At 34.6% G+C, this 60,919-nt stretch overlaps 1 protein-coding gene across 1 annotated transcript; it reads left to right on the top strand.

Annotated features, from left to right (window-relative positions):
- Window positions 1–11,474: 11,474 nt before the first annotated feature.
- Window positions 11,475–55,237, top strand: LOC149085369 (uncharacterized). The gene is made up of 5 exons (XM_089233352.1): window positions 11,475–11,661; window positions 19,742–19,810; window positions 47,025–47,155; window positions 48,615–48,672; window positions 53,365–55,237. The coding sequence occupies exons 1-5, from the start codon at window positions 11,604–11,606 to the stop codon at window positions 53,493–53,495; spliced, it is 447 nt and encodes a 148-aa protein (XP_089089478.1). The 5' UTR covers window positions 11,475–11,603; the 3' UTR covers window positions 53,496–55,237.
- The last annotated feature ends 5,682 nt before the right edge of the window (window positions 55,238–60,919 follow it).

The following is a 60,919-nucleotide window of genomic DNA, read 5'->3' as shown; positions in this document are numbered from 1 at the left end:
TTCGAATCCCGGTTCGGGCATGGATATTTATTAACACACTAACAAATTCCCTGGACAGATCGTAAAGATCTCTTCGGAATAGGTGGTGATCACATTGAAAAAAAAAAGCGATGATAAAAAAAAAATTTGGGAGAGCGCATCAAGAAAGTCCCATAAAAGGGGCGTTGTCTGTTAGTTTACACTCGGCACTTTGTTAGTTTACACTGTTTTTCCATACTTTTCTCTGATTTTTTCGAATTCAAATATCTCAACGAATATTGCACTTAGAAACGGGGACCTTTTATGGGCTCAGGAGAGACAGGATCAGAGCCGTAATTAGGATTTTTGCCGCCCTGGGTAAACATTATTTGGCTGCCTCCTCAACTTTAAAATTCGATAATTTTGTAAAGGTGTTCTTTGTTCCCACCGAAAACTGTCACCCCCTACATTTTGCCGCTCGGGACAGTTGCCCCCTTGCCCCTGTAGTTACAGCCCTGGACCGGACAACGACTTTCTAATTTGGTTTTGAAGACAGGGTGACAGTAGAAAATGTTGATGTTTTTTATTTGAATAACTATGCAACCCCACCAACTTCAGCCGACCACCACTCTGGCGGCGGTGGGGTTCGAACCAACACCCATCTATAGCTGAAGGCATCCGCGAGAGGCTTCGAAATCACTGAAGAAGTCCGTTTTACCTGTAGCCATTGGATGTAGCTGGCCGACTCATACGATATCTTTACCTTTATTTTGCAGTATATCCAATGGCTACAGGTGAAATGGACTTCTTCAGTGACTTCACGAGCTTCGCGCGTAGGCTTTCTGCTATAGATGGTGTTGTTCGAACCCGGATCCTGGAGATGCGAGCCCGTCATTATGACCACTCGACCACCACAGTGTCCGAGTCAACCCATACTGCAATCATATTCGTCCGGAGAAGGCTCTCCCTTTCACTTTGATTCCCGACTACCACCAGAAGCTTCATCTGGAATTTGCTCGCTCGATACCCTGATCGAGTTTATCGATAAAAAGTGAAAAGGGAATGGGACCAAGAACACTTGCTTGAGGGACACCACTTTCCTGACCAATCAATCAGAAAATTAAACTTCCTATTTGGTTTGATGCGGACAGGGTGTCCGTATTTTAATTTTAATAATCCGTAAATTAATTTTTTTTTATTTCAATAACTATACAACCCTTTGTAACGTGAATGACGTACCTGAGTTCTCTCTCCACGCTATTTGGATACTTTTTCTAAGTGGAAGTATGCCCCTAGGATCAACGGTTCGCAGGTAATAGGAGGCGAAGGGAATTAAGTAATCACCCTGAAGAGTCCTACAGGCCATGTTTTTATCCCCTAATACTTTTTTTTTCTTAAGGAACATTCGAAATAAGGGAATGTACTGTCTTAGAATTTCGAAGTAAAAATCAGAACACGAAACCGAACAGAGGCACGATAAGTGGTGAAATGTTCGTTGAAGACAAATAGCTGGCTATCAAACGTTTCTGTCTGGGAATCCACCAGGTGACAACCATGAATTCAGTTCCGGACAAGGACATCTATTTCTCTTCAGATACAGCGCCCGTTGCAAAGAAGTAAAAATTGGTTAAACCGAAAACTTGACAGTTTTGTTGTCGTTTTATGGGTAATATAGAAACGCGAGTAAAGATAAACATGTTTCTCTTTGTGAAAAACAAAATATATTTTTCGTGAAACTAAAAGATTGTATAAACATCACTTTCATGTAAATCCCAAGAACGAAACTACATTTTTTAAGGCACTTTTTTTTCCTTTTCAACTTTTTCATATTAACTTGTTATAAATGAGCTTTTTAAAAACAAATTTATAAATCAGATTAATCATCCAGTTTTTCTGCTAAAAGTTTGTTGTGATAAAAATTCTTTATGATTATTTGCGCATTTTGAAGCAACAAAATAGAACTACAGTAAAATACCTAAGTTTCATTTTTTTTGCCATATTGTGTCCAAAAATAAGCATATTTTTTTATGAACAATTTTGTATTCAAATCGATTATATAAAGTCAGATCAGTAGTCCAGCCTGTTACAAGTATTGAATTTATTAATTTATGATAATTTTAAGTATTACATTGAAAAAATGCCATTTATACTCAAAGTTGGCTTTCACAGCCCCCGAACGGTGTTCGAGTAAACTGTCAAGTGGTTAAGGTAAACACGACTACATCATTCTGGAAGAAAATATCGATTTTTATTTATTTATTTTTTAATATTTCTTATGAAAGCCCTGTTTGTTATAATTCCAAAATCAGCCTTGTTTGTTATAATTCCAAAATCAGCCTTGTTTGTTATAATTCCAAAATCAGCCTTGTTTGTTATAATTCCAAAATCAGCCTTGTTTGTTATAATTCCAAAATCAGCCTTGTTTGTTATAATTCCAAAATCAGCCTTGTTTTGTTTATATGACGCTTAGAATCGAAGTTACGTTCAGTTTAGTGTTGCGTTTCACATACAAGTAATCCGTGAATAAAATCTTTAAACGTGTTTTACGAAGAATGCTATTTTTTTGACATGTTATTGAGTTTGAAACATGATTTCTAAAAATCTATTCATTGCATCGTCACGAAAAAAATTTTCTTATGATATTTTTCTATATATATATATATATATATATATATATATATAGTGTTAAAGATTTGAACCAAAGTCTAAGGTCTATCACGTATATTTGTTTAATTACAGTGTTTTATACACGAGATATAGAATGAAATTTGAAAAAAAAACTCACACGTACACGAAAAAAAAATTCCAACTCCCTTATATTTGGGTTTCTAGAGGAAAGTTAGAAAAATATACACATCTCAAACTAAAATTAGGTGACCTGAATATGAGTAACAATAACATTACAAATACGTATGCGTAACGATAAGTAAGTAATATTAATTAACTTTTTTGCTTTAAAACTTTTAAATGAATGAAATTTTTGAACAAAATTTCTAAGGATGTAGTGAAACCAAAACAATACATATAAAAATATGAAATAGCTTATATACGGGGATATATAAATGAACGAACAAAACATAACAATTTTAGTATCCTTGAAGGACTTCGCTACGTGGTTGTAAGTAGCTGAGAGTTCGAGACATTGTCGTGTTAAGGGCCACATAAAAAGCTTGCTCTTCAACTTTGTGTTCCAGCGCCTGAGATTGTCCAAAGAAGGATTAGGTCTTTCTAATTAAGAGAAAGTAAGTTCTTTGGAAGTGTCATTCAATGGTTTTTTTTATGGCTTTTATTCTCTGATTATTTTTTTTCTCCGTGTTGTTAAGTAATATAAGAGCTTCAAGAGCGTTTGTCAATGCGAACTATTAGAAACTCTCGAACAAGGATAACACGAATGATGCCAAGAGCACCCTTCTTTTTATGTTTAAACGTTCAGGATACTTGCCAAATTCATTATATTTTTTAAACATCGTATGTTCGAACAATATCTAGTCTATTATGAAATATGTACCATGTACGAAGGTATATAAATATTTTTATTTAGAGAGAAATTTCTGCATTTTTTAAATTCAAAAATCATTCACGGTTTCGAATTTTCAACTTTTATTCAAGTTGTAGTGAAGTTTGAATTAATTGTAGTTTTCCACTTAATTTTTTGTTATTCCAATGTAAACATATTCAAGCTATCAAGTTTTTCTTCATAGCTCAGGCCTTGTGTGCCAACAAGAGCACGCGTAGCTCTTCTCTGCACCCCCCCCCCACCCCCTCAACCAAGTCTATGTCCCTCTGTAAGTATGGTCTCCAAAATCTTACGGCATACTCCAGTCCACGACGAACTAAGCCTTCAGAAAAGCGGAAGAATGACTTTAGTAGAACGCGAACGCGAAGAGATCTTTTTGAGATCGAAACCGAGCATTCCCTTCGCTATTTTTGACCACCGCGGAACAATGTTTAAAAAAATAGTAATTAAATATAAATTATGTTGAAAATGTATTAACATGCCATCCGTGTGTATTTGACATCTGATTACAACACTCCATCAGATGTTCTCTTCCATCAAGAGTCCAGATCCTCTACCTCTACGATATTTATATTTTTATAGATCAGTAATGATAATCAAAAAGAATCCTCCTTCTATCTCATCCCACGCATCCGATTGCTTCAATACCACTTATTCTCTACCAATGTTCACAAAACTATACTCAAAAAACATTTTAGTTATTTCATTCCGAAATTTTATAATACCCTTCCAATTGAGATTAAAGAGGCAACTACATTTTCAAATTTAAAAAAAATATTTTAAGTTCCATCTATTTGAACTTCTTGATATTCAAATCCACTTTTAATTTCATCCTCAGACTTTTTCTATTCAAACAAAAAACTTGCGTTCTTTTTCTGCTTTATAAACTCCATTTTTAAACTAAATAGGCAAAAGATGTTGTCAATAACATACCTAGCTTTTTTTTTTTTTTTACAAAACTTAGATCAATTGCACGTGTATTAAATTGGCATGAATATACAGTATTGTACTGTGCATATGTTGATTAATGTTCTTGTATTTCATAAGCGTCGCAGAACCTTCAACCCGTTGCTTATTTATTATTCATACCAATGAGAATAACAGCTGGAAAGAAAGCAAATTCAACTTCTCCTGCGGGGAATCGAACCCACGTCCTTTCACTTTCCGGGTGAACGCCCTAGACCACTAGACTACAGAGGCAACAAATATCTCAATCTTTCCTTGGATTTTACTTATTATTATACTAAATTCACTTAATTTCTTTCCTGCCGTATGGTTTTTTTCTTTCCTTTTGTTATCTCCCTTTTATTTTTCTCGTCTTGATAAAACATAATATTTTCACTCTTTTTCGACATTAATTATTTATTTATTTGCCATGAATTGTAACAGAAATTTATTGTAATAATCTATACATAGAAAATGATAGGTCCTCGCCGAGCCAAAACCACTGAAATTATAAATATGAAATTTGGTCAGTAGTTTTATTTCATGACGCAAAGACTCACTACGAATGGATTCCTTGAAATCAGACCTTTAAGGGGATTATAAGGGGGGTTCAAAGGTTGCATAGAGAAATCACGCCGAGCCGAAATCCATGAAGTTATAAATATGAAATTTGGTCAGTAGTTTTATTTTATTGACGTAAAGACTCACTAAAGAGGGACTTTTCAAATTTCAACTTCTAGGGGAGAGGGTTGCAAATATATTTGTATTTATACACACAGACAAAATACTCAACGAGGTATCTGAAAAAACATGCCCATAAAAATATGGAGTTCGAATATATAACTAAACTATATCAAAAATACAGCAACCCAATAAGAGCAATAAAAAACCAATAATTATGATAAATTATAAATATACTGCCCATAAAAAAATTATGGTGGTCTTATCTAAGTATGGATATCTTCTCGATGTATCCCAATATATTTATCGTATATTTTTTTTAACGTGTCATTGTGTTAGAATTCGGGATCCTCGCAAGTAAATTCACAACCCTATTAGAGAAAAACTCCCTGTGACACCACAAACTAGAATTGCCCCTTACCAATCGATACTGGTGTACCTTTGTCGAAGCAGTTGATTGACGACGTATTAATATCTCATGGTCCATTTTATCCATCCCGTTGAAAATTTTAAACACTTCAATCATACCTCCCGACACCCCCACATCTGCTCTCTTCCAATGTTAACATTTTCAAAAAATCAAGTCTCTCTTCATAGCTTAAGCCCCTTATGCCTTCAAGAGCACGCGTGGCTCTTCTCTGCATCCCCTCGACCAAGTCAATGTCCCTCTGTAAGTATGGTCTCCAGAAACTGGTGGGATACTCCAATCCAGGACGCACTAAGCCCCGAAAAAGTGGAAGAATCACTTTAGGAGAACCCGAAGAGATGTATGTATGAAACCGAGCATTCTGTACGATTTTTTCACCACCGCTGAAGAATGTTCGGAAAACCTAAGCCACTCATCAATAAGAATACCCAGATCAGTGATCCTAGTTGCATCCGGGATAGTGACACCATTTAACTCGTAAGAGAAACGTGGGTTGTCCGAACCAAAATGAGCGACCATGCAGTTGTCAACGATAAAAGACATGCTCCATTCATTTGCTCACGCTGCAATCCTGTTTAGGTTGGTCTGAAGCAACAACTCCCTATCGCATTGATTCCCGACTATCCTCATTAGTAGGCTGACCATATTTCGTCGAGAAAAATACGGGAAATTGGGATTCCAAATACCGGAAAATACGGGACATCGCCAATTATCGCCACAAATGACGCCAAAACCGAACAAAGTTGCCAAATATTGTTGAAATTACGGAGAAATCACAATTGCGAGAAATGAACCATTACTGCAAACTGCAGTGGATTAAAATGAATTCCACAAAAAAAACGTTCACCAAGACAAATGTGGGAGATTAATATTCTCATTTATAGATGTAATTATCATAAAATAATATATGATCTGAAAAATAATGTCAATCTTTGACATTATGACACGAAGTAGGCTTCGCGTAAAATACGGGAAAAACCGGGACACTTTTGCCAAAAAGTCGGGGCGACCAAAACAACATAAAATACCGGGACTGTCCCGGGAAATACGGGACGTATGGTCACCCTACACTCATTAGCGTCACAACACCTGTGAATTTGTTAAAATTCCCATCGATGCCCTGATCGAGTTTATCGATAAAAAGTGAAAAAACTATGGTGCCCAGGACACTTCCTTGAGAAACTCCACTAGTGACACATGTCCAATTAGAAAATTCCCGTTCACTATAACCCGTTGTGACCTGTCTCTTAACCACGATTCTATCTAATTCAGCAAGTTGCCCCCAATACCAATCTCTCGTAAAAGCTTCATGAGTTTACCATGTTGGACCCGATCGAATGCCTACTGGAAATGAAGATGACATCATCGACATTTTCGCCCTTACCCCAAGGCTTAGTCACGTGATCATAGAAGCAAAGAAGGTTGGTTAGATATGACTTTCCCTTTCTGAACAAATGCTAATTATTCGACAATTCATAATTCTAGTCTATCCCCTTCGTCGATTGCCTTTTGATAGTAGTTTTCAAAATTTTTGAGAGGGACCTCGTCAAACTCACTGGACGATAGTTCAACATGGTTTCTCTACTACCCTTTTTAAATATCGGAACCACATTAGCAAGTTTCCAATCTCTTGGGACGATACCCTCAGCAACGCTACTCCTGTAAATCTGTGCGAGAGAGACTGGGCGCAACAATCCATTAGCACATTCCCTGAAGACTCCAGGATAGAAATCATATGGTCCTGGTGCTTTGCTTGCACATACATTTCTCAAAAGCTTTAGGACTTCCACAACTTTCACTTGAATTTCGTTTTAGGACTTTGTCACCCCATGCCACACCGGTACTTTGTATATCGCTTTCACTATCAAAGACTGCCGCGAAAATTTCATTGAAAGCATCACACATACCTACATTGCTCTTTACCCTAGACCTTCCTATGGAGAGGAGGCCAACTGTCCCGGTCACCTCTTCCACTTTTGCATTCTCTGAATGCCCTTCTCTTTTCAAGATGAAGATTACGCATGTTGTCCGTGAATCAGAGGGTAACAATAAACAAACCTGCTTTTAATGAGGTGGTTAAAAGGTTATATGAGGCAATCATGGCTGAGCTGAAACTGCTGAAGCTATAGATATGAAATTTGGTCAGTATTATTTTTTGTAATGTAGATACCCACTAAGACGGATTTCTGAAAATTCAATCTCCGGGAAGGGGAGTCATGGAGTGTGAAAATGTTATATCGGGGGGGGGGGAGGTCGCCACTGAGTAATTTTCAGATTAGCAAATCAACGCGAGTGAAGCCGCGGGTAGCAGCTTGTTTTAATACATACAAACATTTTTATTGTAACAACCTGTATAAGACGAAAGCCGTCTTGGATGTTTTGTTTTTGTATGTGAATATTGTTTTGTTTTTTGTTGATAAACTATCAATTATTATTACTAGTATTATTAAAATGAAACAGAATATGAAATAAGTAAGAATAAACTTACCTTTTCTCTCTCTGCTGGGCTGTTGTTTCTGAGATTGTATATTTTACTATATGTAATCCACGGCTTCACTCGCTTGGATTTGGTAATCTGAAAAATACTTTGCAATGATTCCCCATACAATGTTTGAAGGCCTCATGACCCCCTTGGGGGTTGAATTTTCAGAAATCTCACCTTAGTGGGTATCTGCATTATAAAATATAATACTGACCAAATTTCATTTTTATAGCATCAGCGGTTTCGGCTCGGCCATGATTGCCCCATATAAACTTTTAACCGCCTCCTTAGAGGTTAAAATTTGAAAAGTGCCTCCTTAGTCAGTCTTTAGATAATAAAATAAATCTACTGACTTATTTTCATGTTTGTAGCTCCCGTGGTTTCGGCTCGGTTTAATTTCTCTATGTAACCTTTGAACCCCCTTATGCCCCATTGGAGGTCGAATTTTGAAAACCCCCTTCTTATTTGGTCTTTTGATCATTTGATCATTTTTGTCGCACCACCTTCATTTTCTACACACGAGGGCTAATTAGACCGGGACCTACAATTTATTGCCGATTCCGAACGGCAGGCTTATTTTTATACTCATCGAGAGGTTTCTGCGCTAATCCCTCGATGGGGGACTCCCTGCGGTATCGATTTTTTCTGCGGTCATGTTGTCGTTTCTGTTGTACCCCTGTGTCAGGAAAGTTTTCTGACGACGACGATACTTCAGGCGAGTATCTTACCGACATGGGCCACCGCGCCCTTATTTGGTCTTTACGTGATTAAATAAAACTATTGATCATATTTCGTTTACATTTCTTACTTATAACTTCAGGGGTTTCAGCTCGAAATGCTTTCTCTATGTAACCTTTGAGACCCGTACTTTACTTCGTACTTCTTTGAGACCCTTTATGACCTCGTTAGAGGTTGAATTTTTAAAAACCCCTTGTTAGCGAGTCTTCGCGTCATAAAATAAGACTATTTACCAAATTTCATGTTTATAACTTCAGGGGTTTTGGCTCAGCGTGATTTCTCTGTGTAACCTTTGAACCCCGTTATGATCCCCTTAAGGGTTGAATCTTAAACACCCCTACTTAGTGAGTCTACATCATGAAATAAAACTACTGACCAAATTTCATGTTTATAATTTCAGCGGTTTTGGTGCGGCGATGATGAATCAGTGAATCAATCAGTCAGGATATGTCATTTTATATGTATAGATTGTTCACGTCGCTAGCTTAAACGCGTAAATTTTCTGCGGGACTTCCTTAATGTACAAACTACGAAAAATTACCAACGTACACTTGATGAAAAAGAATAATTTTAAAGAGTATAAAATATATATATAATATCACAAAAACTTGACGTTTTAACACTTCACGGTTTATTTTTTTTTAGTGTTCATCGTTCGATATTTAAATTTCTCTTAGTTTTTTCTTAGATAAGTAATTTATACATTCAGATGGGCTGATCTGATCGAGAACTACAATTTCGTGTGGGGATAATTAATAGCTAGACAAGAGGTCAATATACCTTGACGTGTATAACATACTCATAAATTGCTTATTTTGATGTTTACCAGCGCATAAAATTTCGTTTTGAAAATGGTATGCATGAAACCATGTCAAATTGACTCCCAAGATAAAATATTTACCCAAAACTCCAAAAAATATATGCATTCATTAATATACGGTAGTTATTTATAATACATAGTTCCGAGGATCATTAGAGAAAGTCATATTTTGCATTCATTACAGAAATAAGTACATTCAAAACGAACAGCAAGATGAAGAAGTAATAACTGAGTTTATACTGATTTATTTTTAAATTTTAAGTTCATTGGAATAGAAAGGATTTCGTGTTTCAACAAAAAGTTCCACTATAAAACATTTTTAGGCAAAAAAATCAGAGAAAAAAAAAAACACTCACTATAAGAGTTTCACCGAATAAATATATCACAAAAGTTAATCATAGATAAATTATAAGAAATATAATCAGTAGTACAAGTATTATTTTATGACGATGAATATATAATTATCATTAAAAAAATTCTACTCGTGTATATATATGCACAATTAATATTATATAGTATTAAGGAGTCTCATTTATTTTAACTGTTGAAAACTATGTGCTCTAGTAGAAATATTATTAAAAATACTATTTAACCCTGATTTATTTCAAATTTTTTTATACATATTTTCGCTTGTATATGCTACCCTATGCTATTAAAAAATTCTCCCACATCTATAATACTTAATTTTTTTGCCAATTTTCAAAAAAATGCATTAAAAACAGGTTACCCGAAATATAAAATAGCATGACAATTAATGTAATTGAATAAAAATCGATTCAAAATAAAGGAAACTGTTCAGTTCATGAAATAAAGCAAAAGATTGAAATATCATTCACTTAATCTTATTTAAAATTAAATTTTCAATTTTCAATTTAAAAATTCAAAAAGTTTTATATTTATAATTTAATTTCAGGAAAGATTGAGTCGATGAAATCTCAATTTTTTGCTTCATTTCATGAAATAAACCGTTCCCTTTATTTTGAATCAATTTCTATTCAATTACATTGATGTCGTGCTATGTTATCATGCGTGCAAGCTGTTTTCGTGCATTTTTGTGAAAATTCTCAAAAGCTTTTAAGTATTAGAGATGTAAAACTTCATACTGGTATAGGACAGCATATAAAATCAAAAATATGTGTAAAAAATTTGAAATAAATCAATGGTTAATTAGTATTTTTAATGATATTTCTACTGGATCATATCTTTCACCGTGTTAAAAGGTCTGAGACATCTTGATATGACTATAAGATGATAATGGAAGGCCGAAAGAAACGAAGACTAAATATTTCCAGTATAAATAACTACATTTATACATATACGTTATAGAGTATTTACCAGCCTAAGGCATGAAAGTTTGCGAAATGCTGAAGAAAAAAAAAATTATTGAACACATAAGATAATAATTCTAGGAAATGGCCTGACGTTTCTCCAGTCACTGGAAAATCTGGAATCGAAGCGAAAACGAAAAAAAAAAAATAGAAAAAAGATCTGGAAATTGTTGAAGATCAAAAACTTAGTCTTAAAAAATACAAGTAAGAGTTGAGAAAGAGAAGGAGAGAGAGAGAGAGAATAAAGAGCTTTAAAATGAGGGAGAGAGAGAGAGAGAGAGGTCGAAGAGATGGCGAAAAGTAGTTGCTTGGTGCGCGCGTGTCCACGTATAAAATAAGAGAAAAGAAGGCGCAAAAGGGAGATTAAAGAAGCATAGCAAGAGTTCGGCATTGCAAAAATGAGATAGAATACTCACACACAAAGAGATGTAGGAGGAAAAGAATTCTCGATCTCTGTATTCTGTTCTAAAAGAATTTTTTCAGAGATTGTGTTTAGTACTAGAAGCGGCTATGCGATTGGTTGCTTGGATACGTGGCGGGGCGCTGCTTGCAGCACGTGCCAAAGCCTTTAAGATTTCAAACAAAAGTCGGGAGTGAGACAGACACTTATTTTGCGACCAACATTACTAACGTGTGTGAGACTAGCTAGCTTCGTCCTTCTTCGACTGCTTGTGTTGTTTACTTACCAGAAGCTACCGATACTAAACATGATGACCGGAAAAGTTTGCCAGCTGTGCGTCATTCTGCTTTTACTAGCCGCAACAGGTAGGCGTTAACTTTTTTTCCGATCCTTTTATACATCAACCAAGCAAACCATATAACCTCCGTGAATAACTGTAAAACAAAACATATGATTTGCATTTTATTTCGTGGAATTGATGTTACTCAAGGATTTTCATTTTGAAGTCTTTTCAACATTATTCATTCGAGTTTCTTGATGTACTGATTTTTATTTTCGGCGATGACAACAAATGTTATTTTTAACACTTTCATAATTATATATGTTTATAGCCTCATATATATATGTGTTTGTGTGTATGTGCGTTACGGTAAATGTGATAAATGGGTAATTATCCATAATTGCATACATAAACGATCAACAAACTTCAAAACGAGAGCGAAAATCTGGGTACGAGCTGGAATGAATGCACACACACACACACACACACATAGCGCAAACATAAAGTATGACATTTTACTGGCGAACCGTTGATCCTAGAGGTATACTTCCAGTTATAAATAGTTTCCAAACAACGTGTAGTACTCAGATATGTCATTCAAGTTTCAAGAGATATTGTATAGTTATTAAAATGAAAAAGTTTAACTTTTTATACAGTCCCCGTGTGCTCACAAACCCAATTAGAAAGTTTTTGCCATGTCTCTTCTAATACCAAAAAAAAATCCATGTTCCTGAGTGCAATATTCACTGAGATGTTCGAATTCGAAAAATGGAGGCAAGTTGGAAAAAAACAGCGTTAAAAATACTGGTAAAACGGATTTTCTGCATTTAGAGTTGTTTTTCTCAACCTTCCTCCGTTTTTCGAATTCGAATATTTCGGCGAATATTGCACTTAGAAACGTGGAATTTTTTTCGTTGGCATAAGGGGAGACAGTGCAACAACTAATTGGGTTTTGAAGCACACTGGGACTGTAATAAAAGTTGAGTTTTTTATTTTGATAACTATACAACCTCTTTACAACATGAATCTTGCACATGAGTACTACACGTTATTTACGGTTCGTCAGTAAAATGCCATACCCTCTGTTTGCTATGCATATATATATATATACGGTATATATTTACGAACAAAATTTATCAAACTGACTGAAATCGTAGGTGAATATGCATAGTTTTCAACAGGCAATTATATATACGGTAAAAGCGATAAATCACCAGACTTATCACTTTTACCGTATCATATATACAGGGTGATTATAAAAAAACTATCCCGACATATGGGCCCCTAACTATCATACCATTCACAGAAACTGAATGAAATTTTGGCATAAAGTATTTTGATGTATGCGCTCAAAAATGATATGGAAAACAACAGTGTCACTCTAACAGTTACGGTTACAGTGAGAAAATTTCGAAAATATCAAATGACAACACCAAGTTTTTTGTATTGGAATGTGATCTTCATTGTGAAAAACCCTAAATAGCGTTCGAACGGCAACTGTAGCATGAAAATCACCGGCGGTAGATAGGCTAAAAGTGAGGACAACCAATAAGGACAGAGAAGCAGCAGCAAAAATAAAGCATTTTATTGTGTTTCACAAATTTTCCACATGACCTTGTGGAGGACTAATCAGGCTGGGATCTCAGCCGAAGAAACGGTGTGACGAATGAAACGAACATTAATGCTCTGGTGCACGGCAAAGTCCTTTTTACTTTTTCCTTGCCTAGCTCCGGGGATTTTCGTGCTACATTCCAACGCTATTTAGTGTTTTTCAGTATGGAGATCGCATTCCAATACAAAAAACTTGGTGTTGCCATTTGATATTTTCGAAATTTTCTCACTGTAACCGTAACTGTTAGAGTGACACTGTTGTTTTTCATATCATTCTTGAGCGCATACCTCAAAATACCTTATGCCAAAATTTCATTCAGTTTCTGTGAATGGTATGATAGTTAGGGGCCCATATGTCGGGATAGTTTTTTTATAATCACCCCGTATATATATTATTGTTTTATAAGTATGAAGTATTTATGTATAGCTATATGTGATTACAGTGCATATTTTAATTTGAACATAGTAATTATGCATAATTACAAATCGTCTCGATAAGTTTGATATTTTTATACAATTATCACTTTTACCGGTGCGGTGATTATGCATAACTCCCAATTGAAGTTGGTAAGTATGATAAATATGAAAGAAATAATGCGGTTATATCAATTAAATTCAACCACTTATCAGTTTCTCCCGTTCGTGATGGGTGCACTACACATATTTTGCCATAAAAATTAAATTAAATTAAAATAAGTGTTATAAGGATAAGAACGTATAAATTATTGTCTAGTTTAACGTTAACTGTCTTCATACTGTAATTGTCAACATTTAAAATTAATCAACATCACCGATTGAATCTATCACCCTGGATTGAAATTTGAGCAAAATGTACGGTAAATTTGAGTAATTCATTGATGATTAATCATATTTAACAATACAAGCTTAAAATTGTACACAACCACCAGTAAATATAATACATTCCCAAAGTTTATCAAATTTACCAAAATGGTCGGTAATTACGCGTAATTAACTGGATTTATCACGTTTACCGTAGCATGAAACAGTGATTAAACAGAATTCTCAATCGTCTCGGTGAGTTTGATAAATTTCACGACATTTATCACTATCAATTTCGATTTTATGTGTTAATATTATGAAGTAAGTTCGATAAATATGGAAAATGTCAAATTTCAAACTTCATTTAACCATATACCGGTTTTGCTCGTACGTGATACGTGCACATTATCCTACCATAAAAATTGAATTAAAATAAGTGTGAAGAAGATAAAAGAATAAAAATTATTATCAATCTTGTAATGTTGGCTTTCTTTACACTTATCAACTTGTGCAAATATAGCCAACATTACCGATTGAATCTATCCTAGACTGAAGTTCATGCGTAATGTCTAAAAAATCCGAGTAATTCATTGGCGATTTATCACATATTTATCAATACGATAAATAGATATTTCGCACAACAACATTTGAGTGCAAAAACGTATGTGAAATAAATAACTTACATTCATAGCAAACGTAAACGATCAACAAACTTCAAAACGAGAAAGAAAATCTTAAGAAAATTACCGATAAAAATGTGATAAATTTGTATATTTACGAACAAAATTTATAAAACTGACCGAAATCGTCGGTGATTATGTATAATTTTTAACGGGCGTAACATCCTTATACATAACACCGGATATTTATCACCGTATCATAATTGTACATGCATAGCGAACAGGGGGGTATGGTATTTTACTGGTGTGAACTGTTCATTCTAGAAATATACCTCTTGTTAGAAAAAATTATCATTCCAAATAACGTGTAGTGCTCAGATATGTCGCTCATGTTTCAAGGGGTTATATAGTCATTAAATTAAAGAACATTAACTTTTTATACAGTTTCCGTGTGCCCGAACACCCAATTAGAAAGTTATTACCCTGTTTTTCCTGATGCCAACAAAAAAAATCCATGTTTCTAAGTGAAATATTCGCTCAGATATTTTAATTCAAAATCTCTGAAAATTAAGGAAAGAACCGCAAAAACTAACGGACAAACTCATTCTACGCTTCATATGCTGTTCTTTCCTCCTCATTTTCAGCGATTTTTGAATTCAAATATCTCGGCGAATATTGCACTCGAAAACATTTTTTTTGTTGGGCTCAGGAAAGACATGGCAACAACTTTTTTGTTGGAAGTTAGAGGATGGGGAACCGTATAAATAATTAAATTGTGTATCTCAGTACATATACAGCCTTTATTTAAATAAATGATACATCTACGACGGGCATGTTATCCATGCTTTTTTTTAATTGAAAGTATATCTTTTTTCTATAACTAACGGTTTACGAAACAGACTCGCAAGTTTTCACCCTGTATATAAAATTGTCTATTATTTTATTCTTAAATAAACATTTATTAAACTCACATATTACACAAATTGGCAAATTTACTTAACCGTGATCCAATTACATAGTTTCATGTAGGTCCAGGAAATGAAAATTCAAATTTCACGTTCAGTTATTTTGCTTGATACAAGAAATCTGTAGAGCTTTTGAGCTAAAGTTGACATGATTCAACTTGTTGCTTGAATTTAGGGAACTTTTATTAGGATTTCATATTCTGACTATGCTGTTTGTTGGATAATTAATATAATCAATATGAATAATAAATTATATATTAATTAAAACACATACAAATATATTTATAATTTCCACCCTGACAAAAAAGATCAAAATAATTTTCATAAGTACATAACAATGGTTTTGCGTTTATGTAGAACATCACACAACATATTTCACATTTCACAAAACTGTAATTGAGTTTATGGATATTTCAAATATGTTCGAAATAAATGTGCGTGCATGAGGTTTTTTCGGATGTTTTAGAGATCAATCGCGCACGAAATTTCTAAAAATGTATAAAAATTGTAAAAAAAAATGTAAAAAAATGTATAAAAGTTTTGTTTTTCTTGAGTTCCAATGAATTTTAGTAGTTCCTATTTTATGTGTGCCTCATGTGCTTGTTCATAAAGATGGATAAAGGTTATTTTATTATATATAAGACCTTTTTTCTAAAAATACTGTGTGTTTCCAAACCTCTATTAACCTATTCGTCATTAAGAACTTTTTAGGAGGAAAAAAAATAGCGTTTTTTGCTGCCAAAGTGATTCCGTGAAAGAAATTTTGCAGTTCAAAAAATACTTATGTAGCAGTATTTAGTGTATAAAAATGCATAAGTTTTAAAATAAAACTTTGCTATGGATCTTAGAGTTGGAAATGCTGAGAGACACACACACACACGCACTACAAAGGTTTGTTAATTTAGTTCTGTAAACAAAGTTTTAATCAATTCAGTGTTAAGATAATCGAATTTTGTATACTGAAGTGAAAATTTTGTAACGATTAAATTACTATAGGATATGAAAAGAAATATAACCGATTTCCTTCAATTAAAATATAATGGCATATACACTCAGCGGCCGAAAAATTAGGAACACCCCTCACTCAAATTTCGACTCCATGCGTCAGTGCAGCACGTGCACTGACGTAATAAACCAGATTTGCTGATAAAAAGCTTCCTTCTTGTCGGAAGCACCATTTAATGTTGCAATTTGCCCGTTCATAGGGAAAAAAGAGATTTGAGTGACTGAACGCAGCATTATTGTGAGCGCCAGAAGGAGCTGTTCCAGTATCTCCGAAGCCGCTAATCTTCGTGGCTTTTTGCGTGCAACAATGTCTTGAGTCTTCAAAGAATGGCAGCTAAGCCAGAAAACTTCTAGCGGAATAGTGGGAGCAAATCGCTTGTGAACGAAAGAGGTGCCAGGCGACTGACACGCATTGTGTGCAGCAACAGAAGAGCTACAACAGGACAAATTGCAGTGCAATGCAACTCAAGATCATCGTAAAGCATATTCGTATGCTCTACAGGACGGATCTTAAAACGAATTGGTTTTAATTGAGGCGCATTTTCCTGGTATACTCTTTGTCCCTTGGAAACATCGTCTACCTTCACATCGTTGCTGACCACGTATACCCATTTATGGTCATAATGTTTCCTAATGATGATGGCTATTTCCAACAGGACAATGCACATACTGCGCTGGAATTATCTCAGATTGATTTGAGGGAAATAATTCAAAGTTTCAATTGCTTCAATGGCCCCCTCAGGCATCGGTGGCAGAGACCCTGGCGTTCATTCATTCATTCGGCCCCCTCAGGCACCCGATTTCAACCCAATTGAGCATTTGAGGGACGAGGTTGAAAGGTCTGTTAAAAGCTCCGAAACACCCCCTTTTCTAATCTGAGGGAATTAAGAGCTGCCATTTCGTTAACATGGGCTAATATCCCTCCTCAACGGGTTTCAGTAACTTTTAGAGTCCGTGCCTGGAAGAATATCTTCTGTCATCAAAGCCAAAGGAGGTCCCACACGATATTAGTGGTGAGTAGTAAGGTGTTCCTAATTTTTTGGCCACTGGGTGTATATCTCAAATTCAGATAATTATGAAATTCCTATGCTTCAAAAACGACTAATATCTTCCAAAAAATTTTCGAATGTACATTACTCAAAATTATACATGGTGCTTTTTAACCTTTTATGCTCATGGTCCTGCTTTGAACCATATTTTCTTCTCGTGTCGCCCACTGTTTTATTCGGGCCCCCACCCAACCCTCATACAAGAGCGAGACACTTTATAGTTATTGAATTTCTTTGAGCAAACTTATAGTGAACAAAAATTTTATAAGTCGATCTAAGCAAGCGTGGCTCAAACTTCAGTGAGGGAAAGTTCTATGTTGACCGCCTCAACATCATGGGCATTCGGACAAAGTGATGCTCCCCTGTTAAGCTGGAAGCAACAGCTTACATACTCACCAAAGTACAGTACCAAATCTCAACTTGTAGGCCCCGTACCAAGCCTGGACGGACCTATGTGTTGACATGAGCCTGGTTTTATGGGAAGTTGTGCTAGATTCTAAAAGTAGTCACAATATTCCCGAAAGATTTCACTCAAAAGCTTTATTTCTTCCCATCAAATTTGTTTTCACCGCTCTCTATGGCCGCCCTAGAGTGTCCCAGTACCGCAAGGGGCCCATATGGCCACAGTTGAGAAACACTGCTCTAGTATATAATAAAATGGCAATTTAGAAAAAATACTAGAAAACGAACAAGATAAATAATGAATATTATACAGGCGCCCTGTAAGCCCTAATTCGGCCTTAATCTCGTCAACCGTTCGTCGTAGGTAAACAGTGTGTGTGTGTCATAAAATAAAAAATCTAAATTTTCATGCAGCCTTCTTGTCCTCTAACTTTCAATTAGAAAATTGTTTCCCTGTCTCTCCTGAGGCAAACAAAAAAAATCCATGTTTGTAAGTGCAATATTCGCTGAGATATTTGAATTCAAAAAAGGAAAAAGACAGCATAATGTGCTTGTTCATTAGTTTATACTGTTCTTTCCCAACTTTCCTCCTACTTTTTAAATTCAAATATCCCAGCGAACATTACACTTAGAAACGTGAAATTTCTTTGTCGACCTCAGGAGAGACAGGGCAACAACTTTCTGATTGGATGTTAGGGAACAAGGTGACCTATAAGAATTTAGATTTTTTTTATTTTATGACACACAGTTTTTCACTATCGAAACAGGTGCAGATTGATTTCGGAGCATAACATTTTGAAAGCATTTTATTGTTAGAATCACACCTCCATACGACGGAACGGTTAATGAGATAAAGATCGAATTAGGACTTACAGAACACCCTGTATAACGAAATGGTTGAAAAGATAGAAAACAATGGAAAATACATTAATTATTTTCATTTATATTTTCTAGTTAAATATACGGTACGCAAAAACAGATTGATTCATACTTGATGAGACAATTGTTTATTGTTCGAGTAAAAAAAATCATGAAAGTTATACGTAATTGATTGATGTTTTTTCCATCTGATTTGATAAAGGCTAAGTATGGTATTCATTGGTAATGTCTAAAAAGCATGACTGGAAAAATAATGTTATAGAACCGGAACAGAAGTTTAAGGAATAGAAGGATTTGTAAGGAAGGGTCTCGAGAAAATATCTCTTGATTGGCAGGCAAATGAAAAGAAAAACAAAAAAGAAAAGGTTGGATTCGCATCAAGCAAAGATTTTCTGTCAGAATTCATTGTTTTCTATTAGAAACACTGACAGCTCAAACGTGATTCTCATAGTATGGAATGTCTAAGAGTATTTCTCTTGTTTTGGTCGAAATACTTCGTGAAAGATGAAATAGACGGGAAAATATACAAGAGGTCACATTAGAAGATAAAAGGGCTTTTATTTTTGTTTCATGAAAATGTCGTCGAGACGCTGGCTCTTAAAGATAAGACGGAAACAATCCTGGCATTTATGCTATACATAAAATAATAGGTTGAAACCATCAAACATTCTATTTTCATCCAAACATTCATTTTTCGGTCGTTGTTATAACCTTACTTAAATATAAACTTTTAATAGTTCTAAACATCAATTTTAGTTAATTTTATAAATATGCACTTAGTAACTATTGATTTTTACACTCAATGTGTGCAGTTAATTTTAGTGAAATTATATATGATGTCCTTTCTAAAACAGGTATCTACGGTAACAAGAAAGAGGATGTTCGGGAAAATGGACATACAACTGGTTCTCCTGATGAAGAAGGTAAAATTGGTGTTACTGATACATTGCTTTTAATTTTGTGATAAGAGTTGTTGATTTGTTTATATTTCTCAAGTTAATTCTATAATATTTGTTAAAGTTGTTCAATTCGTTTATTGTTCTACTACTTGTTTCTTATACTGAATATCCCTACATATCATGTACAGTCAAAAAATAATAGAAATAATCAATGGCTTTCCGTCGATTTGGGAGTTGATGGATGTTAATCAATTCTAAATTAAGCTACATTAGCTCTAGGGAGATTCAGCGGGAATGCTTTATTGCTCCCATGGAGTCTTCTAGTGAAATCAAATTTTGACAGACTTCGTCTTTCGACTGTAATACGTATTTTAAGTAAATTGCAATTGAATTTATTCGATAATGCATGGCGTGGGTCAAATGGATGGCCATGGAATAAGTGGTGAATAAATTTCATCAGGATTTAGATGATGGTGAAGTAGATGACGCGTTATTAACAAACGTAGTATTTATGTGTAAATGGAGAAACATCAAGCGTGAGCCTGAAATGAATGTTATGGCATACAAGTGCTGTATGTTTTTTTACTATTCAAATAGTTTTTCATGCAATATAGGAAAAACAGGAACATATGCCTCTCATTACGTCCAATAAAAAGAATCATTAATTAAAAACTATAGCTACAAACCAAATGTTTTCTATAGCTATTAAATAGGTTTATGTTTGTTATCGAATGGGGTTTACCGATAACAAACCACTGAGAGATGAGATAGTGTTGAAGAAATAATAATATTTTTAGAAGATGTACCAGTCGGTGTGGATACTGCGTTATACATAATTTGTTGTTTGTCTTTCAATTGCGTTCAAATGGCTTTTCCGCAAATATAATGTAATTGCAAAGAAAACTGTTTTAACATAGTGTGATTTTTTTTGAGATTTGAATATGCCATACCGTAAGTGCAGTCAGACCTCGATATAACGTTTCCTCCGTGGACTGAATAAGGGTGACTCTATAAGAGCGTAGTTGAAAGCGAGTAAATCTGGTGTAACAAGTAAACATGAATTGAGATTTGCTATTGTGTTTTACGAATAAAAAAGTTTGGACCAGAATTCATCAATACATCTCAATTTTACTTATAATTAATAATTAATTTCAAAATGATTGCATTTGATTCAATAAAAAAATTAAGAAACAGACATTTATTGAACTTATGTTCACACTATTTGAAGAAATCTGTTATACAAGATTGCTTTTCTGCAGGCCTAATAATTCAAACCACCTTTTTTTTTAATTGTCTCATAACATTCAAATGAACTCGGATGCTGTGATGAACTTTTTTACAATATTCAACGTTGAGTGAATATCTGTGTGGATATGATTGCTATTTTTGATTTTTACACTCACTTTCATCATTATCGCTTGAAAAATTTGTTTTCATTTGTTACCCCTGCGACAATCTCTGTGATGATCATTGTCTTCCATTGCTGCCCATTGTCGCATATTCGATTTCATCTGGGCAGCCTTACCAAAAACTTTCAGGAACTTACCATGATTTGAATCAGTATCCATTCGTAATACTAGTATCAAAATTTTGTAGGCGACTTTGTATGTGGAATATTTAAAGAAAAAATTAACGAGATTAAAAACCCGGGCCCTATATAGGATTAGGGACAGTCAGTCTTCCTTATGGGGGGGGGGGCGCATGCCTTTAACAACGTACATATCGCTCAAGCGAATTCTAAATCTGTTCAAAGGTTGTGCGTTTATTTATTCTCACAAATTAAATTACAGTGTAATTTCATCTTTATAAACATTTTTCCTCATTTGTATCATTTGTCTTTTTATTTGCACGAAATAAACGAACCAAATTCCATTAAAAATAACACGATGCACAATTGTGAACAAAAGGCTGCGTAAAACTGAGTATACCTGTGATGAATTTTTGAAGTATTGCCGCGATGCTTCTTTGGGGGGAAAACTGACGTGTATATGGTACTTTATAGAAAATTGGGGGAGCAGCTGTGTTAAAGATTTTTCGGTAAAATCTGTAAAAAAGGAGAAAAAGCTTCATTCATAAAATATATATATAAAAAAGTAAGACCTTGAGGATTAAGGGAACGGAGCTCTAAAAGCTACAAATGAAAGGCAAGGCGAGCTGCAAAACTTGGTAAGCTCTGCCTGATAAGAAGAGAAGACCATCAAAGGAATCATCCAATAGATTCTTCAATATGCTTTACCAGATTTGTGTTGAACTTTTTTTTTATAATCTCTGGAACTCATTCATTGGCAATGCGGTAACATGTGGATAGAAGATAGAAAAGAATTAATCTTTTCATCATCTTCAAGAACTAATATTTGACTTCAACAAACGATATAGGCTTTCCCAATAAACTCTCATATGCATTTTTTCTCAAGAATAGCGGCTAATTTTCAGGCGAAATATTAATATTATAAAATAGCATGGAAAAACAAAATCGATTATGCATGTTTTTCTCATGGTAAACTATTATTGTTCCACCGAAAAGATGATTTTTAATAAAATATAATAACAGTTATGTTTTATGCTAATGGGTTTCAAAATTTTTTGAGTTTCAGTCTGACAAAATTACTTTTACTGCCTAAAATATCTAGTAATTAAATCATTTCTTGCCATTTTTTTAACTATCTAGTACAAAATTATTTTCTTCACATTAAATTTTTGAATTTGTTTGAACCATTTAAAACATTCAAGTGGTTTTGAAGTAAAGCCTTTGATAGTCTAAGGTAAGTAAAGAGTTTAATAGAGCAAATTAAGTTCCAATTGTTAAAAATCCGAGTAGTCTAGAATTTGAAATTAAATTCACGAGCTTCATCAAGTGAATTGAAAGTGTAATGTTCAATATATAAACCATAAAGGTAAGGAAATACTGTATATTAAATGAGTTATTGTTCCTGTACAATACGTGCGTTTATACATTAGATATCTATATCAGGTAAGTTCTATGTTCTTTTAGAATGTGCGTTCACTTTCAGATTTACTTCAGATACAATGGGCAGTGTATTTCATAGTACTATTTATATCAGTTTTTACTTACGTGATATATGCTTTTATATCGGGTTGCTGTATTTGGTGGTATTTGACATATTTTTTATGGGCATCTTTTTTTTCAGCACCTCGGGGCATTTTGCCTGTTGTGGCCTTGGTATTTGTATTTGTATTTAGGGAAATTATATTTTGTATTTTGAATGCGTGTGTGCGTTACTTTTCAAGTATCAATTATTTTTCGATTTTTCTGTTTTTTGATAAACTTTTGCATATTATTATTTTTTAATTTTGCGTATGTTGGGTATGCAATTGATTGATATAATAAGTTTAATTATAGATGATAATTTAAATGTTTATCTTTTCTTCTTCAAGATAAACGTTTAAAATTAGTTTCGATGTCTTTTTTTCATGAATATGCAGTTGTGATTCATCATTAAAATATTTTGATTTTCGAGTATGTATAAGTAAAGTATTTGTAAAGATTGTAATATTGTAAGGTCATCGGTAATCAGTATATATTTTTGATTGCCTATCACATCGAGAACCAAGTATATTTTTCTGATCTTTTCTATTTCTTCAATGGTAAAAAATCAGGTGCTTAGCTTCTAGCGTGACATACCAATAATTACCATCTTCATAAGTTTTCACTATGAGTCTGAACCATTTTTGGTTTTTTGTTATCGGATAGTAATTTAAGAAATTTTTACGCAATGACTAAGACACAGAGATAAAGTCATCATTTCACATATACAAAATATTTTGCCATTCACCAGAACAAACTGCATCTTTTGCCAGGGATACTAAAAATAGAAGTGCAGATAAAATACAAAATAATCAGAATAAAAAGCTCTTTTTAAATACAACGTTCAGGTTAAGAGAAGTAGGAAAAAAATTGATGCGAGTAAAATATAAAAGCCATACATTGCTACAATAAAACTATAAAATAAAAATGAAGACCCAAAATGATAGCTGGAAATGACAGAAAATTGGGAACAAATATCTTTACAGAATAAAATTTTCTTGACGTTTCAATTGGATTATTTCTGCTGTCCAATCAGAGTGTACATTCTTTTTCCCTTCCGTTGCTCTAGTGTTTTACTTTGAGCAAAAAAACGGGACAGGAGGGGTCAAAGAAACAATAAATAAATAAGCAAAACCAAAAGAATAATAATAATAAAATAAAGAATATATATATGCGAATGTATATGTATGTATACAGATAGATAGATGAAGTTTTAGCTAGAAAAAAAAGAGATAGTAAAATATAAAAATCTCTGTCGAGGAACATCAGCTGTTGAATCTTTTCAGCTTTTTTCCGAAATTGGAACGCAGTCGAAAATTTTTTATTTTGCTCCTTAATACATTGCGATGTGGAAACAGTTGCAAAGCGTGTGACTTTTGTATAAGATTATTTAAAACAATACGGTTTTTTTATGAGAGATTTTAAATTTCTTTTTCTTTACAATTCGTTTTTTTTTTTGATGAGAGCCTCTATGTAAAATAAAACTGTCTAAAACTCCTATTTCTTGGTAATATTTTTTCTGATCTACCTATTTTGCTTCTGCGTGGCAACGAACCTGAGATTTCTTGAGCATATAGCGTTACACTTTTATTGTATAACAATGATAATCCTTGAAGTAGAATACAAAAGATGAATCAAAATAATACAATGAAATTTCGAATCTACGTTTTATTTTATTTGAGTCACAAAAATATCTCCCTATGCAATACGTAGGGCCATGAATCTTTATTAAAATATCGATTTTTTTTTACATATATATATGTGTTTCTATCCAAAAACAAAAGTCTTTAAGGTAAAATGTTTGGATTTTATATATACTGTACTAAATGTGTTTATTGTTTACTGATCTTGATGGCTTTCTAGAAAATATGCAGACTTAGATGTATCTCTTGAAATATGTCGTAAAAGTGTGGAGATTTTTCGATTTAATGCTCGAAATACAGTTTCAGTGAAAAGAGCATTTTCTCTCTCTCTCTCTCTCTCTTTGTGCGAAATAACTTTCGGAGAAGGCTTTAATTTGATTGCCGTAAGCTGAGCAGGAAGTTGCCCTTTTCGGGCCCGCCAGAAATTACTCCTGCCAAAAGCTTAAGATAAGAAGATTACGTTTCAGATGGGGGCTCTCTCCAGTATTTTGAGGATTATAAGAAGCGTTAATGCGAAGTCGAATATTAAAAAACAAAGTTGCGTAATCACGAGCATTCTTTTGAACCAAAATACAAACGCCAGACGGAAGTCATGACATTTTTGCCGTCTTACGCGTCTGCGAATAATTACAACAAAGTAATCTCGCCCTTACCAACGTATATTTTCGCAATATCAACGTTGTACGTGGAAGAAGAGTCACAAGCCATCGTATGCATGTACAAGCACGACATTAAGGTGCTTTAATGGTAAAAGAATGCTCGCACAATTATTTGTAAGTTATGCAAACTGAGATGCAGTGCCTTTTTTTCCTTTTGTCACTCAATGAGCTTGATGAACGATTAAGTCAACGTCGTGACATCGATTCAACATTGATTCTCTTTTCGTTACTTAATGAGTTAGAAAACGAGGAAGTTGACGCCATAATTTAACTTGACAAAATTGTTGTCCTATTAATTCTCCCTTGTTGATTAATTCCAGAATCTAATTAGCGTTGGTTATAAACTTCAACAGACTAAGGCAGCTACACACATTGGAAAGCATGTAACCATCAGTGAAAATTTTCCTGTTGTTGAATGTGTGTATTACTGTACACACATTCAACAACAGGACCCCTCAAGTGCCCTCTCTTACGGCCGTATTCGCCAACACAGTTTAAACTACAATCGCAGGTGAAAGAATTGAAGATCAAAACGGATTGGTTAAATTGAGGATTTTAACCAATCCGTGTCGATCGCTAATCCGATAACTTGCGATTGTAGTTTAAACTCTGTCGGTGAATACGGCCGTTAGACTTATCTCTCGTTTAACTTCTCTTGGGTTTTTTAATATCGAAACTTTCAACATTCTAATTAAATCCTAACATGTTTCTTGTTAGACTTAACCATCCCCAAAAATTGCAACCCATCTTTGCTTTTTCAGATTGTCATAAATTTAGTTTCTTCCCACAAGCAATTACCGACTGGAACAACCTCCCACCAAATATTGTAGATTGTACTACGGTTTCCGAATTTTCTTGTAACATCAATCTTCATTTTTGTAATATGAAACCACCGCATCCTCTTGTATAGGCCTCGGCTAAGCAATGTTGAATAAATAAATAATATATATATATATATATATATATATATATATATATATATATTATTTATTTATTATACTTCGGGGTATATATATATATATATACCCCGAAGTGTTAGGCGATAGGTGAGACCGACAATAAGTGCATAAGTCCGTGCAATTTTGCATACAAATGCGTTAAGTTGATTTAAACCAATATTTCCGAGAAACACCAGCGTTTTCGAAAAAATTTAAGAAAAAACAGCAGGTTTTGCTACATGTAATAAAAGTTTACACTGGTCAACACTGATTTTGTTCACAAAGATTTTTAAGTGATTCCAAATCTGGCATTGGTTTTGTCAGATTGGTTCTAGTTTTTGAGATAAAGTGAAAGTTAAATTTCATCGGTACTACATAAGCAGCATACAAATCGCATTCAAAGTGTGCGAAATGCAAACTAATAATAAACTTAATAGCAATAAATAAAGACCACTGATGTCTGACCATTATATAAATGTAATAGTATATTGGATAAAAAGGAAAATAAATAAGAAATTTTGAAAGTGCAAACCTGACGCAAAATTAGTGGCTGCAGACTATACTGAAATGTTGGGAGTATGCATTATCTCTCGAAAACTAGAGTTAATTTGGCAAAACCAACACCAGTTTTAAAATCAGCAACCCCAATATACTCTAAAGCCGTTAAAAAAATTTTGGGAACAAGGAAAAAAATTTTCTATTGAGTAGTGTTATCATTAGATTTTTTTAATTAGTCCAAAATGAACAAACAAACATCATGTATAATGCAATTCTTGATAACACTTTGGTCCAAACAAGGTAATTTTGTTATTAGTTTTTGCTTATTGGCATAAAGTGAATTGGCATAAATTTACAAAACTGTTTAAATCAGTTACAGTGGTGGTGAGTAACCAGATATGCATCTTCAATAAATATCAAAAACTGTAGCATACCATTTTGGACGAACTTTTTCAAGAAGTCACCATTCAATACGTGCGATTCAACGTATTGAATTTTGACAAAACCATTCTTCAAAAATAGAAGCTGTCCCCCCCCCCCCCGCCCAAGCCTTGATTTCAAATGGTTTTAAGACCCAAATTGATTTCCAAAATCCCTGACAAAGTTTATATTTTCAACTGCTCTCTCTATCTCTTCCTCGGTTTCTACTTTTAAAGCCTTAAAAATCAGCTCAGTTTGGCTTGTTTCAGCCATTTAGTTGGGCAGTTTGCCTGTTCTGCCATTTATATTCGTAATTATACATTATAGCGAATGAGTAAGAAGGATGTACGTATACAAAGTGCATTGCTAACTTCTCTCGCCACAAATCACTGGTGAACCGTTGATCCTAGAGACATATTTCTAACTAGAAAAAAACAATTCAAATCACTTGTAGACTTCAGATACACCATTCATATCGCAAGGGGTTTTGTAATTATTAAAATAGATAAATCAATTTTTTATATGGACACCCTGTTCTCAAAAACCCAATTAAAAAGTTGTTGCATTCTCTCTCTTTAGGCAAACAAAAAAAATCCATATTTCCAAGTGTTATATTCACGGAGATATTTGAATTCAAAAATCGGAGAAAGGTTGGGAGAGAACAGCATAAACGAGGGAAAGAAGCGTTGTCTGTTAGCTTAAGCTGTTCTTTCTCAACTTTTCTGCAAGTTTTAAATTCAAATATCTCAGCGAATGTTGCACTTAGAAACATAAATTTTTTTTGTTCGCCTCAGGGAGACACTGCAACAACTTTCTGATTGGGCTTTTGAAGACTGGGTATCCGTATAAAAAGTTAATTTTTTATTATAATAACTATAAAACCCCTTACAATATGAATGACGTATCCGAAGTCTACACGTTATTTGGATACTTTTTCTAGTTGGAAGAATTCGCCAGTAATTTCCGGTAAGCCATTGAATGAAACAATCCATTTTTTTTGATAATTTGCTACCTATTATAGTATTGTCCAACCGGAATGAATCGAAATTGTGTACCACTTGATATGAATTGTGTTGTTCAACATCTGTAATGGTCTTATTCTAGAATGGTGGAATAATCTAGCAGAACTTATATAAGATCATACAATTATTGATCATGTATGAATATTGATGATCAAGTTGCAATTTGTAGTCATTTCACGGAGCCAATATACATTGATTGGATAATTCGAACTTTTTTGTTGTCCTCTTTGAGCTTCGAATTAACAATTTTCCACAGTGTATTTATATATAGGGTACATAGGTAACAGAACGCATGATACTTTACTGGCGAACCGTTGATCCTAGAAGCATACTTCCCGTTAGAAAAAGTATCCAACTAATATGTCGTACTCAGATATGCCATTCATGTTCAAAGGGGCTGCATAATTATTAAAATAAAAAAACTTACTTTCTATATGGAAACCTTATGCCTAAAAACCCAATTAGAATGCCATTGCTCTGTCTCGTCTGATCCCAACAAAAAAAGTTCCACGTTTTTAAGTGCTTATTCGCAGAGATATTCTCGAATTCGAAAAACGAAGGAAAGCTAGGAAAAAACATCATTAAATGCGGATAAAACGGTTGACTCGCATTTAATGGTTTTTTTATAATTGGAAGTATGTCTCTAAAAACAAGGGTTCGCCAATAAAATGCCATGCGCCCTGTTTGTTACCTATGCACCTTGTATATAAAATAATATGTCCTCACTGACTGATTCATCATCGCCGAGCCGAAACAAATGCAGCTATAAGTATGAAATTTGGTCAGTAGTTTTTCATTTTACGATGTTAAGACTCACTGAAAAGGGGTTTGTCGAAATTCCACCCCTAATGGACAATGTTTGCCAATACGCATCGAAATTCAATTTTACTCCTCAAATTTCATTGAAGATTGTTAATACTTCTTCAAATTTGAGGGTTTTTTAGCATTTAATAGAGTTATTTTCTACTGACAAAAAAAATACCCGTCTTTTTACAAAAATACCCCTTAAAATTTTAAAGAGGAGTGAAAATACTCTTGAAAATTATATTTCCGGATAACTCAGCTAAGGGGTGTTCAAACATTATATGGAGCAATCATCGCTGAACCGAAATCGCTAAAGCTATAAATATGAAATTTAGTCAGTAGTTTTTGTTTATAATGCGAAGATTCACTAAGGAGGGACTTTTGAGGTCATAAGGTGGTTCAAAGGTTATATGGGGCAATCATGACCTAGCCACAACCGATAAGCTCTAAATATGAAATTTGGTCAGTATTATGTTTCATAATGTAGAGACCCACTAACACGGGATTTCTAAAAGTTCAACCCCCAATGACTCATGAGTGAGTTCAAATGTTTTATGGAGGAATCATTGCCGAGTAATTTTCAACTTCCTAAATCCACGCGAGCGAAGCCGCGGTTAACAGCTATTACTGTGTAGTTTTCAATCAGTAAATGTTGATCAACCAAAACTCACATATCCCGTTTCACGAGAGATATGCAAAGTGAAAAATATGATTACCCCTGGAGATCTTCGATGTCCTTCTAGGTAGAGAAGCAGTGACTTTTCATATCTGTAATATAAGTGTTTGACGGATGGCTTAGTTGAAACTAGCAACACGGTAGAATTTCTATTGTCTATTGTATCCGAGAGAAATTACGGACGAGTCTGATTTTGGAATTCGTCTATGAACGTTTTAAAGTTTCGGTTGCTCAATGTTAGTATATTAGATGCTTTGAAAGGGATGTGTACTTTTTTATCACCTTAAAATAATGTTTATGTGCCAGAATCAGTGCATATTCATAAAGCTCGAGTTCCAATAGGAAATAAATGCATTAAAAATTTACATTGAATTGCTGAAAGCTTGTGAGGAGTCAGTTTTATGTATTGCATTGTAGCTAAATAATTGCGAGTGTTTCAAGGTGGTTGTAAAACAGCTTCAAACTACACGCTTGTAGTAGACACACTCGTGTTGCAATAGATTAGCACTACTTGGATGCATTTTGCTTGTTGCTATCAGATGATTGTTGATGGACATATAAATAATTCCAAGAAGTTCATTCAATGTGTCTACACCAGCTGTGAGCACTAAATCCCCACCAAGGACTTGGGCATTCGTAAAGTACAAGCCAGAAAAATGGGTACCACATCGCCTCACGGTGCAGAAATGCCACAGGTGGGAATGTGCACTTATTCAGATGTAGTTTAATGAAAAAGTTGGTGCCACATTTCTTTGTTGCATATTGCTTATATATTTAGCAGTTATTTTCATTATTCTTGTTGGTGATAAATAACTGAAACCAAAGTTTGTCTTCACAAATATACCCCAAATATAAAGCTTGTGTAATAATTTTAGTGCTTTTTGCTGTTGGAAGAGAGAGAAATGGTTTGTTTTTACGCCAGTAGAATAATGAAACTTTTCGTTCTGTACAAGTGACAGAGCTAGCTCGATGAATATTTAAATGCTGTAGCTTTTTAGTATTCCATAGTGACCCTGCTTCATCCATCACGAAGTGAGCAAAGTCCATCAAATGCTTTACACTTTGGCGACCGAAAATATTATGCGAAACTGACCCGTGTCACCAGAAAGTAATTTAGGTTAATTTGAAATAAAAAGAGAAAGCTAAAAGTGTGTGTGCGTCCATGGCTAAAATGATAGAAATGATATTAATTGATATATATATTTATACCTTTGATGAAGTTATTCATGCGACAGTAAAAAAATGAAAATAGAAATAATTCACTTTTATAAAATATTCTTCTCTGCAATAAAGTGTAATGTTAGAAGAAACTGATATTATGGATTCAATCTGTACGAGTGTTACAAACTGATTAAACATTCAAAATGCAATCAATTCGTGATAAGTCTAACTGCGGTAACTCGAAAATCTGTTTTCGTTCAGTCCAAGTCATTTCGAAAGTCTTGTTTTCACTCAGCCCCACAACTTTTTTCCGTATTTTAGTATTGAAATTTTCCCTAAACTCGAAGTTTTCTTTCTTCAAGTCGAATTTTTGGGAATGAGATAAATGTAAAAAAATAGCATTTAGTGATAGAATTTAGAATTTAGCAATAGAATTTAGAATTTAGCAATAGAATTTAGAATTTAGCAATAGAATTTAGAATTTAGCAATAGAATTTAGAATTTAGCAATAGAATTTAGAATTTAGCAATAGAATTTAGAATTTAGCAATAGAATTTAGAATTTAGCAATAGAATTTAGAATTTAGCAATAGAATTTAGAATTTAGCAATAGAATTTAGAATTTAGCAATAGAATTTAGAATTTAGCAATAGAATTTAGAATTTAGCAATAGAATTTAGAATTTAGCAATAGAATTTAGAATTTAGCAATAGAATTTAGAATTTAGCAATAGAATTTAGAATTTAGCAATAGAATTTAGAATTTAGCAATAGAATTTAGAATTTAGCAATAGAATTTAGAATTTAGCATTTAGCATTTAGCAATAGAATTTAGCATTTAGCAATAGAATTTAGAATTTAGCAATAGAATTTAGAATTTAGCATTTAGCAATAGAATTTAGCATTTAGCAATAGAATTTAGCATTTAGCATTAGCATTTAGCATTAGCATTTAGCATTAGCATTTAGCATTTAGCATTTAGCATTTAGCATTAGCATTTAGCATTTAGCATTAGCATTTAGCATTTAGCAACAGAATTCACATAGAATTCAACATTTAGCAACAGAATTCACATAGAATTCAACATTTAGCAACAGAATTCACATAGAATTCAACATTTAGCAACAGAATTCACATAGAATTCAACATTTAGCAACAGAATTCACATAGAATTCAACATTTGGCAACAGAATTCACATAGAATTCAACATTTAGCAATGGAATTTAGCAGATTCATTTAGCGGATTCATTTGTCTCCTTGCAAAATATGAATGAGTTTCTCAGCAAAGAAGAACTAAAGAGAGAGAAAGAGCGAGAGAGACAGTGAAAAATCACTGCATTTTTTGACAGAAATAATCTTGTATACACTTTGTTTATAATTCATTTCATTAATACGAGTATCATGTATGCATCCGTTTCTATAATACAGTATGTACGCCTAGTTAATTTCCAAATATTTTCATTCAATAATTAAATATAACTTAGAGATAGATCACTAGTTCTTCAAACGAGTGAACGGGGTTCGAGTCCCCGGAAGAAGAGGTGAGTTTTCTTCCTAAAAATCATCTCCAAATATAATCCGTCTTTTGAGGACCTTGTATTAGCAAGTGGGAAAAAAAAGGACATCTTTCACAAAATAGAATTCCTTAATCTTTTCGAATTTCATCTCTAGTAGTTTGACATGTTTTACTAACACGATATTCGCAAATAGTAATTGTTATTTCAATAAGTCTATCTTTTTCTTACTCTGAAATCGAAATTTCTGATAAGTCGAGCTAATGATAACTCGACGTTTTCGGCCGGAGTTATCGAGATTTAGTACTGTAATTATTTTGGAAATAAATTGATTGATGTCACAAAAAAAATTATTTAAAGGTTTTTATAAGATTGCATTTTTTTTAATTTTTAAACTATTTCAATTAACTCATTTCAGAAAATATATATATGTCTAAATATACGTCTGTTAAACTTGTTTTCTCTTATTCCATTTTATTTTGATTTTAAAAAAAAAACACGAGTTTAGTCGTGACCAGTTAGCAAAGTGTAAAAGGATGTGCCCATACTCGTCTTTAGCCACATCCAACTAATTCTACTTCTGTTTTGTCAAGAAAATACAAAATTTGATTATATATTTTTTTCTTCAATAGTGAAATACACCGAAATTGATGTCATATAAATAAAATAGTTCAAAATCTTTCTCCTTCCAGTAGAATTTCATCTGGGAATTATATCGGTGCTAAATAAATGCGTCGCATCTCTATAAATTTCATTTTAATATTACTATTCGTTTCCATACAATAATGGATAGTGTTGTGAAAAAGACTTACATCACGTGAACTGCGAAATTGGTTGCAAAAAAATAAGGATTTTTCTCCCCACATAATCATTTGCATCTTTAAAAAAACTATATAGTTTTATTTTTAAAAATATACTCACTTCTCAAAGGTTTACTGAAAAATATTGGGTATTTTTCCAAATCCTATTAAACGCATCCATTTTTCCCTCCCTCTCTTATAATCGATATTCCTACATAATTCAAATAAGATACAAATTCTAAACTTGAGAAATAAATTTTTAAACTTTCCACTTTTCTCAAAAATGTTTGTTTCAATAGAATTTAGTATATGTCAGCTAAACTGTTCTCTCAAAAATTCAGAGCCACGATTACGCCAATGTAAGCGTGAAAGAAAAACTGGAATAAAAGTGAGTTAAGATTGCCTAAAAATTTGTTCACAACATAGTTTCTACTTGAAACATTATAAATTTATAAAATATTGCTTTTGAGAATTTCTTGCTCTAAGAATGAGATAAATTTGCCAGACGTACGGTAAAGTGTGATTATTGTTCGGCCTGTTTGGATTGTTGAAATAATATTTGTACATAAATGTTTTAACTTTGATCAAAGTTTAATCTCTAATATGTTTGACTTAAAAGCATGTGCAATTCTTAGGTAACGCACAAAGCGTAGTTATTATAAATTTCCAAGTACTCCCGTATTGAAGCTCTTGACCCTCAGGGAAACCATTGATAGGTACTGTTGACTTAGTTGGCGACATGCAATGATATTGAACATTTGCATGATCACATAAAAGAGAGAATTTGAGATGTGTTAAATAAATTGATAAACTGAGCTATGTGCGGCAAAAATAGAAAGCAAAGGTAAATACGACATCATAGCAGATACATGTATTTTATATATATATATAGTGAGATTTTTCTACAAGAAATCATACAAATACAACGCCACAACAGGCAAAAGGCCCAACGAGGTGGCTGATAAATGGCATTAACTGATAACAGTGGCGTCGGAGCCGGGGGTGCTGTGGGTGCTCGAGCACCCACGGAAGTTTGTAGAACGGGTTCGAGCACCCACAGAATTGATTCAAAAATCGAAATTTCCTGCATGAATCTCAAAACGGGCACCCACAGGTTCGAAACACTTCCGACGCCCCTGACTGATAAGATTATCTATATTCAAAATGTACATAATTACAGTCGTCCCTCGGTATTCATGGGGGTTACGTTCCAGGAGATCACCGCGAATAACACAAAACAAACTTTTGTTTTTCGATCCCTTGTTTTTATCTGCTTTGTGCGGCAGAAGTAGAAGACGGCGCCCAGTGATTATCGGCGATGTTTTCTGAAAGAATATTATAAAATATCTGTTAGCCGTTTCTTCTTCGATTCAGTTAATTTGTTAAAGCATGTTAACAAAGCTTCCTCTATCAATTTTTCTACATGGTGAAAAACGTACCAAAGATGGGTCTATGTCATGGAAACAATCTATTGTCGATTTAAACTTACGAAGTCCTTGCGCTATGTTGCTCATAATAAACGTGTCTTCCACTTCTTAATCGTCTTCATAGGGTGTCGCTAAGGTTTCAGGAGCAGTTAGCTTGATTTATCCCTCTTCTGTCGATTTCTGAATTGTTATTAATATTAATTCTTCAATTTTCTTCTATTTCCACATTCCCCCCTTCTTCATTCACTTGCTTCGCTAATGTGAAAATGTCTCTCATAATCTCGTCGACGTTTCTTGCATTTGCATCTTCTTTGATCACCTGCACAATAAGCATTGAGTAACGTGTATAGTGATCCATAAAAGTTCACATAACCCCTGATCATCAGCTGAATGCTAGATGTCGAGTTAAGAGGCACATAAATCCCGTTTACATGTGCAATATTGTGGTAGCATTGGGAGTGCTGGCACTCGCTTGACGACTTTTTCCCTTGTATGAGAAAATGGGGAATAGGAATTGCCCCTTCTATGTTGGGGATACTTGAGGGGTGTAACCTTAGAGGAGGTATATGTCTCCTCTAAAAGGGTGTAACCTTCTTTCCCATAATCTTTTGTGCTGAGTTTTAGAAAATCAGTTATTTGTGGATGATCACTGATTTCAAAACTGCGTACTTTAAATCGTCATACTATTGCTTGTTTCCATAGAAATTGCTTCTAAATGGTACTGGGAAAAGACTGGGGTGATGCTTGCCGGATACGAAAAATGCTGTTTACAATGGGAGACATTAAGTTTTGGTCTTGTCTTTTAGAACGTCCATTAAACTTAATATGAAACTGAAATTGCTGTATCACCAATTTTTGTTGAATCGACTTGTATATACCAATACTAAAAAATTCGATTCAATTATTCATTCAGATATTTTCAAGTAGGGTCACTTATCAAAATGTTATACAAAGGAATAACTATTTTACTATATTAACTTGAGATATCTAATCGATATTTTGTCAAACAAATCAAGCTAAATTACAACCTTTTAATGAAAATTTTAATCGAATTTTATTCAGATTGATCGAGTCGATTAAGTGAACTAAAATTTGTAACTGAGATTCACAATTGATCGATGAACCGATCCAATTGATTGGATCAGACCAGCCTTAGTTTTTAATAATCAACTATTGACTTTTTTTTTTCTACCAAGGCTACAAATGACGTCAATTGAGCCGTGTAATTTCCAAACCGGATAGATCCATTTTTTTCGATTTTCAGATTATGACATTTATCTTCAGTTTTCAGTTTTCCTACAGATCTGTCAATAGGCGAAGTCATAACATTCAAAAGCAGCTGGATGCTGTTCATTTTGCGGTATGAAAATAGCGGTTGGTTATAAAACCAGAAAAGTAAAGAAATCAGTTTCAAAAACAGATAGATCAAGATGCGCGTAGCCATAGATTGATCCCATAGCTTGGTTGCAAAACCAGATAGATCCAAAACAAAATATTTTTTTATCTTTCAAAGTAATACTTATACAGAGCTAAAATTTGGTCAAGTTTTAAGTAAAAGGTTGCAATATGCGACTATAATATTTTGAAGTGTTTTCAATAGAAATTTATGTTTGTCCTTCATATATTCACTTCAGTTGCCGATCAAATCGAAGTGATTGCTTATCTAGGATATTTTTCAATAATAACGTATTCTGATTGACCGTTGTTATAAAAGAAAATTTTATATTTAAACCAGAAAAAAAAAATGCCGAGTGCATCGAAGAAATGCCGTTATCGCAAATATTATACGAGTTACTTTTAAGCGTAAGAGATGTATATTTATATCTGCGGAAATATTAATGCGGTGGAATATATCGAGTTGCCTCGAAGGGTTTTTCATAACCACATGGGAACTTTTAAATTCGATTTCCGAAAGTAATCACTTTGGCAATGACATCCTCCGGGCGAATAGCCATGAGATGTCGTAGTCGAGGGATGATCTCGGTGTATGGAGTTTTGTAACAAGCAAGGAAAACTATGTTTTTTGGCCATGGATTGGATTTATACGCTGCGATGGCGTTAGGTTTAACCGTTCATTTTCATTTCATAGTGTCTATATTTCTCGTCCGAGTTATCGAATACTGCAACAGAAATTTGAAACACGGAAAGAAAATGGAGACGTACGAGGGTCGTTTGATAAATAAGGTAAAAAACGGTGTTTTCCGAAAAAAAAAAAATCCCATTTTATTTTTCAAGTCTCCTTTAAACTCCATACACTTTTTCGATGATGTTCAAATTTCTTTTTCCTGTCAAAAAATTGTAATTTCTCACTCTCCAAAGAAGTCATTTACAGCTGCAATGGTCTCTTCATTTGATGGACAATTTTTTTAAGGCCGGGATTACACTATAAAAGTTGTATAAAAGTTCTTTTTTTATGCAACCAATAAGCTTATCGGTTACATTCAAGCAAAATAATGCAACTGATAAGCTTATTGGATGCATTTGCCAAGTTTTATAAAAGAGGTTTTATAAAACTTTTATAGTGTAATCTCAACCCAACAAGAGCGAAACTTTCAATATTGGGAACAAGAAAAAGTCATGGGGGAGGGGAGTCAAATCCACAGAATTTGGTGGATAGAGAGATCAGTGCAAAGTAGAAATTTGGTCATTGCAATGATGTATCTGTGAGATGGGACATTGGCTTGGTGAGATAGGGGTTTTTTTGTGTGCGCATCAATTTTTTCCACTTCATCTGCAGCTATTCTTTCAAATTTCCCAAATATGACATTGTTCACCAGTTCTGTCAGTCTCTTCTAGGTTAGTGCAGTCTATTTTGAAAATGTCTTGAGAATGTATGTATATATCTCAAAAAAAATCTGGCAATCACTTTTCCAGCAGACAAAACAGTCTTTACCTGGTTTGGTATCGTTTTACCCAGCACCATCTATAGCAGAAGGTCTCCGCGCAAAACTCGTGACGTCATTGAAGATCATCGCACCTATAGTCATTGGATATAGCCGGCCGACGCATGCGCCATCTTCACCCTTTTTTAGTTCGATAGCTATAGGTAAGATTAAGACGCCTTCATATAACTTCATATAACGCATTCATGAACTTCTTCAGTGACGTCACGAGCTTCGCGCGGAGGCTTTCTGCTGTAGTTGGTGTTGTTTCACCACGATCCATCCACTGATTTGACTGTTATTTTGACTCTGGTGTACAATGGTGAATCCATGTTTCACTCACTGTCAAAAATCAACGCCGAAACTCTTCAATGTTATGTGCCAATATCAACAAATTTTCTTTTATGATGTCTTCTTCATTCGCTTTTGATTAATCGTCAGCAATCGCGACACACATATTGCACAAAGCATTTTCATTACCATTTTCTCACAGAGATTATTGTGAACCTGTTCTATTGAAAATGTTCCTAACATCGACTGTCTCAAGCATCTTCAATCTGTGATCTTCCATGACGATACCATGGAACTTTTTCAATGATTTCCAGGGTCATAGCATAAACCAGGCACCCAAGACAGCTTTTCCTCTGGGGATGCGTGAACCGTTTGAATTCGTTGATCCAAAAATAAATTATCTTTAATGATGGTGCAGTCTCCCATGAACTTATTAAAATTTGGCTTTGACTAGATAGCTTTCAACTTTTTGAAATTAAAAGGTTTTTTCACTGCAAGGCACTTATAATCATTCATTTTTAAAATAACTGCAAAAATCCGAACTTAAAACATCGTTAAAAAATGAACCACAAAGCTCTTGGTGCTCAAACTTGTTGTAACAGGTTTTAAACAGTGATGCTTAAAATTGTAAAAATCTGAAGACGATATTATAATAATTGTTTATACGTTTTGTAACTGTGTTTAAAAATTTTAAATAAAAGACATATCTAATAATTTAAGCTTACGGCTGTAGCTCATAAGAATTATAAAATGATAATAACAAGCCGGTGCTAAACTCAAGATTGAATCGATTGAATTCTATCATTCATTAGTTCAAATTATTTTGCGAAGAATTTTGATGTACCCATTGTCAAAACATTTCTTTTATTGCTTTTTTTTATAAATTTCAATTAAAGCTAGATTTCAGGGGAAGAAATAACCTTCAATAAATTGCTCGATTCACTCTTCATGAAATAATTCTGGAAATATTTCTTACGCCAGAACGCACGGAGTAGAAAAAAAATCAATTATAATTGAAGAAAAAATAATATCATTTAAAAAATGGAAATACGATATAGCCTAGACAAGCTTATTCAAATATTTGCCTCTTCTTTCATTTTTGAAAAGAAATAATTATTTTTTAACAAAATAATTTCTTTCAAATTCTTGCATCAACAAATAATAATAATATTATTAACGATTTCCTCATGGGATCTAATTATGTTTTCGGCAGACGATCGATTTTAGGTATTAAATTTTTTCTATCATTTCATTTTGCAATTTCATGTTTTCATAATAAAAATATAATTATATCTCTGATTAATTCAATATTTTAACTTATATTTCACTTCGTGTCAGATGTTTTGCAACTACTAATTAGTATAGTACACTCGGGTAATATGGAATACCGCTTTTATATTTTCGATTTCAATTTAGAACATGGTAGAAACCTATATTTCTATAAAATTTGGTTTCTTGTCTTTGCATTGATAAGTGTATCACATTTATAAATAAATATTGTAACTAAGAAAAGTGCATTTAAAAAATAATAATTTTTATGAGGTAATATGGAATATTAGGGGGGGGGGGTTCAAAATGAAGAAAACTAATTCGAATTGATCAAAAATAAGATTTAATGAGTCTATGACAATGAAAAATAAAAATTTCATCCTTTGCTTTTGCAGTTGATGATGCGGTGGTGTCATAGTCTATTTAAAGACTATCACCACCAAGAGTCACAAATGTAGTCTTCGCATTCTGTCCCAAAACTGTCAAGGTGGGCCCATAGAGAACAGGACACACATTATTTCTAGACCTTTCCTCTTATATCTCACTAAACTTTCCATCTTGAAGAGATAGTCTAGCCCAACTCAGATAATACTTATAGTTTCCATATTAATCGACGCACTATCTGTAGGCGCGGTAGTGTCCAGTTCGATAAGATACTCGGCTGAAGCACCAAAGAATGTTTAGAGGTGTCGCGAGTTCGATACCCGGCTCGTCCTTGTCAGAAAACTTTCCTGACACAGGGGTACAACAGAAACGGCGGCATGACCACATAAAAAGATTGCTACAGCAGGGAGTCCCACATCGAGGGGTTAGCACACTAACCTCTCGATGAGTATAAAAGAGGCTGCCGTTCGGAATCGACAATGAATTGTAGGTCCTGTTCTAATTTGTCCTCGTGTGCAGAAAATGACCTGGGTGCGACAAAAAAAAAAAGATCAATGAAATGACACACCATCTGTGAAAAAATAGCGTTTCATCTAGTCGGAGAGAATTGCTAGTTAAAATTGAGCGCAGCACAATAAAATACAATACTTGTGATTTACATTGTGGCTTAGTTTCAAATTATTGGGCACATTTCCAATAATTAATAAACACTTTTGAAAGCATGCCCAAGTAAAGTTCTGGAAGTGGAACACAAATATTCTCCTATAGCAACCATGATGATAACCGAGCGACACTGACTTTATAGTATCATGGGAGCACACATTTTGAATCACTGTTCCATTTGGGAGGCCATACCTGAAGTCAGAGAAAACCTGGTATCCCATATTAACCGAAAATGTACTAATATGTAATTTCGTTAATATTTATGAAGATGTGTGTTAATATCTTGGTTCAGAGAAACTCAAAAACATTTTGTTTACTGCCGATGAAAAGAAATAGTTTTGAAATCGAAAAGGAATAGATTAGAATATTGCTTAATATTTGTGATAATGTTTTGCGTGCTTTAATAAATCTTTCACAGTGAGTGATTGCTTTAGGCAATCAGTAAAAGCGCCACGCTAAAATATTCCGGTTCTGCTAAACACGTTTGTCATCGTCGCTCAGTGCTGAGAGTTTGAGCAGGAGTATGATTCGGTACTTATTCGACCGTACCAAGAGGCAAGCTGTCGTTTAATTTGCGATCCAGTGTTCCGTGTAAATGATGAAATCCCGGAAGTTGATGACCACACAGCCGGGATAATTCGCCTTCACGAAGACATCAACACAGCAGCTTGAACCGAAGCATTTCTCTTGACATAGTCATTGTAAAAATGCGCTAACAGTATTTAGAAAATTTCCGAATTGTTTAAAATGAATTTTGATCTTCGTATCTTATATCGATGCTACTAAACTGAAGAAACCGTACACTGTATCGCCGATTGGCAATTTCAGCCATGGTGGACTGGACGTGTCGGAAGGCGAATTTATCGCAAAAAAAGAAAGGACATACAGTAAAAGTCTGTTATATAACGACAGTTCACAATCTCGAGAAAAATTGTCGTTAAAGACAGACCTCCCGTGATAAAAGAGAATTCCCATTTTTTGCTTTATCAGTTTATAATACTGTAGAAAATTGCTACTCCAACTCTTTTAAACCATTTCGTTCTGCTATTAAGGAATGAATAGAACTCTTGTCATGTTTTTTTCTTCTCACAGTAGAAATTTTCTAAGGGCGGTATATTCACCGTTTGATATAAACTAGTCATAATTTTTTGGATAGGATATCGACACGGATTGGTTAAAAAACCAAATTTGACCAATCTGTGTGTGAAAAATTTACAAAAGGCATTTTGTGGTCGGAAATGCCATCAAAAACTGAGAAATCAGGAACCGGGATTTTATTTGAAACCGCAATTAGGGTCTAATGTAGAGCTTGAATGGTTCGAGATTCTTGTCGGTTCTAGAATAGTTTGAACAAGATTAAATTTAAGGAAAAGAAAAAGAACTCTATTATTAATAAAATGGTTAACCGAGAGAGACTCCAATTTGTGCCAGTCAATTCCGGGTAGGTTCCAGTCACCAGCTATGATAAGGTGGTGTGAATTGGGAAATTTATCTAAAATTGATTCCAATTCGATGAAACAGTGAGGATCTGGGGCAGGGGGTAAATAAAGAGAAAATATTACAATAGGAGTGCAGAACGCTACTCAGCCCCAACGATTTCGAGGTTGGTATCCAAAGAAATTTCAAGAAAAGGAATGGAGCTGTTAAAGACAAAGGGCAACGCCCCATCCCCGGGTGTTTCTATCTTTACGAAACGCAAGGTAGTTAGGAGGTAAGAACTCGAAATTGCTGATATTACTATATAACCAGGTTTCAGTGACAGCAAGAAAATTTGGGTTGTGAGCTAACAAAATATGGATTCAAATGAATGAATTTTATTGGAAATGCTTCTTGCATTTATAGTACCGATTTTGAAGGAGTTTTTCCGAGGTGCTACTAGGGAATTTGAGGTGGCGGAGTTTGGGGTGCGAAGCCTATAGGGTAGGTGGAAGAAGATTTAGGGAAGTCAGACGGGGGGGGGGGGGTAGGATTACAGTGAGATTGGAAGATCGGGAAAAGATATCATTAGCATTTTGGGATCCCAAATGTATTTAGTGTTATTGATGATGGCAAAGTTATGAAAAAGTTTGACTTTCAGACCAGCATCGCAGAATTTCTGGAAAGCCCTTCAAATCTGTCCCCGCAGTCTGCGGGTCTCGGGAGAAAAATCCTCGGAAATGGAAATTCCACTATTTTTTAATTTTGAGGCGTTTTTAAGAATTTCGGTTTTGACTTTGTATTTATTGAATTTAATTATTGAGAGTCTAGGTCCGAACAGCATATATTGAAGGATTAACTCGAGGAAAAATTCGAACTATTTTTTTTTAGTTGCAGTTTATTAAAATTTTTCCAAACTCTGAGATGCCCACCTTAACTTTCAATCAACAATATTGCAGTTAGAAACATTGAATTTTTTTTTTTATGTTGGACTCAGGAAAGACAGGGCAATGATATCCTTAATTGGATAAATTTTATACCTCAGTACATATACGGCTCCTGGGGAAAAAAATAACATCTAAAAGTCCCTCAAAATCGAGTCCCTCAAGGATCGGTTATGGTCCCGCTGCTATTCATAATTTTTATTAACGATCTTTGTAACCTCGACATAGTAGGTAAAATTATAACCTTTGCTGATGACACAGTCATACTTTATTCAGGAACGGAGTATTTGGCACTCACTGACATTATTAACAACGACTTCATCAAAATTAGAAATTGGTTTCAATGCAATGATTTACAAATAAATGTAACAAAAAGTAAATTTATAAATTTTTCTCTTCAATCCATTCCTCAAATCAACCATGATATAACTTTCCATGTCTGTTCACACTTCACCTCGTGCACGTGCCAATGTCTTGAACAAGTAACATCCATTAAATACCTTGGCGTTCATATTGACCAAAATTTGAAATGGAAATCGCATATTAAATACCTTCAAACTCGGCTCCGTTTCATTTTATATAAGCTCTATCATCTGAAACCGTACATTAATAACCATTTCCTTATAACATTCTATTATTCAATGTTTCATTCATATTTAATGTATGGTCTCTCAGTTTGGGGAGGAGATTATCTAACTAATATTAAGCCTATTATTTCTCTCCAAAATAAAGCTATCAGATGCATCACTAATGATTATGTTACCCCTCTAATTGATCAATTTCATCGATTAAGAATTCTCCCAGTTTTACCTACTTTTATAAATCCTTATTAATAATAAAAAAAACACCAATACTCCTTACCTCTTAACGTATCCCGTACTTCTGCTCGTCTAAATGCCATCTACTCACTGCCATTAGTTCATAAAAATATTCTTAAAAAGCACTTTTGCTTTCTGATTCCAAAATTCTATAATAATCTACCCAGAGAAATCACTGACACTACTGCATTTACTTCCTTTAAAAAACGACTCAAACTTTACCTGCTCGAATTCATTAACATTGAGTCCCATTTCTGATTACATCCTCTAACATTATGCTTAATTAAATCATATCTTTAAATCGCCTCCCATAATCCTGTACAAATTCATGTGTTGGCTCCATATTTATTATGTATATCGTTAATATGTTATTAATATTTTTTTCTTTTGTGTATTTCGGGTCAATAGTAAGTCTATATTAAGAACTCATGTTGATATTATTCATATGTAATTTTTATCACCTCCGCCGTTGCATGAGAATATCCTTTATTATTTGTATTGCAATTTTTAACATTTATTTTTTGTTATAATTATACTATTTTTATCTGTAACTACTATCTTTTTTATATTTTTTTCCCGTCATATATCTGAAAATAATATCACTGTACTATATTTTTTAAACCTATTCATTGTAACAACCAGTATGGGACATTTGTCTCCTTGGTTGCCAATAATATCGTATAACATGTATTCACACAAATTGTAAAATAAATTTGAAATTTAAAAAAATTTGAAAATTGAAAAATGAGCACGTTTTGATACTTTCTAATTTCTAATTGAAAGTATCTTTCTATAACCAACGGTTGAGAAGGAAAAAGGGCTAGGTGAGGACAAGGCAAATATGGGCAGGGAAATGCAGATTAATGGTAAATAATGATTGATTTTATACTGAAATCTTAGGGTATTTTCTTAAATTTTCATTTAGAAAAAAATAGTACGTGACACACCGGATCCAGCTAGCATTACAGTCCGTCTCAATAGTTTAGATAATGCACTTTTCTTAAAGTAACAAGACAAATATGGTGAGATAATAGCATCTGAAGCATTTCTACATTTACAGAAAAAACAATTTCTACGAAAGAACATTTAGAACATAGTTTCCCAACCTTTTTTGTCCCATCGCCCCCTTCTTCAGAAATGTTTTTCTCCCATCGCCCCCCAACGCAATCTAACCCATAGAATCCCATGTTATACCCGTAGCTTCTACCGCCCCCCTTTTGACTTTGTCTAAACGTTTGCGTCGATTATTTAATGTTTATTTTGTGATTATGTCTATAAATTGCATAGTCTAATTTTATTTGAAAATAAAGTACGTGTTCAGCCTAATAAGTGGTGATTAATTTGTGATTTTGCAATTAGTAGTTTTCTTATAATGTGTGATCTCAACTAGTGTTTAAACTTTTGCGGTGCACTGTAAGTAAGAAAATACGTGCAGAAACCATTGTCCTGGGCCGTGTCATGAACATATTAAAATAAAATAAATAAACATTACTCATTGAAACATCTACACAGTTGTGTGCCACAATATTAACTTTTAATCAAGTACTCAAAAAAATTCGCTACAGTTAATCTAACTTAAAATCTGTTAATTGAATAGACAAATTAAATCAAGATAATGAAAGAATAATTTTCATATAAAACAAAAACACCATCATCTCTCACGCAAAAACAGAAGGCCATAACGTACGTGACATAAAAACAAACATTCTATAAGGGCCATAGAAACTCTTAAAGTTGAAAATTCGAAATGTGCTAACCAAGTAAAAGTGCATAGGTACAATGAGTATTGAGAATGATGAGAAGAGTCACGAAAAGAAAACTTTCGCAATGATACAGAGAAATATATTTTCCGAATAAAATTTCCCAAATCACTTTTAATAACAATTATCTATGTATTTTGGGGTATCTAATGGGTATCAATTATATGCACTAGACGTCCCTAATCTCATATTTAAAACCATCTTTCGCATGATCGATTTTGAAAAACTTTCCTCAAAACTTACAAAAATATAACACCATATTTTTACTACTTATATTTATCATAAAAGAAAGCATGCTGAGAGAGAGAGAGATAGTACATATAAAAAACTATACTGCATATTTATTGAAGGAAAAAAGAATTTTTCCGGAAGTGTGTAGTAAAAGAGTTTTAAAATTTATTCCGCTTAGTTTCACTGTGAATCTGAGAACGAAATTCGGAAAATAAAACAGAGCTTACAGTTAAAAGTGCAGACATGATAGCCGACATTAGCCATCAAAAGCAGACGCTGCCGTAAACTATTTCAGACTGTGTAATAGCGTTTTCCTAACACGTTTTGTAAAAGAATGCGTGTTCTACAAACATTTCCCGATAAGTTCAAAACATCTTCCATTTTTGCAGGTATTTTACGAGTTTGAGATCGTTCTCTTAAACCCAGTTATTTCGAATATATGTATATATATCAAATGTACTTTAAAATAGCACTATAGCGTGAAAATAGTGAACGGGTGTTGAAATCTGGAGTATAAAATGTACCTCAACAACATTTCACTTCAAAGACATGGGATCTGCCATTGTTACGCGATGAAGTTTTCTTTCGACTCGTTTAATTCGTTTCGATATTTTCTGACTACGGTTCTAAAATGCTCTTTAAGAAGAGAACGCGACTTTGCACCAGAGGGCTTTTATTTCAAGCTGGATGCATCACTTGTTATCTGACAGTTGTGAATCTTTATTTTGATCCAAAAACACCTGAGGGGAGTTTTGAGCTTCTCGTTTGAACTTTGGCATTTTAAGATTATTTTTACGTTTCAAAATATATTTTCTCACAATTTCTCCTTCTCACTTACTCTTATGATTGATGTAATAAAAAAAATAAAATTATTAATCTCTCGGTTATATATATTACCATACAAAAAATTTCGTCTTAATCATTTAAAAATATCACTGATTGTGTTGGTTGTGTTTCTTTTTTTTTTTTTTTGTTTAATATGGTGTTCTGGTACATGTACTTCTATTTTTTTTTTTCGGCATCACTTGTTGAGTTTCGTGCTTTGTTTTATTAGAATAAGCTGTTGACTTAATTAAACTGTTGAGTTAGCAGTCAGAATGTCAGCGTCTTTGGCATTAAGTAACGTAATTATTTCCAGTATCCATTATTTTTCTTTTAAGGTTGTAAGAGTGATTTTTGTTTGAATTCGGGTGAAAGACTTCACAGAAGTGTAACGATCTAATTGCTGTTCCAAATAAGTTGAAAACAAGTCTTATAGAGGTTTAACAAAACACTTGAAAAAGTCTCAATCTGATAAAATTTATTTAGTTTGTTTAAATAGGGCGTTTCCAAGCTCTTAAAGATAGGAAGTGTTTAGCAATTCGACCCAAAATGATCCGATTTCGCTTAGAATTTCTATTCATAAAACACGATTAAATAAACTTGCTTCTCGTTCGCTTTCAAGTGTTAAAACAAAGACGAAGATACTAAAGGATTGGTTGATTTTGTTTAACACAAGTCCGTTTCGTTAAAAGTGGCATTCAGGGCTAATAACACGGAAGAGTATCGGTAGGATAATTCGATTGTAAATGCAATTCAGGTTTGCTACATCAACCTTTGGTAAGAAATTGAAGTAAGTTTATTCTGTTTAATCTATTATAAGTCTATTCTGTTTATTCCATCTCCTGGAAGTCGATTCGAACCTCATTTTACTATATCCATTGACGAACTACTTGATCTAGTATGGCATGATTTTCTGGTAATCATGCGGTGAAATAGCGTGGAAACAAAATGTTTAATTACGAATTCTTTTATTTGCTCTTTTTCAACTTTCCTCATTTAATTCAAAGTTTTCATCCTTTACAGATGTCACGATTCATTCAAATGATTATACTATATAGAAACACAAAAGAATGAACCTTTAACCTTGTAATATTGTAAAGTTGTTTAATAAAAATTTATGTATTAAATTCATTAATAAAATATAATTTCAGATAATTCGAAGTATCTGAAATGTTACCAGTGTGGATCGTATAGCACTTCTGGTTCCGGATCGGTAGCACCATGTTACAGCTATGATAAAACCAACTTGAAGCCATGCAAGGAAACTGACACTCATTGCGTGGTAGGTCAAGTCTACATTGTTCTGTTTCATTGATATGCTTTAGATGTATGTACATCAGCTTAGTTATGTATTGGTTGCCCTACTGCATCACATCTTGGCATTTAACCGAATATAACGCACAATAACGCACTGATGATTTCAAAAGGATTTCAGATGCTTAATCTTAACCAGAATTTAGATTACAGAAAAAACCTCGCTACAACGATACTCGATACAACGATAAATCCTTCTACAACGGTATTTTTTCAAATCTTGTTTAGAATTTCCTTAAGTATAATGTTAAACTCCTTTCGATACGACGATATCCTTTACTACGATAAATCCCTCTATAACGATACTTTTTATGGATATTTAAAAACCGCTAAAATGATATTCTTTATTTTTCACTCGAAATCCACCCTCAATATATTATTAATAGAGCTCGGAAGTTCAGGCAAAATGCCATAAATGTTTATTAGTGAATTTCAGAGACCACCATAATCTATAAAACTTGGATATTTGGAGCATTGAGAACTTCAAAAAAGAATTGTTCTTTTTAGAATTTTCTAACTGCCAGTATTAGTTAGCATCAGAAAGCCCCCCATTAGGGCTCCATTTAGACGCAAATAAGTGATCTGAGAGATTGGTGTTGCCATGCATTAACTTCGCTTTGACCGGATGGCGTTAGACGTCAATGATTTTGTTTCAGATGAACGCAGCCCATGTTAGAAAAGCAGTGGAAAATTATTATTTATTTTTTTTGGTAGTTGTAGTCCTGGAATTGACCTAATCCTGAGGGTCTACTAACATTTTATTTTGGGCTTGAAATCAATTTAACTTGGATAATATTGCAGTTATTATAAACTATAATTGAAACAATAGACGGATCAAGTGCGACCAATTTTTCAGCTAGTTTTTGGAGAGAGAGAGATCCCCAATACCTTATATATATAGTTTTTAGTTCGTTTTTTTTCCTTCCAAAAATTATAAATGCCTCTTTTTAGTGCCTATTTTAGACATTTTTAGTGCTTTTTTGCCTACCTATTTCGACCATTTTTAGTGTCTAAACTTCCGGACTCTAATTATTAAATTCCTCACAAGTTTTCGTTCTTTCGCGATTTTTTAACAACAACGATATTTAGCGCAATCTACCCTTCGAAAGTTGTTAATGAAGGTGGTAAAGCTACTTTCTGTGTAGTACACACAAGTTTTGTGAATTTTATTCATCAATTAGAAAATGTTTTGCTGCGAATAAACACTTTAAATACATTTTATGGGGAATAAACAACGCCAATTCAGAAGAGATGCCAACAAGGGCATAAATTTTTCGTCATCTGATTCTACCTCTCGATATAACGATAACCTTTCTACAACGATATTTTTCCTTGGTACGTGGAGTATCGTTATATCGAGATTTCACTGTATTTAAAAAAAGCAGTTAAAGAATGAAAAGTTTTCTTATTTCTTTTTGTTTTTATAGAAATACGTAAACGAGGGGATAATTGTCCGCCAATGCCTCGCTGAATGTAAAACTGGAAGTAAGTGATATAACATTCTAATAGTTTATTAAGAAAGAAAGAGAAAAAAAAAACCACAATATATATAAATATATAAATACAGTATTCTACTCAAGGGATCGCTTGATCCCTTGTTATCACAATCCTGATATGAATCTTGATCCCTTTCTATCACAAAATTTTTAGATAGGTACTCTATGAGTGTGTCTTTTTTTTGTCTGTGTACGTTCAGATTGCAAGTTTAAAAATATTTTTCGAACAATTACATGAACAACTGAAGTATTCACGTTGCAATACTTCGATCGCGGATGAAACGGTGCTGGTTATTCTAGAAGAATCACGAATATAGAAGAGTGAAATTCACTGGTAGGTAAAATCACACAGCGTTACAAATTTGGCGCCTGGAATTTTTTAACTGATTTCGACTATATATGGTGAGCTGGTTTCAAATATAAAAACAGTTTTTCTGTATCTCTCAGCTCTAGTTTTTGAGATTCAGCACGACTAAATTATGAAATATTTTTATACTTTCCTGACACAGGGGTACAACAGAAACGGCGACATGACCGCAGAAAAAATTGCTACCGCAGGGAGTCGCCCATCGAAGGGTTAGCGCACCAACTTCTCGATGAGTATAAAAAACAAGCCTGCCGTTCGGAATCGGCAATAAATTGTAGGTCCCGGTCTAATTAGCCCTCGTGTGCAGAAAATGAACCGTGGTGCGACAAAAATGATCAATCAATAGCCAGAAATTTCGTTCGGAGGTGGGAGGTAGACCACTTGCATTTCGGGGGGAACCAAACCCCCAAGCCCCCCCCCCCTCGCTACTGCCTTGACTTGCACCGTTTACCCGAAAATCTAAGCCAGTGGTGCGCAAATCGTTGGTCGCATCAATAAACTAGGGGGGTCACGAGAGATTCTCCACAAAATAGAAACTTCCAAATAAGAAATTCATTTTTGTTTACAAATATGTTAGAACTAAAGAATGCCTTTATTCAGCTTAGCTAATTACTATGTATCATACAATGTGATTTTATCAAATTCTACTTGTACAATAATCAATATATCGGCTCCATCATGCCAGAATCACGAATGTGCAATGTGCTAGCGAAAAAAAAAAGCGTGAGAGAATCATCCGATTTCAAAATTGTATGTTTCTTAAAAATTAAAAACACAGAATAGAATGATAAGTAATATGTGAATATACGGAGGGAAATGTGTCCACGTTTTATGAACAATTTTTTTAATGGTCGATTTCAAGTGCAGAATAATTTTGAAATTGGATGATTCTTTCTTGATCACCCTGTATACGAAATCAATTACCATACACCTCGCTACACTTCCATCTTACATAAACGCGCGACACTAACTACATCAAAAAACAAAGTAAATATTTATATGATATTTAAAAAACTGAATATCTTTGGAAACAATATCGCCTAATTAAAATCGGAACAACCATTCCGAAAAGGTATTTTGTGGACAGCACGGTTACTGGCAAAAAAAAAAAAAATCGGAATGTTTCAGGAAACCGGGACATATGGTCAACGTGTGTGGGGGTCGCTGATTAAAAAAATTTTTTTTTGGTCAAAAGGGGGGTCGAGCTTCAAAAAGTTTGCTCACCACTGACTGATCTAGGCGATACTAGTGAGAAAGAAGGTGAACGGTTTCACCAGCACATAAAGGCCAAGAGGGCCGATACCGGAGCAGATGCCAGATGGGATATTCATATGATGGCAGATTACTGTTGGAATCTGCAAAGAGACCGTCTGAACAAAGTTCACTCAAGCATTTCACACAAAATTGGAGTGGAATTCACACAAAAGAAGCTTTCGGAGTGGAAAATAAATTTTCCTTTTATTCTTATCTGATTCTTTTCATTTCTGATTTTTAATTAAGCTATTTAAATTTACAGGAGTGTTGCTGTGCTTCTTTTCAGTCAATTGAAATGATAAAAATTAATTAAGCAAATTATTTTTTTAATTTAACGCCTATACGCTAAGCCGAATTTAATGTGTTAACGTGAAAAACGCTATTTTCATATCTCCCAAACAAGAGCTGATAGGCAAAAACTCTAATGTCATATTCGTTTTTTCAGCGCATGAAATAAACATAAAGTCAGTTGAAAAAACCCCGCCACCAAAATTGATGTTGTGCAGTGTTATAGGAGGAATTTAATTCCGAGTAACGAAATTTATATATGCATGTAAGTCCGGCATTTTGATCGAACAATCTGGTGTTGCTCACTTCGCACACGCTTTCAAGTTATTATTTTCAAGATTTTTTATAATAATACGAGTTTTTTTATAGCATCAACATAATCTAGGAGGTCAAGGCTCGTGTGATAATATTTTGTATTAATGCTTCATCATGTTTTACAAAGACTAGAATTTTTTTAAATTTTTATCTCAATAGAAATTTCATGTTTTTCATGTGTGTGCATGTATATACAGGGTGATGCAGAAAAGATGAGGAAAAACTTTAAGAGGTGATAGCACACGCCAATACAAACAATTGTCATCAAAGAATGCATGGTCTAACATGAAAAGCAAACGCGCTAGCGCATTTCGAAACGGCCGCTCCGCAAACGTTAAAACGGCATTCCTGTTGAAATATATCGGATAAAAGAACACCATGCATGCAAATGTAACCTGGAGAAGAAGAAGAAACCTTATGCAAGTCTGCGTCACAGTGAATAAAAGGCGCGGACACCAGCCCTGTGAAGTTATTCCAGCGTGCAGCCGTTATAACGTACGGGATAATGGCGCACTTTAGTAATACTGAAAAAGCAGCCATGCATTTCATTTACGGAGCAGCAAACTGAAGTACCACAGAGGCAGCACGAATGTACGGTGTACGTTATTCGTACACCGTACATTCGTGCTGCCTCTGTGGTACTTCAGTTCCACAGTGGAAACGTTCCTGGGGATTCTACGGTGTACGTTATTCGTACACCGTAGAATCCCCAGGAACGTTTCCCCTAGTTTATTCGATCCCAACAGGTGGTTGTCCAATCCGAAAACATTTGCGCGCTTGCATCGGCAGCTGTGCGAAACGGGATCCTTTCTTGCTTCCCGGTCTGATGCAGATCGTACAAGGACTGCCAGAACAGCAAGTTTTTGAAGACGAGATTATAGAGATGGTGGCAGATCAGCCAACTACAAGCACGTGAGCTATGGACCGTAGCCTTGGTGTGCCACAATCCACGACATGGTGGGTGCTGAAGGGTGAGAGGTTGCACCCATACCATTTTCAACGAGTCCAAGCTGTTGAAGTGAATTCTAAGTTGAAAGAAGAAGATTATGCTCGTCAATTAGACTTCGCCCGCTGGCTCTTACAGCAGAGTGCAGCATGCCCAGATTTTGCGGCAACTGTTCTTTTCTCCGATGACTTTCGCACGAGATGGTGCATTTAATACCCACAATAAACATGTCTGGGCTTCTGTAAATCCACATGCCGTATATCGACATGCGCATTAGCGACGCTTCTCCATCAATGTTTGGGCAGGAATCATTGGCGACCACCTAATAGGACCGAATCTTCTGCCGGAATGCCTTGACGAGGGGAAATACCGGACGTTTCTGCAAGAGGTGTTGCCAGACATGCTGGAGGATGTTCCAATTGCCCTCCGGCGGCGTATATGGTTCCAGCACGATGGAGCTCCAGCCCATTTTGGGTGAAATGTACGGCACTATTTGGGTGTCACTTTTCCAAACCGATGGATCGGGCGAGTTGGTCCTGTAGCTTGGCACTGTTCCAGCACGATGGAGCTCCAGCTCATTTTGGGTGAGAGGTACGGCACTATCTGGACGTCACTTTTTCCAAACCGATGGATCGGGCAAGTTGGTCCTGTAGCTTGGCCACCACGATCGCCCGATCTGTCGTGTCTTGATTTCTTTTTGTAGGGACAGCTGAAGAGTCTGGTGTATGAGACACCTCTTACGAAAGTTTTTAACAACTGGCTGTTGCGAAGATGAACTTTTGAAAAGAGAGAAAAATTCAACTGCCTTTGCGGGGAATCGAACCCACTCCCTAGGCCACTAGACTAGAAAGGCAACGAATCTCTCAATTTTTCCTTGCAGCTCGTGTGCACTGAAAGGGACCGTCGACCGTCTTTCATTCAGTGCACACGAGCTCCAAGGGAAAATTGAGAGATTAGTCTAGGGCGTTCACCCGGAAAGTGAAAGGACGTGAGTTCGATTCCCCGCAAAGGCAGTTCAATTTTCTCTCTTTCCAAAAATTCATCTTCGCAATAGCCAGTTGTTAAAAACCTTCGTATGATAGCGGAGAGTGACGTTATCCTTTCATGAGACTCCTCTTGCTTGTGAAGAGCACCTAACCGCAAGACTTTCAGCTGCTGCTGTGGAGGTTCGCGATATGCCTGGAATATTCTAGAGCGTTCGCCAATCCCTCCTTCGCCGCTGTTCTTCTTGTATCACCGTTGGCGGTAGCTCTTTCAAGCAATTATTGTAAACTATTCATTAAAATTGTTTTTTTAACGTAGACGTTATTCTTGTATCCTCGTATTCCTTACTCCTCGTATCCTCGGTTTTACTATGTTGCGGCACGTTTGCATTTCATTTTAGACCATGCATTCTTGGATGAAAATTGTTTGTTTTCGTGTGTACTACCACCTCTTAAAGTTTTCCCCATCTTTTCTGAATCACCCTGTATATTTTATTATTATTCATGTTTGTTGTGTATTTTTCTCAGCCTATGGTCTTACTGAATTGTATTGCTGCGACGAAGATGGATGTAATGGAGCTGCGGTTACGAAGCCTCATATGATGATAATGATCATGCTTGTCATCATCACTGCTGGAATTTTCATAACCCTTCTCTGAAGAACATGTATGAAATTCTTGTTTTCTGGCTTTTTTTGAAAAGAAAAAAAAAGCCGGGAATGGGATGAAAAAAACTTTATGTGTAAATGAATTCAATATTCATTGCCAATGGATTATGTGCTAATCGTGGTCTTCGTTTTCGTGACTCTTCGAGATGAACATAAGGCGAGTATGGAAATGTATCCACTTTAAAAGTTTCATACATGGGAAAATTTTCGAAGAAAACAGACTGGAGAAAAATCATTATGCGAATGTATTAATGATTAGTTATTTATCTCAAAAAATAATTTTATAAGAGTAAATTAATAACTACTCCACAACTCATCGGTTCTATATTGGCTACAGTATCTTCTTTTTTGTACGAATCATCTTGAACTGGTTCGAGTATTTCTCATTTGTAAGTTTTGATGGGGCTCCAAACTTACTCTTGAAAACTTATTGTAATAAAATTCTTTTTTTCATTTTCTAAAGCAAATGTGATTGTTCTATGTTTGTTAATCATTAAGAAAAATATTATTAGTTCTAATCTATACGTGAAATATATTTGATTTCAAATGGTTTTTTTTTAAACATTATATACGTTCATATTCATAATGATACTACGTTTTAAAGCCGTAATTGATGCAGTAACATGAATCCTAATTGAAGGGGAAAATAAAAATACCGGTATATATAGATATTGACAAAGAAAGATGAGAGTGGACGCATACGCCTATAAATGTAAAATATAAGATCCAAACAGTTGTAAATTACAGCACTCGAGTCCATACAAATTTTGGACAGATCGACAAAAACAAAAAATTCACCCACCTTTTGATCAAGAACAATATAAAAATCTAACAATAATGAGTTTGAAAATATTACTTTTCTCTATCGTTAACAGAACTTAGACTCATTTCCATACTCGCCTGCCTTTCGTTAATCTTTCAAATATGTTGTTTTTTCTATAATTATTACTGTGTGGAGTCTGTTTGAAGGGTCACGTCTTTCTAATGGAGAAAGGTTTATGCTTTATTAGGCATAAGAATCGAATAAGTAAAGAGTGACAAAAAATAAACACGCGAGCAGAAAATGTCTTTTCTTTAATGATGATAAATATTGAACCTCCGAAATACTATCGATAATCGACCAAAACATTAAATGTATTCCTATTCCATTTTCGCTCTTGCAAACATTCTTGTATTAATGCATGTGCCTGTGGCAAATAAATGATTTTACGAAATTCAGATAAAATACAATTTTTCTTGAAGTATTGGGAAATAATATTTAGAATATTGATGTTGGCCAGCAGAGCTGCATTTTTTTATATGTGTGAATTCAATATACATTTAGATATAGTAATAAGAAATTCGTTAGAACATTTTTAAATTGCATGCTAGTCACTTTCTTTTAATCGCTGTAAATTTATTTGCGAACCCAAGTGAAGAGCTTACTTAATTTATTTCACATTTATGAAATAATTTTTAGCCATAAGAACAGTGAACAAAGAAGAGATGGGTTGCATAAATAATTTGAAATTTTAATTTTTCAAAAATTTCAACGGGGACTGAGCAAGTTAAACGGCTTTTGCTGCAGGAATCTAAAAGGCATTCTTCATCGTGATTGATGACTTGAAACATTTAAGTGATATATAGCGAGATTAAAATATTTTGTTGCTAAGTGTGACGTATTTGTGCGGATTTCAATATTCTTGACATTTTCTGTACATTGTTCTCAAAATTAAAAACTAGATATCTGCCTGATCTCGTCTTTTTTTTTATTTATTTCTATACATCTGATCAATGTGTAAATATACTTTAGCATTCAATTATTCACATAAACAATAAATTTAGCTACGTTGGTGTTTCCTCACAAATCGTCAGAGCTATCAGTGACTTACTGTCCGAAAGAACTCAAAAGGTTCGTGTTGGAAGCTGTTTGTTGGGCCCTGTGCAACCCCGGCCATTTTATAAAAAATTTTCACTGGTGGGGCACTTAGGAAAAAAGGGCACTCAAAGAGGAATCTAGTCCAGTCAGAGGCATACACGGGGAGGGGGCATAGGGTACCGTTCCACTCCCCCAGAGACAAAAAAATTAAAATATTCTTAAATATTTCATTACAAAAAAAAATCGAATGAAAATGTCTTTTTTGCTACATTAACCAATTTTTGTTAATTTAATACTATATGCTTTTTGAAGGTTAGAAACTCAAATTCTTTGAAAGAGCTTACTTGTGCCCTCTCCAAATCCTGTGTGCTCCCTCCAATGATCAATCCTGCTTATGCCCCTGACTCTAGTGTTTTTGTGAAAATGTGAATATTGGGCCAAAATATCAAATTTTACGAATTTAACTTTAATTTTCTTAGCACTTATGTATTTAAATAAATATTATTATCAGTGCAATACTGATGTCCAAAAATAATTGCATTATTTGTCGAGTCTCTGTACCTCTGAGGCTAGATACCCGTCAGCATGGGTCAAAAAAAAAGTTGAAAACAGTTTACTCTCTTTCCCGACATACTTTCAGAACATACCTATAAATTGTTAGAATCATGAAGTTTGTGCATATTTAGGCAGTTGAGTTAAGCATTAAATGATTTAATTCAATGGAATGATTTATATAGTTGCGATGCATTTAAAAAAATTGAGGATAAATAATAACATAAAATCCTTTGTACGTTAGATACATTCGCTTTAGAGCACCTTGAAATACTAGGCTGACTCATCTGCCATTTTTAAAGAGAGTGTGAGGTCAGTATTATCGCTATACTTACCCTATCCTGCCTTTTTTTCAACGATTTCCGAGACATCACTTATAGCAGCAAACCTGTTTTTCTCTCAAACATGGATGACGAGTTCACTCTTTTTTATAGGGGGTGCCTTAAGACACCCTGATGTACCGCCTTGGTATATCGGGGGTTCAGTACGACATTCATTTGCTTCGGATATGGTGACGTAAAAATGAAATAAAATTAATGTATATTGTATAGGGTGATCAGCGAATAAGCCCTTATTTCAAAATTAAATATCTCTACAACAAAGATCAATAGAATTATGCGGTAAACGGTACGTTTATTAGCAAAACTGTAAGAATGTTGTACAGAAACTTCGAAAATTTAGTTTTTTTTTTTAATTTTTTAAAATTAAAAAAAAAAAAAAAAACTGGAGATTTTTGGGTTTCGAAAATCCTCATTTGTGTGAAGAGAAACTACTGCATTCGCCTAAAGTTACTGCATGGGCTGCGGTATGCGCCATGTGTGCTGACAAATTGTTCCAAAATTGTAACGTAACGTTCAGTAGTAATCGTTTCTCGCACGAAGAAGGGGCCGATAATGCCTCTGGCGCATACCGCAGCCCATGCAGTAACTTTAGGCGAATGCAGTGGTCTCTCTTCACACAAATGAGGATTTTCGGAAACCCAAAATCTCCAGTTTTGTTGTTTTTTTTTTAATTTTAAAAAATTAAAAAAAAACTAAATTTTCGAAATTTCTGTACAACATTCTTACAGTTTTGCTAATAAACGTACCGTTTACCGCATAATTCTATTGATCTTTGTTGTAGAGATATTTAATTTTGAAATAAGGGCTTATTCGCTGATCACCCTGTAGCTGCTCGCATATTGAAAATTGTGTTGTTATGAACGACGTCATTACCTTTGCTTGCCATAGTGGGCAGTATCAGAGGTACTGACATGAAGAAAACATTGAGGGGAGTTGAAAGTCGTTCAGTGTATATGGGACTTAAGCACATACTCAGGAGGGGAGGCGGTGCATCGCATGTTATATTCACTAATTATTGGGAGGGCAGTAAACAGTTCTCAAACTTTTGCTCTCCTTTGTGCTATAACGTTTATCCAATGCTCCCCAGAATAGTTCAAAAAAGAACCAATTCAAAACACTGGATACGCAAACATCAATGCAGCCAGCTCACTATGACACACTTGACCAATTTTACGAATTTAACTTCAATTATTGGCAAAAAGATTTTTTTGGTAAAAAGACTACTACCATCCTTTCTAAAGGATGGTGGACCAGAAGGGGAGACGAATTCACTCTTTAACTGTTTCTTCTACTTGCCAAGGGGCGCCGAAATGCGTTTGCTCCGGGTGACAATGTATCTAGTTGCAGCCGTGAGTAGAACCAATGCATTTCGAACACTAATCTATAGACCTGATTCTTTAGAGGCCCCTGGAATACTCTACGGAGGCTGATGGGGAAAAAACCAAGTAGAAGTAAAACCACGGCAAGTGATTAAGGGGCCCTCAATGACCTGTGAAAAAGCACACATGTGAAGCATAAAAAAAAGAAATATAAAAAAGAACAGTATGGCTATAGAATGGATCTTAGAATCCAGTCGAACAACCTGTAGAAATCCCACAAGAGGGAAGCTGATGGACCCCTGGGGGTTCAGTGATCAACCCTTACATGTAAAATTTTTGTACACTATTTATTCAAAAATCAAGTCAATGAGTGACCTTGCTCTTGGATCTCCTGGATATGGGGGGGGGGGGGGGGGTGCGCAAGAAGCACTGTTAAGCATGCCTCCCTGGAAAGCCTCAGAAATTTCGTGAGGGGGAAAAAAATTGAAACTCTGTGCATTACTGTACCTTGATTTATCATATAAAATAGATATGATGTGAATAGGTTTGTGAAGATCTTCATTCAGAGCATACAAAGGAGCGAGAAAATTTCGGAAGCTCGTAGGAGCTAAAGCTGCGAAAAGTTGGAAAACGACCGATTCAGATCATTTCCGACCATTGCTGTCTAATTGGTGCTCTGTGGAAATCTGATGTCAGCTTTTTTTGGGGAGTAGGGGTTGATGGGATATTATATTGTATTAAAATCTGTGCAATTTTTCATTTGTGCAGCAGCAATCTAAATAGTATTTGTATTAAAGAAATATCAATGATGTCTAATCAGAGAATTATTCATATTTGCCGTAACATATACACATATTCAAATTGTCAAGAAACTAGGTCAAGATATTTCACCGACCCCTCTACAGTAAATTTTTTCTGTAAAAAGTGAAACCTCACTACAACTATACTCGATATAACAATAAATCTCTATGTAACGAAATTTTTTCGTCTGGTTTGGAAATGCCTATACTCTAATAATAAACTACTGTTTCTCGATATAGCGATAATCCCTCTACAACGATATTTTTTCTTAGTCCCCAGAATAGCGTTGTATCGAGATTTCACTGTAGTAAGATTCATCCTGGGCTCTCCGAGTGGAGCCCTGTCCATCCTTATGTGGGGGTCTGACATGGCCGACAATACAAAACATTTGAGATTGATGACAGACTTAGTGCTTAATTCTTGCTCAGTGTTGAAAAGAGTAAAAAAAATTGAAATTTTTCAATCAAATCAAAAATTGTAACGTTTTTAAAAAAAAAAAAGATTCATCTCTCTTCACATTGAAGATTCATCTCTTCAACTAGAAACCGGACTTAAAAAAAGCAAAATGAATTTTAATCATTTTTTTGGATGACCATACGTCTCGTATTCCCGGGACGACTTTGGTGTATTTTCACGTAATTTAATAATAAACTACTATTACACAGGAAATTTTTTTGAAAAGAACTAGAAAAACAACTAGCAACTATATATATGGGCATTTTTTCCAATCAAATGGCCGGAAAAAAAAAGACCAGATTTAGTTGGAAAATAACTAAGTTGCCAACACTGTTCTAGCTTGAGCAGGCACTAAAGCAGCTCATACACACACTTAAACTTTAGATTGGAAAATAAAAACAAGAAAAAAATTCTACCTTCTTTCCAATGTTAAAATGTAGGAGATAGTAATTTCTACCCCTTTTTTCAATGTGATAGCAAGAAAACAATCCAAAAATAACACGAGATTAAAAACATTCAATTTAAAAAAATGGACAAAAAAAGTTTTAAATTTTACACGGGTCCCGTTTGCGAATAATAAATTCTCAACATGAAATCCCGGTTTCAATCATCTCAAATTTCATCTTGCGTAACACAGCTCCTCCTAAAAGGCATTGACATAATTATGATATCACAGATTAGGTAGGTTTGTAATTACTGTATGGCCCTCTTGTGAGTGACCATTGACTAACTTCATCACAAAGAGGTACTGTCATCAATACATCCCTCAAAGACATACCATACGTGACGCCATTCTCCACTCCCCCCCCCCCTTAATTTTAACAAACATTCAAGTATTGTATATAGCAATGTTCCTCAAATAGTGGGGTTCAGTATACACAGAAACACTCATCAAACCCCAGTGCAGTGGAACACCTGCTAATACGACTCTCATTCATACGACTTTCTTATTTACACACGTTTGGCTTTGGTCACAATTCATTCCTTTACACATGACTCAGGAAGGGGAAGTCATGTGTAACTAACCTCCTTTGCTTCTATGATTACGTGACTAAGGCTTTGGGTAAGAGCAAAAATGTCGACGTTGTTTACCTTGATTTCCAGAAGGCATTCGATCGGGTCCAACATGGCAAACTCTTGAAGCGTTTACACGAGATTGGAATAGGGGGCAACTTGCTGAATTGGATAGAATCGTGGTTAAGAGATAGGTCGCAACGAGTTATGGTGAACGGGGAATTCTCTGGTTGGACAGACGTCACAAGTGGAGTTCCTCAGGGAAGTGTCCTTGGCCCCATACTTTTTTCACTTTTTATCGACAAACTCGATCAGGGTATCGATGGAATTACTAGCAAATTCGCAGATGATGTGAAGCTAATGGGGGTAATCGGAAATGAAAGCGATAGGGAGTTGCTCCAGACCAACTTAAACAAGATTGCAGCATGGGCAAATGAATGGAGCATGACGTTTAGCGTAGATAAGTGCATGGTCGCTCATTTTGGTTCGAACAACCCACGGTTCTCTTACGAGTTGAATGGTGTCACTATCCCGGATGCAACTAGAGTCACCGATTTGGGAATTCTCATTGACGAGCGACTTAAGTTTTCTGAACATTGTTCAGCGGTTGTCAAAAAATCGAATAGAATGCTTGGTCTCATTTTCAAAAAGGTCTCTTCGCGTTCTCCTAAAGTCATTCTTCCGCTTTTTCGAGGCTTAGTTCGTCCTGGACTGGAGTATGCTGTAAGGTTTTGGAGACCATACCTACAGAGGGACATAGACTTGGTTGAAGGGGTGCAGAGAAGAGCTACGCGTGTCCTTATTGGCACACAGGGCTTGAGTTATGAAGAAAGACTTCATTTTTTGAATATGTTTACATTGGATGAACGCAGGTGTCGAGGAGATATGATCGAAGTGTTCAAAATTTTCAATGGGATGGATAGGATGGACCATGAACTTTTAGTACACCGCCAATCGACTACTTTTACAAGGGGACACCAGTATCGATTGGTGAGGGACAATGCAAGGTTATGGTGTCGCAGGGAATTTTTCTCCAATAGGGTTGTTAATAAATGGAATAGCTTACCCTTGGAGG

The sequence above is a fragment of the Pholcus phalangioides genome, unplaced genomic scaffold (genome assembly GCF_987345545.1).
Source record: "Pholcus phalangioides strain wild (caught in Gottingen) unplaced genomic scaffold, Ppha-v1.0 ptg000007l_1, whole genome shotgun sequence".
Classification (NCBI taxonomy): Eukaryota; Metazoa; Arthropoda; class Arachnida; order Araneae; family Pholcidae; genus Pholcus; species Pholcus phalangioides.
The sequence above is the reverse complement of the archived record's forward strand: the minus strand, read 5'-3'. Positions and strand labels throughout refer to the sequence as shown.

What these genes read in the sequence shown, in the direction of transcription:
- LOC149085369 (XM_089233352.1), top strand. Translation starts at nt 11,604, where the DNA reads ATGATGACCGGAAAAGTTTGCCAGCTGTGCGTCATTCTGCTTTTACTA. An exon ending in TGGTTCTCCTGATGAAGAAG is followed by an intron (nt 19,811 to 47,024) that starts GTAAAATTGGTG and finishes ATATAATTTCAG; the next exon opens with ATAATTCGAAGTATCTGAAA. An exon ending in AAACTGACACTCATTGCGTG is followed by an intron (nt 47,156 to 48,614) that starts GTAGGTCAAGTC and finishes TTGTTTTTATAG; the next exon opens with AAATACGTAAACGAGGGGAT.